Source organism: Lissotriton vulgaris, chromosome 1_1 (assembly GCF_964263255.1).
Source record: "Lissotriton vulgaris chromosome 1_1, aLisVul1.2, whole genome shotgun sequence".
NCBI classification, from domain to species: Eukaryota; Metazoa; Chordata; class Amphibia; order Caudata; family Salamandridae; genus Lissotriton; species Lissotriton vulgaris.
The window spans coordinates 25,075,869-25,147,957 of record NC_141685.1 but is presented as its reverse complement, the minus strand read 5'-3'; the positions used below and the strand labels follow the sequence as shown (position 1 = coordinate 25,147,957).

Below are 72,089 nucleotides of genomic sequence, written 5' to 3'. Positions count from 1 at the left end.
TTTAATTACCCTGTGGTGGATGACACAAGGTATTTTAGTTAGGTCTGCTGTTCCATAGGAAAAGCATTTTTTCTGTTGCTAATAACTTTGGGACCGTTTGACGAATCTCCGCAAAACTTTCCAAATGGTGCTCTTTTTTGACTAATTTGTGCATGGAATGTTTCGGGGTGATCCATCTAGCAGGGGCCGAAAAAAACGGGGGTTTCCCATGCATTTACCCTAGATTTCTTTAAGACAGGCACAGCATAAATTGCTGAATAGAATTGCACCAAACCAGGCAGGAAGTTAGAGCTTGGTCCGCAAATTGTGCTTTTTGTGATTTGGTGTTAATCCGTTCAGTAGTTTAAGATAACTTAAGGCTGAAAAAGAATTGCATATCTGGACTGTTGGGTCCACAAGAGCCTTGAGAGACGCTTGCGGGAGCTGCAGTTTAAAAATGAATCGTTCTGATTAGTCTAGGGAGTTTACCTTGGGCCAGCTCGCTCCTGCACCAGTCAAACTCTTGCAAGCGCTCTGATCTAAGATCAATGAAGGCCCTACTCATATAGCGGGCCACACACTGGATATTATTATTTTCAATTCTCCCAAGGTCCATTGTGAGCCCCCCTTCCAACTCACCTGGTCCGGCCATGCACTAATTGAATTCTCTATTCAGGGACAAAGGGAGCTAAAGGGACAAACTCCGGCCAACCACCATATCTGTAGACAATGGCAGAAAGTCACCCGGAGAGCTTTCAAGCCTCCTTCTCAAGACCTCAGACTACCACATCAGATAATATAGTAGAAGCCTTGACAAAATACAATTGCGCACTCTGTAGTTCTGAAAAATTCTGGACTCGTGCAACAAACTTTGTCGTAGCATGATGATTTTTATATCAAAAGACCGATAATGACTAGTACACTATGCACAAGCATTTTCGTCATAATCGAGTAACGATTTCACCTCAAAATCGTCATTTTCGTTTTTGAACCCTTGGGTTCCATTTTACGCTTGACGGCCATTTTATGAGTTGCCCTTCACATAGGCTTGTAATTACCGCTGAATTCGATATCAAAGGACCCATATACCTTAATTTACTTTTCTGTGACCTGGGCAAGCTGGAAACATTGCCCCAGGCCAAACCTGTTTGATCAGTCCCTCTCCCAGTGGCCGAACAAGATAGCATCAAAGCACAACAGGCCATAAACTGTTCCCATCGCACACACACCCCGCCCAAATCTTACTCACACCTGTCCCTGCTCTTTTCTCTCCCTTTCATTTATGATGAGGAGGAGCCCGGTTTTATTGAGGGTACGCCGATATCTGATAAAAATGTTGGGCCTTGCCGGGTAATTTGCTGTGGGCTGGACGAACTGGAATGTGGACTTGTCATCATGACTCTGCCTTTTTCTTTGTAGTAAAAATATGTGAATAGCCCACTGTAAATCTAAGAATGTTTGCACTGTAAATCTAAGAATGCTTGCCTGAAGCTTAATATTTTGTATAAAAAGAGAAGCCTGGCTCTGTAATGTTGAGCAGTCTCCTGAGAATATACACACCGTGCTGTTGTACTTCTAGGACGCTTGTTACTTGGTTGCAGCCAATAAATTCGATCTTGATTTCACCTAGAAGACTCGTGTTTTTGTGGTCTGAATCAGGAAAGTACTCGAGGTCTTTGGGTGTTGCCCCTGACACCGCTGGGTTACCGGATCAGTACCAGTTCTGAAAAACCCAGTACCTCAACTCTCCAAGACGATTGACTATCTTGCACCTTTGAAACTTCTTCCTAACCACTTCAAACGGGCGCAGGCTGCCTGGTTCTCCCCTCAGCTGCGTGCACAAAAACAACTTTGCAGGAAATATGAGAGGTGCTGGCGCACAACTCATGATGAGAACGATAAAACTCAGTTTCTGACCGCTCTGTCCAGATATCACAATAACATAAAAGAAGCGCGTAAAACCTTAATTGCCTCCCAATTGGACATGGCTTGCAATGCCCCATAAACCCTACATCGTATCCTCCAGTCTTTTACCAATCCCAAGGCTTGTGAAAACCTCAAAGCACCCACACAAACACTATGCAATAATATCGCGCACTATTTCTCACTGAAAATTGAACAAATTTATGAAAAAATTGTTCTGTTAGATAGCCAGGACCTGCCCCCCTCAGTTGCGTATCTACCCGTACCAGCTACTTCTCAGATGTTGGAAAGCTTTCCCCCGCTGACCTTGGCAGAGGTTATCACTCTGATCCACAGAATTAAATGCGGGTCTCCCCATGACACCATCCCAGCCAAAATCGTCACCTCTCTGGCCACCCAACTTTCCCCCTCAATTGAACATCTTCTCAACCTTTCACTAAGAGACGGCCATGTCCCGGCAGAATGGAAAGCAGCACAGGTGATGCCCATTCGTGAAAACACCAAGGCCCCTTTGACAGATCTGCCAATCTCCGGCCCATCTCGTTGCTCCCCTTTCGGAGTAAACTGCTGGAGAGACATATTAACACTCAGCTCTCCAACCATGTCGAGCATACTGGTTGTCTTGATCCATCCCAGTCTGGCTGTAGGCTCAAGTACAGCACCGAATCAGCCCTGCTAGCGGTCATCGATAACATCAGGATGACCCTAAATAAAGGCCACTCTACGATTTTGGTGCTGTTGGACCTATCTGCTGCGTTCGACACGGTTTCACTCCAAATATTACTCAGAAGACTGCAGGAGATTGGTTTAAGAAGCTCGGCCTTCCAATGGTTGTCGAGTTTCCTATCCGGTCGCTCTCAGACTGTCAATCTTGGCCCATATCGCTCTGAAACTCTGGAATTGTCCAAGAGGGTGCCTCGGGGATCATGCTTGAGCCCCACACTTTTCAATATCTACGTTGCTCCCCTGGCCACCCTCCTGAGGACCCATGGGTTTACTCCAATATCATATGCCGACAATACTCTGCTGCTTTTCCCTTTTGACAACATTACACCGTCGGTGCAGTTGGCCTCCTCGGGAATGAGAGCTATCTCACACTGGATAATTTCCCCCATTGTAACGTCGGAAAAACTGAGATTTTGCTCTTTGGGGAGGCCACTTTATTGTGTCTCCCGAGTGGTGGCCCCCTGATTTTGGCACCCCTCCTGACCCGAAATCCACTGTTAAAAATATAGGCATTCGCGTGGATCAAGCCGTCACTCTGAAAGAGCATATTACTCAGACAGCTGGTGTTTGTTTCCACACTCTGGGACTTCTTTGTCGAGTATTTTCTCTTCTTCCTGATTCCACTAGAAAGACTCTGATTCAGGCACTTATACTAAGCCTGTTGGACTACTGTAATGGTCTGCTGATCTATGCGAGTGAGACCTCAATCAGCAGACTAGAGGGGGTCCAGAACACGGCAGCACGACTTGTCCTTAATGTGCCCCCTAGGACTGCTTCCCGCCCTCTTCTTGCTCAGCTTCACTGGCTTCCGATACGCCATAGGGTAAAATTTTAAATCTGCTGTACCATTCACAAGGCGCTTTTTAATTTTGGCCCCTCCTATCTGGCAGAGATATTTTGCGCTACTGTCCTTCTAGGTCTCTCCGCTCGTGTTCTAAACATTTGTTAGAAGTTCCCCGAATTAGGAGGGCAAGACTAAGGGGAATAGCCCTCTCCTACATCAGTACGCGTTGCTGGAATGAGCCCCCCCTACATTTACGTCAGTACCCTACTCACTTACAATTCAGGAAGCTGCTTAAGACTACTCTCTTCTCCTGTTGATTCAGGCTGTATTTGCATTCTACCTGTGCTCCTCGTCCGAAACGCAGAGATACTCCTTCGGGAGTCAATTCTGGCGCTATACAAATGAATAAAGAAAATAAATTGGTTACCAGCAATATGAGAAAAATGTCGCTGGTAGCAATTACAGGAGAAAGTAACTTAGTACCTTGTCCTGAAGTTAAAAACATAGGTAATGCAGCCAATTTGTTCAGAGCCAGGGTAACCTCAAAGCAATCTTCAAAGCTAATCCACATTTTTATCCTTGCAGCAAGACAAGGCTACAAACCACCCCAAAAAACTCTACAATATCAGTCAACCCCCATTACACCCCCCCTTACCATCCTAAATTCAACGGCCACAGTGGAGCACAGTGAGGTTTTCACAGAATGTTTTGCTGACAATAGTGCAAAAATTCTGTTCAACTACCTTGACAGTAGCTGGTCTGCAGTGACTACACACCCAAATGTAAGTCAGGAAAACAAAACCAGGGAAACCACCAGATACCCCTCTCCATACCTACTCCATAAGAACAATGCAGTATGGCATGAATTTAAGACACTCCCAGAAGATAAACTTATAAACGTATCAAAGTCATGTCAGACCTATACTCAATGACTCACATGGCTTATCCCATTCCCTCACCCTTGGTCAAGAAATTCCGTCACATCATTGCATCTCTTTAGATCAAAACAAACAACACCTCACTATCCCAATAAACAATCCAAGAATGTATAAAGACAGGACAGATCACTGAGCTCCTCAAGAAATCAGGAGCAGACCCAAAGATCTGAGCAACCTCTGTCCCGTGACCAACCTATCCTTCCTGGCCAAGGTTCTGGAAATGTGTACAGTAGTCCAATTTGGTCAACACACAGATTATCACGACTTACTTTCAGGCCAGCTTCATGGCAGGCTGCAGGACAGAAACTGCAATCCTCAACGTCACTGGTGCCATCTTCAGGATGTTTGTTAAAGTGGGCTCATGCCTACTCTTACTCTGAGCTCTCCTTGGAGTTAGCACAGTCACCCACAACACACTCAAACACCTGAAAATCATGTATGGGCATTGGCAGCATAGTTTAAAACTGGTTTACCTAGTTCCTCAGCTAACACACAAAACAAATCAAACTCGGCTCACTCTCATATTGAACCCAATAACCTAAGGAGTCCTCCAAGACTAAGTCTTTCCCACCAACCCTCTTCAACCTTTTCCATGAAGCCTCTAACTGAGATGATCCTGCATCATGCATATCACATGTATGTAAACTACACTCAGCTCTACCTACAAATCTCTCTCAGGGATGTTCTCTACCTGATTTGAACCCTAAAAGAGGTACAGTATGGGCTAGCTAGCAATCAACTAAAGTTCAACTGCCCTGAAGATGGAATTTCTTCTAATCGCTCCACAAGGCATCTTATCACCAATCCAAATCTGGACCTCGCTCCTAGATGCTCTCAATTGTAGGCCTTAGGATCACGCTAGGCAAGAGCCTGCACATGGCTACTCACAAACACCACAACGAGAAATGCCTTGTACAACCTCAAGCTCTTCAAAAAGGTTAAACCCGTTATCCCAGAGAAGGACCCTTAATGTGATTTAGACCTTGGTGTGATCTTAGCTCATCTCTGTAAATGTGACTCTAGCCACATAAACCCCCTCAATTATTAAGCTAGAATGGCTCCATTCTCTACATTGGCATTGCAGACAAGTCTTCAGGCTTTAACATTGTAGCATGACTGTAGCAGTCTCAAAACTGCATTTTGACGTGTCATAATGAAGCCCTTTTTAGTCAAACCCTCCCTTTTAAATATTATTAAACCCCTATGTAGGCCTTGTAGTCCACAAGGCTGGAAGCATGGTTTTTAGAAGTAGGATATTTGAAATGTAACGTTATGTTAACATGTCATAAGTCACTGGCACCTAAAAGCAATTTTTCACAGTGGTAGTCATAGTTGTCCTATGTAGAAAGCCGAAATCCAGATTAAAATCCTCATATTGGAAAACGGAGGCTTGGTTACGGACCAAGATAGCTGCAGAGTAGCAGAGCTCCCGCCCAGGCCCGTAATTATCCGTCGATATCCTGATTCCTGGAGGTTGAAACCTCGATGGAGAACGTCGGCGAGGGAAGAGGTGACTCTCTGGCGTCCCGAGCGGTGTTCCAGAGGCCCCTGGGAACCTGAGTTTCACCGCAGACAGCTGGCCAGTGGACGCTCAGCACACTGAAGGGCCTCTCTGTCGCTGGGGGCTGCTGTGGAGGCCGCATTGGTGGTTCTGGCTCACTGGGCCGTGCGGTAGGATTCCCTCGATCAGGCTGGGCACCATTCTGAGGGACCTCTCCCTCCCCAATCGGTCTGTTACTGTAGGAGCTGCGGGGGGAATCTGAGGACGAGTGGATGTCTGCAGAGCCCTGAGGCGGAGTCCGGAGGTTTGCCGAAGGACCGAAGCTGTGGTAGGCCTCCTCACGTGTGGAGCAGAGCCGCGCCGGCTGCAAAGCGGACGGAGCACCCGCGACGGTGCAGCGGTGACTTTCCGGAGCTCTGCTAGCCGTGGCCCAATTTAAGCTTTAAACATGGCACCCCGAACCGGCACACAGTTTTGTTCCTGCCCGGGAGCCCAGCTGAGGAGTTAGAAGTGGAAATCGCGATCCCGGGAGGTGTGAGACACGCGGCGAAGGAAGAGCAGCGGGCAGCCTGGAGACCTCATGGACGAGCTGAGCTGATCCCCAGTAGGCCAGCTGGGGAGTGCGGGGGCGCCAGCGTAGCCTAGGCCCTGCAGTTGTGGAGACCGAGGCGGACCGTGGTGCTGGCGGATTGCGAGGAGTACTGGAGAGCAGGACACATCTGGTGAAGTGGAGCAAAGTCGAGGAGCTTAGTAGACGTGTGCCTACCCCGGAGGACTTAGAAATACAAGTAAGGCTGTCGGGCTGTGGGGCACATTGATAGACACCTGAGCATACACACAGTCCAGGACAAGGTGGGTGTCTCCAGGAGGCCAGAAGGGGAGATGTGAAGCGGAGTCCTGCAGGTAGTCTATGCTTTGAAGCCGGGAAACCCAGAGAGCTGGCTTCTGGACCCAGAGCACTAGAATCAGGATGTGCTGATCTGGGGCTGCCATTTTATGCTGAGGTTGCTGTGACTCTTACTCTGGGCCCACCATCTTGTTGGCCTCGAGTCTACCGTTTCCTCCGTGTACAACTAGCCTTCTTTCTTTAGTCTGTCCAAACCTGCCTTTGTTTGCCATCAATGCTGCGCCAGGCCTGGAGAAATGTGTCACGGGAGTGCTTTTGTGTGTCCGTCTGTGCGTGTATGAGGGGGTGTGTGCGGACGCACATGTGTGTGTGCGCCTGTGTGTGTATGAAAGTCTATGTTCATATTTTTCGACCGAGTAGATCGTGGCATATTATGGAGTAAACTCACCAATTGGAGCATCCCCGAAAAGCTGTTAAAGGCAATAAGGTCTCTACACGAAGGGACCTGGGTATGGATTAAGACCAGCCGAACGTCGCTGACCAACAAGGTCCAAACAAATAACGGCCTTAACCCTTTCCGTGCTGCGAACGTCCAACGGTCGTCGCGTGCACTACCTCGCTGGTGCTGCGCACGGCCGTTGGACGTCCGAATCCCGTTAGCGCGATCGAACGTCCGCACTGGGGCGGAATGTTCGACGCGCTAAACGGGTTAAACAAGGGTGTGTTCTCACACCACTTCTGTTCAACATCTACACATCCGACCTGGGTCAAGCATTGGAGGGGGCAAACTTAGTCATTCCAAAGCTGGGGAATATGCGGCTCCAAATCCTTCAATATGCTGACGATCTTGTAATTTTGGATCATACCAGGACAGGCTTACAGAAAGCCCTAGATGCGCTATACAGGTTTAATCAAAAGAATAACTTATTGGTAAACCAGGAGAACACCAAGATTCTCATCATTGGGAAGTACCATCGAAAGCATATAGCCCAATGGCGCCTGGGTGACCAGCAAATTAGATCTTGCAAAAATTATAATTACCTGGGCCTCAGGCTAACGGAGGGGGCAAAGACAACAGCTCATCTGAAGCATCTAAGAAGTAAAGGGGCAGGAATTATCTGCAGTCTGGGAAACCTCAACCAAAAATTACATAGCCCATCCACGGAAGCCATCTTGAAAGTCTTAAAAGCAAAAATAGTGCCCTCAGTCAATTATGGCCATTTAATTTTCCCCGGAGCCCTTACCAACTTTTATATGAGTTTTCAAATTGCCGCATATAAGAAAGTGCTGGGCATCCCACAACAGGCCAGGAGAGCCAGAGTAAGGCTGGAGCTGGGGCTTTCTTGCCCCAACATCTCTTGCCTGAGAGACACAATCAAATATTATATTAGCACCCTGCGTGCCCCAGCAACGGCATTGAAAGCGCAAATTAAAACAATCTTCGAAGAAAGCGGATCCTCTTGGCAAGTGCAACTGGCAGTAGCCAATCAATTGTTGGAAATAGAGGTACAAAACCTGGCCAATATGAATATTTCAATTGCAGCATGGAAAAGAGCAGTGAACCGACAGGTTAAGCAAATATCATTCGCAAGAGATCTCGCCAGTCTGCATCATCACCCAAATCTCTCCTCACTGGATGCCTCTTATGAAGTGGGTAAAGCACAGCCGTATTTTGAGCAAGCTCTATCCGTTCAAACCCGAAAAAAGATCACTTATATGAGGCTCCTGGCACTACCCATAGTGGAGTTCAACCAAAGCTGGGCCCGTGTGGATAAAACAGTAGCATGCAGACTTTGTGATTATCACCAGGAATCCTGGCATCACTTGTTGTGTTGCTGCCCAAAGTTAGCCAGAGAGAGGCAACGTTTGGTCATTCCAATCTGCAGAGCTCAGGGCCTCAACCGATGCTGCGAAATTTCGGACTTGTGTTTTTCATCTACAGCAAGTCAAATAGTAGCACGGCTGGGGAAATTCACAGACCTAATTCGTGTAGGACTGTCCGTAAATGCAGAGCCGCAAAAAGAAAACTGTAGGTCTGGAAGGAGGGGAGAAGTGGACATACCTCTCATTTAAAACATTAATGCACCTTGTTTTTAAACTGCATAGTTAGAATATGACATTTTATGAAGGTTTTACGTTGACCTGACTGGAGAAAAAAATTAGGGAACATAACTTATGTTTCTTTTAAGATAACTATTTTTATATTGTTAGCATATTGTAATGATTTTAAATAATCGAACAATAAAAGCTTTTTCATTCTTACTCTGGGCCCACCATCTTGTTGGCCTCGAGTCGACCGTTTCCTCCGTGTACAACTAGCCTTCTTTCTTTAGTCTGTCCAAACCTGCCATTGTTTGCCATCCATGCTGCGCCAGGCCTGGAGAAATGTGTCACTGGAGTGCTTTTGTGTGTGCGTCTGTGCGTGTATGAGGGAGTGTGTGCGGACGCACATGTGTGTGTGCGCCTGTGTGTGTATGAAAGTCTATGTTCACATTTTCTGTGTGCATGTCTGTGCGTATGATGGTCTGGACATGTATTTGGGTGTTTTTATATTAGAGCATGTGATTCTATGTGTGCTTGTGTTAGTGCGAGCAGATGTTTCTGTATGTGTGCTTATGTCTGTGCGTATGATGGTGTGTGCATGTATTTGAGTGTCTTTGTATTAGAACATGGGATTGTATGTGTGCTTGTGTTTGTGGATGTTTCTGTATGCGTACTTGTATACACCCTCTGTTCGCGTATGAGAGTGTGTGCGCACATTTGTGTGTGCTTGTGCATGTCTGTCCGTGTGATGGTGTGTGTGTGCATGTATTTTGTGTGTACGTCTTTGGGTATTTTTGTTCTGGATCATGTAATTGTATGTGTGCCTGTGTTTTTGATCATTTCTGTATGTGTGCTTGTGTGTGCGTGTCTGCATATATGAATGTGAGCGCATTTGTGTGTGTCTGTGCTTGTCTGTCCATGTGATGATGTTTGCGTGTGCATGTATTTTGGGTGTTTTTGTATTAGAGCATGGGATTTTATGTGTGCTTGTGTTCTTGGATGTTTTCTGCGATGTGCTTGCGTGTGTGTGTCTCTACGTCCTAGCTTCCTCCTACCCCTTTGCCTTTTCCCCTATCCCCTTACTCTTCCTTAGCCCTTAATCCCCACCTAAACAACTGTTTCAACCATCTCCAGACATCGGATGATCGGGAGCGTCTGATGCTGTGGCCGCCGTTCCAACCGGTCGCAGCAACACCAGGATATTGGCAAAAATCTTACCCTGCGTTTTAACCTCAAGATGGCGCCTGAGAAGGAACGGACCTGCTTTTAGAATGATTCTAAGCGGATCCATGGGAACTTTTTCGAACTACCCACCCCCTACCCCTCCCAGCTCTACTCTTATCCACTTTCCTGCTACTGACCTCTGCCCTCACCTGTCCTGGCCCTTAGTCCCCACCCTGTTTATCTGTGAATTTTCCCACGTCAATTGAGATCTAGCTATTTTGTCTGATGCCCGATGGAGCTACCTGGTTTAGCTATAGGGGAGACAGGCCGGGGATTCCCTCCTTGGACGTCACCTACCCAGTCGGTCTTTAGACAGACTTCCTTTCCTCTCTCCTGTCGTCTCTTCCCGCATCCTCCCTCTATTTATGTCTCTCCTTCTCTCCTCTCTCAATGTATTGAGACTGAACTATTTTGTCTGATGCCCGATGGAGCTACCTGGTTTAGCTATAGGGGAGATGGGCCGTTGATTCCCTCCTTGGTCGTCACCTACCCAGTCGGTCTTTAGACAGACTTCCTTTCATCTCTCCTTGTTGTCTCTTCCCTTATCCTCCCTTTCTCACCAACCCTGCCCCCTCCACTACTTTTCTCCCTCCTTTCTCTCCTCTCCTGATGTATTGCCTATTTTTTTATGTATTGTGTATTTGTTGATCTTTTTCTGTTACATTGTTGATTCTCATGTAAAGCGCTCTGATACCTTCGGGTCTAGCCAGCGCTATATAAAACTCAATAAATAAATACCTTGATCTGGGGCGGAGCCCATCGGAAAGGTGGTGGGTCTGTGCCGGCGCCGAAAACACACACTGGGGCTGGTGCAGCTTGAGTGACTGTGGGGCCACAAAACCGGAGGAAATTGCCGCACCGGTGAGGAGGCAAGCAAACATGTGGGCCTATCACCCCCGGTGGGGATTACCAGCTACAGGCGCTGCGGTGAAACAGAGGCCGGGGGCAATATCCCAGAGTTCCGGGTAAGACGTCTGGCGGCAGCAACTGGAATGGCACGTGGGGGACCCAAAGGCATACATGCTAAGGGCTCTATCCAAGAGAAGCCGGTGCCCAGGGGAGAAGAAACATCGACACAGACGCCCCTTGAGATAGAGCGACAGTGAGTAGGTTATTACTGGCAGAACCGAGATACACCCACTGACGAGGAGGGATACGCCACACATGATTTACCACCATAATTGTTTGAGAGGATTTAACGAAGGGCAGAACACCACGCAGCAGCCACACAAGAGGCCCTGGTTGGATTCATGAGAGCCTGGTCTGCACCAGAGGTAACAGAGGGCGCACTGACTGGCACACAGACCCTGATGATAAAAGGGGCGCGGAGGAAGATAGACGACCCCCACTTTGCAACAGCCAGTGGCTGAGGAGTACGATAGCTGTCTTGGTTCCATAGTGCGAAGCGGCGTTGCTGGTGGCCCACAACTTACAACAGACCCATAGTAGGGACATTGGAATATACCAGGAGTAGAGTTTAAAACGCCCAGACAACGCTCCAGGGCTAAAAACTGAGAATATGAACGTCCGGAAGTGGGTCGGTTTCTGGCAGGGCTGCCCGATCACCACCGCAGAATATCAGAGCAAGAGCTCCCGACCCTGAAGAGTGAGAGGCTGCTTCTGATAAGAAGCTCCGTGACGGTGGTCTCGGACCCCTCATGGTGACAGTCGAACGGCAACAATCGGAAAGATGGGGAAATCCAGAGGAGCAGGCCCAATCCAGTCCAACAAAATGGACAACTATGCGGTCGCACGACCCGCCATGACGGCTGAAGAGTAAGGGGAAGTTGAAGAGCCTTCATTAACCCCAATAATGGCAGCAATACTTGATGTCAAAGGCTCTCTAGAACAAAAAATGGACTGAGTCGGTGGAGGTGACCCTCATCAGAGCAGACCTTTCAAAACTAACTGAAAAAATCTCCATTGCCGAAACCAATATTACCCAGCTTCTGTCTAAGACTAAAAGACTTGAGGAACAGGTGTACACTCTAACACAGAAAGCCACACACATGGCGGGGTGGCTGGAAGACCAAGAAGAGAGATCAAGGAGGAAGAACATACGAGGGTGCCCGAAGGAGCAGAGGGACAAAGTGTTGACTTATTCCTCGAAAAACTTATCATTAATAAGCTGCAAACCCCACGCCTGTCAAAATTCTTCCCTATAGAGAGAGCTCAGAGTACCGGCACCCTCTCCCAGGCCTGGAACCCCACCATCTACTATAATCACCAGAATATTTAACCACAGAGACAGGGATGCAATACTCCAGACCACCAGAATGAAAGGAGACCTGCCATTGGAAAACACAGTGATCATGCTCTTCCCGGACTTTACTCTCCAAGTGCAGCGACAGAGAAAGAGTTTCGACCCAGTGAAAAACGAGCTGCGATCTAGAGAGTTGAAATATATGATGCTCTTTCCAGCGAGGCTGAGAGAGTGATAGCAGAAGGAAAGGCTTGGCACTTCGCAACTCCAGAAGAGGCGCAAGAGTGGCTGGAGGGGTGGCGCTCCATCGGGAAGAAGCAGGGCAAGGACGTAAATTAGAAAACCGGATGGTCTAAGAGGAGTGGTGAGACAGATGTCGAGCTAGATCAGCGAGCTACATCACCAAGCCAGACCAATCCCGCGAGTGCAGGAGCAGATCCGATATAATAACGGAGGATATCAAAGTGGAGGTAAGACTGTATCGTGAGAGCGCTTGGAGGATGCTGGGAACTACCAAGACTCTGGGCTGTGTGTTACTGAACTAATTGGCAAAGACTCTTCACTGAGACTCACAGGAGTTAACAGCTGTGGAAGGGCTGAGACGGGAGGGGGCAGAGTACAACTAGATTGACTAAGGGTCCTGCTTAGCTAGAACAGTAATGTGTGCTAAGGGGAGACAGGCGCTCTGTTGGATGGAGAGTTGTGGTTTCCTTAACCTTAAAAGCAGGATAGCGGGGACGGAGAAGGGAGAGTTGGGGGGCGAGTTCATAGTTAGGTACGTTAGCTCAGAACTAGGCAAATGAGTGATATTGGACATGTAGTAGCAGGAGGGGCCCACCTGGAGAGGGAGACTCCCACAGTGAACACACATTTCGATGGCAACCCATAGACAAACACAATATCCGATCAAGATATGGTCCTGGAATGTTAATGGCCTAAACAGGAAATAGAAAAGATCGACAGTGCTACAATATATCGAACACCACGCTCCCAATGTTGTTCTCCTACAGGAAACACACCTCAGGGGTAACCACTGGAAGGCTCTAGATCGATACGGATACACTCTGAGGGTGCATGCGGGATACACCTCCAGTTCCAGGGGTGTAGGAATTCTGATCAAACGAGCATGCCCTAATGTGGAATACAATGTGTGGACCTTGGGAGATATGCAGCAATAAGTGGCATGTTGGAGGGAAACAGACCCAATTTCTGCTCTGTCTATTCTCCACCTGGTCTACAGTGGGCTCCGTACTATAGGAGCTACCGGAGGGCAGACTGGTCCTGGGAGGAGATTTGAACGATATTATATACGCAGAGCAAGATGTGCTGGGTAGAGGCTTAACAGGGTGGGTACCACGGGCCTGGGTGTAATTTGGAGACGTCAATATCTTGATATGAAACAATACACACATCTTTCAGCAGCAACGGGCAGCCTCTCAAGGCTTGACTACATCGTAATGCAGGTCCCAGGACTATGAGAATTTAGGGAGGCGGCACATATGGCTAGGGGCACATCTTATCGCTCCCCTGTACAGGTGAGGTTGACAAGCGCGGGGAGGGACCACACATTGCCACTGAAGATTGACCCCTGGTTCTTCAAGGATGAGGATTTTAGAAATGAAATGAGGGGGGTGTAACAGAGCAGTACTTTGAAGAAAATGTAGGATCAATTGAATCGGTGGTGACCCTCTGGGGGGCTTTAAAACGGTTATCAGAGGAAGGGTGCATGCTGAAATAGGCTCCATTAAGAATAAAAAATACATCAAATGTGTTACCCTTGAGAATGAGATACGCAGTTTAGATGCCCAAGCATCAGGAACTGATCCACAAGCGATAGTAGAGAGACAGCACTTACAAGTTTGACAAAAAGAACTCGGAGATCTAGCAGAGGACAGTGCCGGGGCATAAGCGCTCGCCACGCAACATCGGCTCTATGACATAGGGGATAGCGGCTAGCGTGGTTACATCACAGGCAGATGAAGGGTAGCTGGGTTCCTAGTCTGGAAGAGGAGATGGGGAATAAATATGAAACAAGGGCAGAAATAGCAGAGGAATTTGCAAAATATTAGGAAGGAATCTATACTTCATACACAAGACACACTAAAGAGGACTGCAGAGTCTTTCTGAGGGATGTTTCTCTGCCGCACCTCACGGAAGAGGACAAGGAACGATTAGAAAAAGGCTTAACAGTCGATGAAATTTGTTCAGCATCTTGTGACCTGCAATCGGGAAAAGCAGCCGGCCCTAATGGCCTGCCAGTAGAGATGTAAAAGTCCATGCCGGATGTAACGGCAGAACACATGGTAATCATGTCTAATCAGGCACTTCGGGAGGGTGTTTTGCCGCCGGACCAGCGGACGGCGGGGATAACTGTGATCCCAAAACCAGGTAAACAACCCACTAAATGTGGTTTATACAGACCAATCTCACTACTTAATTTTGAGGTAAAAGTGCTCGCAGAGCTCCTGGCCACGCACTTGGCTGGTGTCATTAAGGCCCTAATCCATCCGGGTTTATGCCTCATAGGAGCTGAACCTCTGTTGGCTGTACGGAATATTGCACATAACAGAAAAATGCCTCAGAGTGCAGGCTGCCCTCCTGTCGCTTGATACTAGCATGGCTTTCGATAGCATGGAGTGTAATCCCCTGTATGCAGTCCTAGAACGATGCGGTTTGGGTCCTAAATTCATAGGTTGGGTTAAGCTCCTCCATAACCAGCCTCTGGCCAGAGTGAGGGTCAACACAATGGTTTCCCGCACATTCACATTGCAGAGAGGCACTAGGCAGGGATGTCCACTGTCTCCAGTTTTGTTCACATTAGCTCTGCAGCCGCTTGCTGCTTGGGTACGCCAGGAACTGTTGATCTGGGGGATACCGGTGGGGGAAGAGCGGGAAGACCGAATATCACTCTATGCAGATGATATTTTATTATACGTGAGGAAACCAAGGCAATCAATTGATCACACTCTTGAGATCTTTTGCATATATGGGGAATATTCAGGATTCCAGAATAACTGGGTTAAATCACTGTTATTACCACTGCCTGGAGGTGCTCCCACCTTGACGTCTAGATGTGAAGTGTCCCTGCAGGAGCAAGGTTTTAATGTAATGTAATGATGTCTTGTAAAGCGCATGAATCACCCCACACGGGGTATCTCCGCGCTGTAGACCGCTGGGGAAACCGTCCTGGCTTTCCCTGTGAGATGGTCCCTACTGGGTATCTCCAAGGTGAAACCAGGCATCCCAGGCATATGTGGGGGGGCCGTTGTGGAGATAAGGCAAGCTAATGCCCAGAGTTGCCGAGTGTGATCCCTGGTTAGAGTAGGCACTGAGGCGAGAATTATCGAGTCCGTTGACCCTGGTCCACGACCCTGCCGCGTCGGGAATTGAACCCTGGTCCTGGGTGTGATCCCTGGTTAGAGTAGGCACCGAGGCGAGAATTATCGAGGCTGTTGACCCTGGTCCACGACCCTGCCGCGTCGGGAATTGAACCCTGGTCCTGGGCCGTCCTCTGCTTCCGGGTCTGCTGCCTCTAACCAGTGAGCCACACCACTCCACAAATTTAAGTATTTGGGGATCTACATTATGCAGGATCCCGACAAATGTAATTGTTATAACGCAGCGTGGCGGCTAGATAGGTTCATAAATAATGCTAAACATTGGCGCCCGCTCCCCCTGGCGCGAATGGAAGGAGCGGCACTGTTCAAAATGATGGCTCTCCCACGTCTGCTTTACGTGTTGCAAATCTCACCATATGAAGTACCCCTCCTCGTCTACCGTAGGGTGGAATCAGAATTACAGGTGCTACTATGGTGTGGGGCGTCCCCTCGTACAGCACTGATAATGCTCCATAGAGGGGTCTTCAAAGGGGGCCTAGTGGTGCCCGGCGTTCGCAGTTTTTACTGGGCCTCAGAGCTGGTGAATGTGAATGGCTGGATATTTGAAGGCAGAGCGTAGCCAGGGTAGAACACGTGGGCCACAGGAATTGTTATACACGAAACAAATGGATAAACTTCTTCCGGCACATGCCAAAACAGTAGCCAGGTCATGGAAAGCGGCAAGAAAGCACTTAGGTTGGGAGAGCAAACTCTCATCAATGACGCCGCTCTGGACGGGTGACTTTCTGAAGGAAGTAGGTAAATTAGAGGGCTTTGCCTAATGGGAGTTACTGGGAATTGAAATGTTAGGAAACATCTGGAGACGGGAGCATATATCACGTTTGTGGATTTACAAAGGGATTATGAGATGGGAAAGGAGAACGGCTTAAATATCTTCAATGGAGACATACATTACAGAAGCATATTCTTGCGGGAGGGACCCTTGAGACTGCCTCACCACTAAAAGGCAGGGTACTGTCAGAGCAAGAACGAGACAAGACCATATCCTTAAAAAGATCATTAATAATGCCTTGGACCTCATGGGTGGCCTGGGGTTGGTATGGGAACAAGATATGGGTTCCATGGAAGACGAGCAATGGGTAGAATACTGCAGGGCCCCAGAGAGCTGGCGATCTGGATGAGGTTTTGACTTATACAGCTTAAAGTGCTACACAGGGTGTATTACTTCAAGTCAGTGCTATATGGGTAGGAGTGAGAATAAACAATGTCATAGGGGATGCGAGTCTGAGGGTTCTTTCTACCACCTACTCTGGGAATGCCAGATTGTACAGGAGTATTGGGGAAAATTGCCAAGTCAATGTCGGAGGCGTTGGGCATGGAAGTCCCATTGGAGGCCAAATGATTTCTCCTGATATCGGAGGCAAATGACGACTGGCCAAGAGATGTAAACCAATGGTTGGTGCTAGCCGCAGTGGTAGCTAAACAAAACGTGGAAAAGAAATGGGGGGCAGCTGCCACTCCAACAGTGGAGGATTGGGAAAGGGATCTCGACTGGTGCTGGCAGGCTGAATTGATGATTTACAAATGCCCTCTCTGCACCAGTGGCAGTTTTCGAAGAACCGGGTGAATGAACCTGTGGGCATGTTGGATCTGAAGAGGGAGGTGCCAGGCTGAGGGAAACTCCGTCCAGGAGTAGGGGTTTGTGGGGTAGTAGAGCCCCAGCCCCTGCAGTGTACACTGAGCCAGCAGAAATCGGGAATAAGAGGTCCTGCTCAGCTGCCAGAGTCCCATCCCAGTCTAACTTGTGAAGGTGTCGCGGAATCATTACACTAATAATAACTGTGCAAATCACACCCAGTACAATCGTAATTTCTCCTTGATATTTACTAAAGCTGTTAATTGAAATGCAGCTTACTGGTACTAACTTTGTCACACTCAAATAGTGAAAGCTTGAGCTAGCTACTTATGTCCTGAACAGTACAAATGGGGTTTGCAGCAGGCACATACCCCAGTGAGCTATCTTGTTTGGAAAGGATCTTTGACCTGGGATTACCCCTCGATCTCTATGCCAAATGCAAGAACAGCACTCTTCGGTCATCTCAATTGGCCTTACTTTCTGTCCCCAGATTCAAGCGGAAGAAACACGGTGGCCTCAGGTTTTCTTTCTTAGCCCCGTCTTTTTGGAACACCTTACCTCTTTCTCTTAGGTTGCCCTCCCCCTACACCACATTCAGATCCTCCCTCAAAACTCACCTTTTCACTGTAGCTTATTACTAGCCGTCATTCTGTGTTATGTTATCTTCTGTCTCTCCTCCCTGCTCCCTCTGTATAGCGCCAAGAAACCTAATGGTGTTAGCGCGCTCAATAAGTTAATTTAACATAACATAACATAACAGCATAGGGAATGTACTAGTATGCAAATCTGTGACCTATGGATTATGCCCAGTGCTTTGCAGGAGAAATGACCCATCACATCAACTTCACAAACCTTATAAGCAAATATTTGACTGATACCCATCGATCCTTGCAGTGCACGCCTTAACTCACTAATCTCTTCTTACTAAAGAAGCTTCTGTCAAACGGATACTGCTGTTAAGGTAGCACAGAGAGTTCTTGTTCCTAGTGTGGAAATCTGTAGACCGATTGGTACGGGAAAGCAACACCCAACAACGCACTTAGATTGCAGGACAAAGAAAATCAAGTGGCCTTAAACTGGGCATTTGAGGTACTGCAAATTAGAAGAATCTCTTTTAAAGATAACATACAGAAAATAAAATTAAAGGCACAGTTTGAAAGACCCATCCCCCTTGCTGCACGGTCTCAAAGGCCAGTTGTAAAATGTGAGTGGGATACAATGATGCCAACTGATTGATATAACCATTTCTGTGGTAAGATAGCCACCTGAGTCCTAAGAGGGACCCCAGGGACAGCTTGGCACAGTGCATCTGGGAAGGGTACAATCTGTTACACCCGGCTCTGAGGGAGCGGGAACGAATAAAGGACAAGTGGAAGTCAGAAAATAGGCCAAATTCCCTTCAAAATTACAAGAAGTATTTATTTATTAAGTTTATATAGCCCGACAGCTACCCATAAGGGTTTCCCGGCGCTGAAAGGACAGAAGCAGCATATCACTAGCAGATGAGGGATTATTGGTTAAAGAGCCAGGTTTTAACGGCTCTGCGGAAGTGAGCATGACAGTTCTCCATGCGAATGTCCAGGGGGAGGGAGTTCCAAAGTCTTGGTCCAAGATTACCAAAAGAACTGCCACCAATTCTAGAAGGTCTGTACTTAGGTACATAAAATAGATATTGAGATGAACGAAGAGAACGAGAAGGAGTGTAGAGTTTGACAAGCGACTGAAGATACAAGGGAGCTACCCTCGCCTTGATCTTGTGCATGTAGCTCAAAGCCTTGAACTTTACTCGACTTTCAAAACGGAGCCAATGGAGCTCCCGAAGGCGTTCTGTGATGTGATCGGTTTTACGACAGCCACAGAGAAGCCGAGCGGAGGCATTTTGAACCAATTGAAAACGCCGTGTGACTGCCTCGGTAGACCCCAGGTAGAGTACGTTGCCATAGTCCAACCTGGAGGTCACCAAGGCATCCACTACGGACTTCTGCGTTTCGGATGGTAACATCCAAAAGATCTTTCTCAGCCATCGCAGGATGGTAAAGCTGGTGGCTGCCACTTTGTTGGCCTGACATTTCATGGATAAACCATTGTCGATGATCACCCCAAGATTATGCACATATTTGGAAGGGGAAGGTAAAGAACTCATAGCAGCTGGCCAGTGCCTAGGGCTTCAGAGGTCGGGTTTATTCCCAAGTACCAAAACCTCGGTCTTCCCACCATTTAATTTGAGCAGGTTGTGGTTCATCCACTTGGATAATTCGCTGAGACCCGCCTGCAGGTGGGAGGTCGAGGCAGGGTCAACTTGGGATAAAGAAAAGACGATTTGAGAATCATCCGCATAAGTAAATAAATTAAGTCCAGAACATTGTGCAATAAGTGCCAAGGGAGTGACGTAAAGATTGAAGAGGAAGGGACTGAGGATCGAGCCTTGGGGCACTCCGTGAGGGGAAGAATACGTTTTAGAAGTGAAAGAGTGAGAAAAGATTTGGAAAGTCTGGTCCGTCAGGAAAGATGTAAGCCAGTCCAAGGCTAGTCCACCGATGCCAATAGCCACGAGGGATCCGAGGAGTATGTCGTGGGATACAGTGTCAAAAGCTGCACTGAGATCGAGTAATATCAGAGCAACTGCATCACCTCGGTCCAGCAGCAGGCAAAGATTTTCTGTTACGCCAAGAAGAGTGGTCTCGGTGGAAAAACGAGGACGGAAACCGGACTGAGAGGGATGTAGCAAGTTATTAGTTGCCACAAACTGGGACAGGTGCTGGTGAATGTGCCTCTCTAAAATTTTAGAAAATGCAGGTAATAAAGAATAGGACGAAAGTTGGAAGGAACCGTGGGATCAGCAGTGGGTTTTTTCAACAACGGGGTAACCATTGCATGCTTCCAACAACCAGGGACGACAGCAGTGTTGAGTGACTGATTAAGTAAGGTGCAAATTATAGAGAGTTGAGGGGTATCCAGAAGGCGCAGTATAGGGATAGGCAAGGGATCAGTCGGAGAGCCTGACTTAACCTTGCTCAGGATCTCCAAGAGAGTGGAGGGGTGAAGATCAGGCCAGGACAGAAGTAATGCCGGGGACGGAGCAAGAGAGTCAGTGAACTCCCCTACATTAGGGGGCAGAGTCGCAGAGATGTTGCTGTCTCTTTGAACGGAGATATCCTGATAAATATTTTCAATTTTAGCGATAAAGTACTGAGCGAGTTCATCACACTTGCTGCTTGATAGGGGGGAGGTTTGGCCGTAGTCTGAGAACCTGCCAGGTCTTTAACCACGCTAAAAAGTACTTTAGATTTATTAACCGCTTCCGAGATCATTTTATTTGCATAATTTGCCCTTGTCAGGGCACATGCTTTATGGTAACGCTTCAACTCATTTTTATAAGTAAGGCCAGCTGAAGGAGAGTAATCCCTTCTCCAGGTGCGCTCCAATTTTTTACATCAAGATTTATAAGTTTGTAATGTCTCATTATACCACGGGGCAGGTGTTCTATGGATTTTCATCTTCTTATGGACAAAGGGAAGGCAGGTGTCAATAGCTTCAAGGAGCCAGGAGTTGACAGCGCTGGCAGCGGTTTCCATGTCAACAGAATTTGGTAGGCTGGTGGGTGAGTGTCAAGAGCTCTGTCAAGAGAGCCAATGTCCAACTTTTTCCAGTCTCTCTTTCAAATACTCACTGGGGCCCTACATTGCGGCAATGCTTAAGTAGGAGTAAAAGTAAACCTAATTAAATAATGGTCAGACCAAAGAACAGGCAATGCCGAAAAGCAATGTAGGTGGAGTATATTAGAAACAAGCATTGGAAATGCAATAGGTCTCGCATTAGAAAAGTTGGAGCTATTGGTCTTGTAAATGATAAATATTTTATTTATTTGTTGGTTTTTAAAATAGCTAAATTGATAGCTTTGTCATTTCCAATGCCAATAGTTATAACTTTCGCGAATGTGACACCTATAGCATTTGGAATGCAACACGTTTTGTATTTACGTGACTTAGATGGCAGCTCTGGTCGTTAGGCCACATCTCTAGAGAGCAGGAGAGTGCAGCAGGGGAGAGAAGCACAGCAATGCAATAGGTCTATTGGTATTGTAAAGGACACATTTTTTATTTATGTGCTTGTTTTGAAAATAGCGAAATTAATAGCTTTGTTATTTACAATGACAATAGTTTTATCTTTCGCAAATGTGACACCTATTGTAACACAAGATGTGTTGTAGCACTGAGTGGTGTGAGGGTGAGGGGGTGTGAGGGTGAGGGTGTGTGAGGGTGAGTGAGGGTGAGTGAGGGTGTGTGAGGGTGTGTGAGGGGGTGAGGGTGAGGGGGTGAGGGTTAGGGGGTGTGAGGGTGACTGAGGGTGTGTGAAGGTGAGGGAATGAGGGTAAGGGTGTGTGAAGGTGAGGGGGGATGGTGAGAGGGTGCGGGGTGTGAAGGTGAGGGTGTGTGAGGGAGGGTGAGGGTGTGTGGCTGAGTGAGGGTGAGAGGGTTGTGAGGGGGTGTGAGGGTGTGAGGGTGTGTGAGGATGAGGGGGTGAGGATGAGTGAGGGTGTGAGGGTGAGGGGGTGTGAGGGTGGGTGAGGGTGTGTGAGGGTGAGTGGATGTGAGGGTGTGTGATGGTGAGGAAGTGTGAGTGTGAGGGTGACTGAGGGTGCGTGAGGGTGAGGGGATGAGGGTAAGGGTGTGTGAGGGTGAGTGGGTTTGTGAGGGGGTGTGAAGGTGTGTGAGGGTGGGAAACCTCTGCGACTGTATGGAATTATTAAGCTTGTAAAACCCCAGGCTACATTGAAGTAGACCCAACTCATGCCAAATAGTCAGAACTAACCCAAACAAGGAAGGCCTCTCTCTTAAGAAGTTTAACAAAGCAAACGTCTCTGAGGACAGGGCAATCCTCAAAAGGGTGGGGGCTCTCTAAATTGGGATGGGCAAACCTCTTTTCAAAACGGTAAAGGGTCCTTGAACAAATGCTAATTACATAGGGGTGGGACTTTTGCGTGTAAGGGGTTGACTTTCCAATGGAGATGGGATTCACTTCAAAGAAGGGCACTCCATTAGAGGGCTCGATGTTCCCAGCCCTAGAATGGGCATTTAGTGTCCTACGGGGATCCCGCTTGTCTATGTCTGCGTTCTGCCCTCACAGAGTACATTTTTCAACCATCCAAGCAGCCGCTTGCCTTACTGAGCTGGTTTTCATCAGGGAGGAGGAAGATTTAAAATCAGGGTTCGCACGAACACTGACCGGAACCATTACACGAGACAAACCACTGCGGCCAGGGACTTGAAGTGGGCCCAGGATTGGGGGTGGGGGAGGGAGAGAGAGGACATGCGAGTGCACGTTATTAGGATGGAGGGTGAGGAGGTAGTGTGAGACGCACGGGAGAACGAAGTACGCATGAGGATGAGATACATGGGAGTGGATGGAGGTAGACTAAGAATACAATCAATATGGAGGAATGGTGTGAGGTGAGGTTAGTTCACAGATCCGGGCTATGAAATGGAGGAAAGGGGACAAGTAATGGAACAACGGATAGAGGCAGAAAAGAAAATGTTAAATTGCACACAAACATTTTAAACAGAGAAAGGAATGTAGCGGAGTACATGGTTAAGGAGTAGAAGGGAGAGAAGATGTGCAAGAGTGAAGAAATCAGATGAAGTAACGGAGAAAAAGATAATCTGTGGGACTGCATCTGCCAGGATGGATGGGAGAGTAGGAATGAAAGTTCAGTTGTCGAGGAAGTGCCATTATTTTTTTTCTGCAGGGAGAGAGAGGGGAGGGGCTGGCGGCTGGGGAGGGGAGGAGAAATGCGAGCAAGGCTGTGTGCGGGGAGAGGGAGGGGAGGTGCTGGCGGCACCAAGCTGGCTGGGGAGGGGGAGGAGAAATGCGAGCAAGGCTGTGTGCAGGGAGAGAGAGGGGAGGTGCTGGCGGCACCAAGGTGGAGAACAGATGGCGAAGACTAGCGATTTGATGCTGTGCACGCGCATTTTAACTCATTGCGCTTGCGCATTGAGCTAAAAGCGCACATGCACTGCATCAAATCGCCAGTCTAGTTAAACTCTGTTTAAGCCCCTATAGTCTCGCTCCGCTCAATGCGCACGCGCATTGACAGGCGAGACCTAAAAATGGGGTCAAGAAAATGACCACCACTACGGGTGGGGCCCTTATTAAGTAGAAAAAAATTAATGGATGCGAGGTCAGCAATAAGATTGCTGCCTACACTATTTTTAGGGTCCTCCAAGTGGACATTCAGATCCCCAACAACCAAGAAGTTGCTGGAGGATGTTAAAACCGAAGCTATATAATTCGAGAATTGTACCAGCCAGGCATTAGCTGGGTCAGGAGGACGATACACTTAAAGACCAGTGAGGGTGACCTTAGGATGAAGAGCAAGCTTGAAATACGCTGCCTCACAATTGCATAAGGTGACCGGATCGAGTTGGCATAGATATGCGTTCTTAAATATAATTGCAATACCACCCTCGGTTTTCTTGGGTCAGTCACTTTTAGCAATGGCGTAGCCAACGGGTCAAGCTTCCGCGATGTCTGGACCGGAGCTCTCGTGGAGCCATGTTTCAGTGATGAATAACGCATCAGGGGATTCATCAATGAGAAGATCAAAAATCTCACGTTTATGCTTATGCAGGGAGCGACAATTCAAGCTGAGAAAGGTATAACTAGGGTAAAAAGGAGTAATGGTTTGCTGAACAAAACAGTTACATAACTGTGGGACATCCAAAGAGAAAGTGCAATGGGGGCAAAATTGTGGGAACTGATCAAGCATGTCAAAGGTAACAGCTGCATGGATAGGTATGGGTCTCAAAGCATAAGATTGATCAGCTCCATAGATGAGCCTAGGTGACGTAAATTGGTCAGGGGTCGTGGCCCCTGGGCCCGTATGGGCGCAGACGGGCGCGCCATCGGCCCGACTCGCTGCGCGGATGGGAGGTGCCAGACATTTAAACAGGAAGAGGGTAAAGGGTCGAAAGAACTAGACCGCCAACCCTGCGCCTCCCTGCAAGATGGCGGCTCACCCCCGATCAACCCGCGACAGCACTTAATCGGCTGCGCGGGGTGATACACAGTGCAATGAAGGTAGCCGAGTGCAAAATAAGCAAGTGAGCAGAGAACAAGGTAAAAACAGTTTAAAATAAAATTTTAAAACCAAGGTTGAGATATGCTGCCTAACTTTCCCGGCTTTCCGCCTCAGAAAAGTGAAAGTGCTAATACCAATCAGCGTGCGGCAGGAACAGCGCGATTTAAATACCTGAGAGGGCGGGAGGGTCGAAAGAACTAGACCGCCAACCCTGCGCCTCCCTGCAAGATGGCGGCTCACCCCCGGATCAACCTGCGACAGTGCCTAATCGGCTGCGCGGGGTGACACACAGTGCAATGAAGGTAGCCGAGTGCAAAATGAGCAAGTGAGCAGAGAACAAGGTAAAAACAGATTAAAACTAATTTTTAAAACCAAAAGGTGAGATGTGCTGCCTAACTTTCCCGGCTTTCCGCCTCAGGAAAGTGAAAGTGCTAATGCCAATCAGTATAGATTAATAAAGTATATTCCTCTAAGACCAGTCACCCCCCCCCTCTGGCTGGCATGTGGTGGAGTGGGAGGAATTACCCTGCACCAAACCACATGTGCCCTCTGAACGCTAAAACATACCTAGTCGAGTTACCCGGTGACCCCATGATTCTGGCCTGGACGATTAGCCTATCATGGCATAGGGTTAAAACATTTAAGCTGTAAACTTTTCCTGGCATAGCGTGCCACACCATTCAGGCTCTTCGTCCTGTATCTACCACATGGTTTTCTTGGAAATCCCCTCCGAGGATAGCGAGAAGTGGAGGGCGGGAAAAACTAAGATACCACAGGTTTAGAATTATTCTGTTGTGCCACCCTGTGGCCTAATGATTCAGACCTGAACAGTTTCTCTGTCTTGGTCATTGGGTTAAAACATGATGCTGAATGTTTCGCAATTTGTGTCGCATGGTTCACTCTCCTGTTATAGCATCCATATATATAAAAACACCCATAACCTTGCACCTACAGCAAGACAGGGCACTTGCGGGGGTTGCAAGTTACATGATTTAAAACGTAAACTAATACCTCACTGAAGGGCAACCCCTTAGTCCAATCTCACACAAAGCCCAACCCACATGAACAATTTCATATGCGTGCCAAACGGGAGTACTGTTTACCCGAGATAGGTCTGCTGACAATGGGTGCATCTATTTCATATGAGCTTGCCAGCCTACCAATGCAAAACATTACCCGTGCCCCCATATGCACTGTCGTCACCAAGGGTGAAATATGCCAGGGTGGCATGTAAATAAACCTTGAGGAAGGCTAGAGAAACGTCCGCCCTTTCGTTAGCCCAGAAAACTAGATATCCTTGTCTTTGTGAGGCATTACAAGTACAGAACTGTAATGCACAGTAAGGCGAATACCTACTGTGCTGCAATCTGCCCAGAGTTTATAAAGGTATCAGGATTAGAACCCCCAAGGCAGCACGAATGTTGCTGCTGGGCACATTTTTTAGCTTGCTTAGGGGTCAAAAATGTGATCCACCCTGGGTATATTCCTGCACAGCAGGTGGAGGGTATTCAACTGGCTGATACAAACAACTCTACTAGCTAAACTTAGTAACGGTTAACACTCCCCTCAATGCCCTTCCAGAGAGGATACATACACATGGCATGCTAGTATCTTATGATTGAATTAATTTGCAACTTGTAAATGTGTAACCAACCACGGGTATAGGTGTTGAAACATTGTGCTGACTATCATTCATAATATCTTTAGAGCTTAGATGTAACCCCTGTACTCTGAAGTCTATGTAACATAACTAGTCCTTTCTAAAAAATGGTACTAACACCTTCGGGTGAAGTACTTTGCGCCCTATAAAATGGCATTAAATAACCAATGTGTAAATGTCACCCCCCCTGACAAACCCTGCAATAAGTGTTGACCATAGTCAGTGGTTGCTGCCGTCCAGGAAAGAAGCCACGGCCACCACTGGAGCCCGCACTCGCATCTAAACTCCATGACCGGCAGGACACAACATGCCACCACGAAGGCGGCATCTCAGCCCCTACATGCCCTGCTCCTGAGCCCAGCTGCCCTGTTGCCGTCGCGCCCTGCATTGTGGGCGAGAGAAAGCTGCAGAAAGCGCCCAGAAGGGGAGGCGAGGAGCTGCTGCGGCCTCAGGGGGGGTTGTGGCTGGACAAACAGAGTTTATTGAGGTGTGTGAGCATCTAATGTTGCGATAGAGGGGAAAGGTAATGAGTCTGTGTCCACGAACGCAGGTGAAACAAAAGACAAAACGTGAAGGGAAGGAGCTGCAATCAAACAGTAAGGCGCTGCCAGCAGGGCGCACGGTACAATCAGATCTACCGCAGTGCGTGTGCAGAGGATGGAGAGGATTGAAAGCAAAGACGAGTGGAAGGAGCTTCCCTGAGCCGGGCACAGCAGAGCCCGCTCCGGATCTGGAGTCGGAGCAGGGAATCCCATCTGGGGGTGTGTGTTCTTGGGGGGCACCGCAGGGATTCATGGGCGAGGCTTTGGCACCAACAGAGGGAGGCAGAGGAGGACAATGCAGGGATAGCACCGGGGGCTCCAATGTGAGGGGGAGAGGCCCCCGCCCCCACGGACTCCTCGGGATGCCAAGGAGTCAGAGACCAAAGGAGGAGGGGGACTGGAGAACGGCGTGTCAGGCGGTGATCCTCGGCACACAGGACAGTGTCCTCCCCCCACACCGCAGACCAGCTCCTCGGGCTGGGGCGGAGCCAGGCGGCCCCGGAGGAGGGTTAGCGAGAAGAATGGATCCAGGGGGCCCCACGCCTGCGGGGGGCGGGAGAGGCACCAGCATGGGGGAATGGGCCGGCGCCATTCTTTTAATGGCGGTTCGGCCTTTCATCCTTCCGAGGCCTGGCGGCGTGAAACGGGAGAACAACGCCACCACGTCACTGAAAGGCGGAAGGAAGAACCCGGAAGTATCGGAGCACGAGGAGGCGCCGAAGGTCAGCTGTGAACCGCTGACCCCAGAGACAAGAGCCGCACGAGGCCCACGTCACCAACTGACCCCATAGACGAGAGGCGCACGAGGCCGACGCCGCCAGCTGACCCCAGAGACGAGGGGCGCACGAGGCCACGAGGGGCGCACGAGGCCGACGTCACCAGCTGACCCAGCTGACCCCAGAGACGAGGGGCGCACGAGGCCGACGTCACCAGCTGACCCAGCTGACCCCAGAGACGAGAGGCGCACGAGGCCGACGCCGCCAGCTGACCCCAGAGACGAGGGGCGCACGAGGCCACGAGGGGCGCACGAGGCCGACGTCACCAGCTGACCCAGCTGACCCCAGAGACGAGAGGCGCACGAGGCCACGAGGGGCGCACGAGGCCGACGTCACCAGCTGACCCAGCTGACCCCAGAGACGAGAGGCGCACGAGGCCGACGCCGCCAGCTGACCCCAGACACGAGGCCGACGCCGCCAGCTGACCCCAGAGACGAGGGGCGCACGAGGCCCACGTCACCAGCTGACCCAGCTGACCCCAGAGACGAGAGGCGCACGAGGCCGACGCCGCCAGCTGACCCCAGACACGAGGCCGACGCCGCCAGCTGACCCCAGAGACGAGGGGCGCACGAGGCCACGAGGGGCGCACGAGGCCGACGTCACCAGCTGACCCCAGAGACGAGGGGCGCACGAGGCCACGAGGGGCGCACGAGGCCGACGTCACCAGCTGACCCAGCTGACCCCAGAGACGAGGGGCGCACGAGGCCACGAGGGGCGCACGAGGCCGACGTCACCAGCTGACCCCAGAGACGAGGGGCGCACGAGGCCACGAGGGGCGCACGAGGCCGACGTCACCAGCTGACCCAGCTGACCCCAGAGACGAGGGGCGCACGAGGCCGACGTCACCAGCTGACCCCAGACACGAGGGGCGCACGTTCCATGAGGCGCGCGGCTGATGCGGGTACGTGCGGGGCTGGGGGAGGGCTGTAGTAATGAGTATAAACGCAAACAAATTTCAAGTTGTTTTATTGAAATACAACCTCAGGACTGTTTCTTAGAAAGGTATTCACTCGGGCACACACTACACCTGCCCTCATTAACATTCTAAAGTGAACATGCACGTATGTAGAAAGTGGAACACATGGAGCACTGTAAATCCCTGCTGCAATCTATCAAAGGTATCAATAAGGGTTCAGACTCCAGCACCCCTGACGGCGCATGGAGGCCGAGCCAGCGGCAAGAGTGTTTGAATCTAACCTTCCATTCAGGCTTTGGTATAATAACTGAAATTAGAGCTTCACTCTGAGATGCAGTGCCCCCCCCTCCCCAGAGACAGCCATATGTTTAAAATAGACACTAAATGTGCAGTGAGTTCAGATTAAGAGAGTCCTGGATCGGTGTGAGCCCCAGGCCCCAGGATCCTTGCCCTGCTTTAGTATGATAACTGAAATTAGAGCTTCACTCTGAGATGCAGTGCCCCCCCCCCCCCCCCCCGAGACAGCCATATGTTTAAAATAGAGACCAAATGTGCAGTGAGTTCAGATTAAGAGAGTCCTGGGTCGGTGTGAGCCACAGGCCCCCGGATCCGTGCCCTGCTTTCGTATAATAACTGAAATAAGAGCTTCACTCTGAGATGCAGTGACCCCCTCCCCAGAGACAGCCATGTGTTTAAAATAGACAACAAATGTGCAGTGAGTTCAGATTAAGAGAGTCCTGGGTAGATGTGAGCCCCAGGCCCAGGATCCGTGCACGGCTTCGGTATAATAACTGAAATAGGAGCTTCACTCTGAGATGCAGTGCCCCCCCTCCCCAGAGACAGCCATGTGTTTAAAATAGACACCAAATGTGCAGTGAGTTCAGATTAAGAGAGTCCTGGGTCGGTGTGAGCCACAGGCCCCAGGATCCTTGCCCGGCTTTGGTATAATAACTGAAATAAGAGCTTCACTCTGAGATGCAGTGACACCCCCCCCCCCCCAGAAATAGCCATATGTTTAAAATAGACACTAAATGTGCAGTGAGTTCAGATTAAGAGAGTCCTGGGTCGGTGTGAGCATCAGGCCCAGGATCCGTGCACGGCTTCGGTATAATAACTGAAATAAGAGCTTCACTCTGAGATGCAGTGACACCCCCCCCCCGAGACAGCCATATGTTTAAAATACACTAAATGTGCAGTGAGGTCAGATTAAGAGAGTCCTCGGTCGGTGTGAGCCACTGGCCCGGGATCCGTGCACGGCTTTGGTATAATAACTGAAATAAGAGCTTCACTCAGAGTGGAGAAGTGTGGCTCAATGGTTAGAGTGATGCAGACCCTGATGCAGAGGTCTAACCCGTGACCAGGGTTCAATTCCCCGCCTTGGCGGGTCTTGGGCTCAAAATTCCACGGACCTGATAATTCTCGCCTCGGTGCCTATTCCAATCATGGAGTCCCACTCTGCAACTCTGGGCAATAGCTTGCTTAATCTCCACAACGGCCCCCACAACACTAAGGATGCCTGTCCTCCACCTTGGGGATGCCCAGGAGTGGACGCATCACAGGGAAAGCCAGGATGGGTTCCACAGCGGTATTCCTACAAGCGCCTTGAGACCCTTGTGGGTGAGTAGTGCGCTATACAAGTATCAATTTACTCAGATGCATTGATCCCCCCTTAGAGACGGCCATATGTTTAAAATAGACAGTAAATGTGCACGGAGTTCAGATCAAGAGAGTCCTGGGATCCGTGCCCGGCTTTGGTGTAATAACTGAAATAAGAGCTTCACTCTGAGATGCAGTGACCCCCCCTCCCCAGAGACAGCCATATGTTTAAAATAGACACTAAATGTGCAGTGAGCTCAGAGCTAAATGTTCAGTCAAAACTGGGTAGTCACCCTGTCCCCTTTGCTTCCTGAACCCCCTCCTCTGTAATGGGGCTCCCCATTGATTCTCTCTCTGTGCCTCCGTTACTTGAGTAGAAGTGACCTCATCCAGGTATTCAGCTTGGGTCTATCCCTCCCTCTGTCTTGTATAATGTCTCGCAAAAGTGACAAGGTATGTGCACCTTTTAGACGTCCGAGACTGTAACACCTCCCGTATCCCCTCTAATTTCCCCCATGTATTCATTCTCCCTCTTAACCCTCAACTGCCATGCCAAGTGGGAGCTCACCATTTTTTTTTCAAAAGGGAAAATTTTATGGGAAGGTTGGAGCTTTATTGCTAAAAGACATAACAATATTGCTGACTATGATATCAATTTGTCTTTTCTGTTCCTATTGCATCCTTTTTTTTGTGTCTGTGTATTTCTCATATCATATTTTTTATTTTATTTTTTATTGGCATTTGAAATAATACTTACAATTTCTCTGCCACGTTAGGCAGTGCAATATGAACAATCATACAACCATTTGTGACTGAGTTTTACCCCAACAGTGTTTAAACAATACCATTATTTGACTCATCAGCACTTGCAGTGACCAATTAAACCTATCCTGCGGCAGCACATCATTTGTTCGCATATATTCCTGGGTCTTGACGCAGCCGGTAGCTCCTCTACATATAATACAAGATTTTCATTACAATAAACCATATCCTTCACCCAACACTTAGTCATAGGAGCCAACACACTTTCCCGGTCCCAGCTTGAGCAATAACAGCGCAGCGTGCACACATTTTCCCAGCGCACCCTTTAAGTGAGGTACATGGCATAGCAGACATACTGACGGAACACACTGCAATACAATCGCAGTCATTTCCTATAGGTATTGCAATACCCCTTGCCAGAACAACAGCACTCGTCTGCACCCACACGCCAGATGTAAGAAGTCAGCTTCCGGCTGTCCGCATCTTTTACAGTTACTAGTTTATCTACGGCCACATCTGTGTAGTTTAACAGGCGTGTGGTAGACTTGGTGAATGTATTTGAAATGTATGATGCGCAAGTTACCGTTAGGTGTGAGGGCACCAGTCACCTTGCAATTATGGTCCCATTCCGTTTCTAGTAGTGGTGGAGTTAAACTGCTATTCCATCGGGTAAGACTCTTATCTGATCCAAGATCTCTCCCATCGTACACCTCTCTGTAGAGTTTTGTTACTAGTTTACGTCTAGTAGGTGCAACCAGTAGCGTTTGCAGAGCCGGCAGCACCGGGGGTTCAGATGGGTACGTGGTATAGTGGACTTTGATCGCTTGCCGCAGCCTATGAATGGTAAAATTAAACAACGGTGAGGGATTGGTTATGTAACTCAGGTCTTCTGTCATAAGGAAGTGCCCATCTGGGTATATGTCTTGCATAGTCACCATGCCCGCTTCTCTTAATGCCCTTAGTGGACCTTTTCCCTTGTCACCGATAAGGCCGCATGATGTGCAAGGGGCAGTGCCGGAGCATAAACCGGGAGCCTATTGGTCATTTTGCCTACAGCTTGCCATGCTGCAATAGTCGTGTCTATCGTATTGATTTCAGTTCGCGGCATACCTCTGTTTGTATGTGTGATGACACCAGATAACAGGGTTGGGTGTACATCCCCATCTTCCACTGCGACATGTGGAGTGTAATTGTGAGGTCTAAACCAGTTATAGACATATTATGCCTGGGTGGAAAAGTAATATATAAAGAGGTCCGGAGCACTGAAGCCTCCTCTAGCGTAGTCCAGTGTGAGTATAGTCCAGCTTACCCTGGCCTGCTTTCCCCCTCATATCAAGTAAGTGAGAGTAGAGCGGACGTCCCAGAAAAACGTTTGTCAGCTTAATTGGGATGTTACAGAATAAATATAAAAAGCATGGTATTACCACCATTTTAATGAATGCTATTCGATCTGCCAGGGAGAGTGGCAGCTTGTTCCATCTGTCTACCTACTGTTTGAGAGCGGCATTTGCTCTGCCATAGTTCTCCCTGATCACCAGTTCGGGGTCCCGGTGTATCCACACACCCATGTATTTCACCAGGTCTAGTCCACACCAAAGGGTAGTCCATAGTTGCGGGGGCGTGTTCGTTGTTAGTGGTATAACTATCGATTTTTCCCAATTTATTTGTAATCCTGAGAAGAGTCCAAACCGAATATATTCCCTTAAAAACTGTGGCAGATACAGATCCGGCTACCTTCAAAATAACACCATATCATCTGTGTACAGTGATCTACCTACTGGGCGATGTAAGAAATTCAGTGCAGATTCTCTGTGGCGCTGCCGTATGATGCAAGCCAGTGGCTCTAGTGCCAGTGCAAACAGTAGAGGAGAGAGGGGGCAACCCTGATGTGTACCCCTATATATTTGAAATGGGTGTGCTGTCAGTCTCCCCACTCGCACCAGCGCCACAGGGCTGTTGTACAAAAGTACTATCCAACACAGGAACAGTGGCGGGAATCCCATGCAGCACAGTACATGCAACATGTCACTCTACTCAATAGAGTCAAATGTTTTTGCTGCATCAGGAGGACCGCGGCGGCTGGCAGTTCAGGGTTTAGTACATGGAACATGGCAAAGATAGTTCTCAAATTATTAGACGTGGAGCGCTCGGGGATAAATCCCGATTGGTCCGGGAGTACTGGTTGGGCATGAGGGGCTGAAGCTTGGTAGCTAATATTTTCGCCAGTATCTTGGCGTCCAGGTTTATCAGAGACAATGGCCTATATGATTCACACCTATCCGGGCCTTTTCTTTTTTTTAACAGCGTAATTATCAGGGCTTGACGGAGGGACGGTGGCAGTATCCCAGTTTCATGTCCCTCTGCATACATTTCAAGACGATAAGGCACAAGCAGAGCGATGTATTCTTTATAGAATTCAGCTGTAAGCCCATCGGGTCCCGGCGCCTTTTGGTTGGGCAACGTGCATACCACCGCCTTTATATCCGCTTCATCTATGGGTTTGCAAAGATTGACGGTGGCCACCCGACAGCCACGCACAGGCAATGTCGGATAGATATGTGTCTGCGTCCGTCACACTCCCCCGTGCTGTGTGTAAATCAGAGTAAAATCTGCAGAATTGTTCCACTATCGCCTCGGGGCGTAATGCTCCTTGCCCTGCTGGTCTGTGAGGTTAGGTATATGGTGATAGTCCTCACAAATTCTTATTATAGTGGCCACATTTCTGCCCGGGCGCCCTCCCTCCCCATAGGCTCGCGCCACATGTCTGCGTGCAATGTAGCGGATCTCCGATTCTGCCAGTGAGTCGTATTTCCCTTTTTGTTCGTGTATACGGGCTAGGGTTTCAGGTCAGGGATTGTCTGTGTATTGCTTTTCTAAACCTGTTAGTTAGTGCTCGGCCTGTGTTAGTTGGCCTCGAACATCTTTAAGAATGCACTCTGGGGTGCTGATACAAACCCCTCTAATAGTCACTTTGAAAGCTTCCCACAGCGAGGATGCATTGACCACCGTACCCGTGTATACAGCAAAATATTGTTCAATGGCTTCCCTGACAGTATTATTATACAGCGGATCCAAAAGAGCATGCGCACGGAAGCGCCATATGTATGGGCAATGTACATTAGTCGCATGTTTAAAGGCGAACAGCACCGGATTATGATTCGACAATGTGCGAGGGAGGATCGTGACGTCCGTAGCCCAGTCATTGGCCCTCTCACTCAGTAGCCAGTAGTCCAATCGAGACAAGCTATTGTGTGCAGGTGTAGCATGCCTACCCTCCTTAGCTGTACCATTACGTAGTCTTCAGACATCTAAAAGACCAAATTCGAGTATAGCATCATTAATGCACTGTGCTATTTTGGGTGTACGTTTCCCCTGCGGGCTTGATATATTCAGCTGAGGATCTAGGTATGTGATTAGGTCCCCACACACATAATGGCCGCTTCAGGCCATTCGTGCAGAGCGCCGCACAGCCGAAGGAAAGTGTCCGGCTCATCCGCTATCGGCCCAGAAGTGTTTATGATGGTGACAAGGGAGAGTCCGAGCTTACCATGCCCCATGGCGCATCGCCCCTCTTTGCCTATGTATCTGTTAATAGGCGTAAATGCAATGCCTCTCCACTAATATGAGTACCCCTCTGGCATATGAGGAGTACGAGGAGGCTAGCTTGTATCCTGCCCATTTGCTGGCGATGTTCACCTCCGTGGACATACTCCGATGCGTCTCCTGCAGGATGGCGATCTGTACGCTGTAGCGGTCTAAGTAGGCGAACACTTGTCTGATTTTTTGGGGAGTATTAAGCCCTCTGACATTCCATGTCACAGTTATATTCCTCACACATAGTCATTATGAGGCGTTAAGTGTAATTGTGTCGGTGTCCTGCTGCCAAGGTCAAAAAATGCGATCAGTGTGAGTTCAAGCGTCTCTGGTAATTCAATCACATTAACAAACCCAGCTTTTGAAGCTTGCCATTCCCCTCCCCCACCCACTTCAGCAGCCCCAAATTGCTAAAGCCATCCCACAAACAAACTCTAGAATCCCCCTTCCCACCCTTCAAACAAACCCATTAGAAACAAGAAGATAATGTGGTGCACATGTGGAGGCGGGAGCCGCCTGCCGGAAACCCCAGTGACATAGTCACATGGGGGGGTCGCTTAATCATCTAAGTTCCACCTTGCAGCCCTCTGACCTCGGTGAAGAAACCACTTATCAAAAATGCAGACCACAGCACCAAGATAAGCTCTACATCATGCGCATGTACATTCCCCCCACAGTTACATTTCAGGAACCATACATCATGACGTGTGTTTGTGACGTTTACTTATCTGTATCCATGCAGCTCATCATCGGCTGAAGACAAGCTGCAATGTCCCAGTACTGTCTAAGGGTAGAGGGGTGTCTGTCAATCATTCAACATCTGAAGTGTGTCCTTGTTCCTCCTACGTGCCCCTCTGTGATTTTCTACATAGGACTGGAGCGCCCTTCAGCTGCAAAAATGTAAGGATGTCCCTTAGGGTCATTGTAGATCTTGTTTTTTTTTCCCCGTCAGTAATCCAAAGCCGTGCTGGGTAGAGCAACGCGTATGGAATATTCTGGTCCCTCTGTGATTTCTTTACTGCTACAAACTTTTTCTGTGCCTCTTGGACTTGTTGCGTGAAATCCGGGTATATGGAAATGTTCATCCATCAGGTGTTAAGGTTTCCCTGGCTTTTCGAAGCGCTGCATCCCGATCTCTATAGTTCAAAAGTTTTGCAATGATCGGGCGCGGTCTGGCCCCCGGTGGAGGCGGCAGGGCAAGTGATCTGTGTGCTCTTTCAATGATGAAGACATCCGAGAAAGTTTCTTTGCCAAAAAGGGTCCCTAGTAAATTTTCAATGTAGCACTCCATGTTTCCCGTGTTTGTTGTTTCCGCTACACCCATGACACGTAAGTTGTTACGGCGAGATCTCGCCTCTAAATCTTCTGATTTCGCCATGATAGCAGCCAGTGCTTTTTCGACCTTTTCTTGTTTTGTTGCCATTTGGCGTTGTGCGTCTTCTGAATCCAATATCCGTCTTTCCGCCATATCTATCCTCTCCGTGTGACGATCGAGCCGTTTCGATATACGATCCACTGTATAGGTCAAGGTATCGATCTTCCCATCTTTCTTAGTCAGCATGGCTTGGATCTTCATGAACATTGACTAAAAATCCACCAACGCAGCAGGGTACACCACCCCCATAGGCGCTTGAGTGGAGGATTGTTCCACTGTGCCTGAATCTGTTGTTTTTTTGGATTGATCAAAATTTATTTTTGGCTGAGATTTTTCCGGTTTCCCCATTGTGAGGCCAGTCGAAGGCCGTGCCGGTTGTCGCGTCTCATGGGACCAAGGTACTATCACCGTGTGGGTGGTGTGGGTAGTACCAGATGCAACAAACTCCGCACCGCCGCTCCTGCAACTTATTCTCTGCAGCTGTGAAGAACAATAGGCCTCCAGTCAGCCTGTGTGTAGTGGGCCAGGCTCTGTGGTGCTCGGCCGCCCCAGATCAAACTTAGCGCTATCAGTGTTCAATGAGTGGAGGCCACCAAGAATTCAGAGCAGTGGTATGCCCGCGTCAGAAGGTGCATGATGGTCCTCGGACAACACACTCAGACAATTGCACCCTCCCGAGCAGTGATTGTGGACCTCAGTAATGTACAGTTTCAGATGCAGGTGGGAATTTCTCTGTAGCTCGATACAGAGTCAAGTGGGGATTCCTCTGTAGCCCGGTGCAGAGCCTCCCCCTATGTGCGCATCTTAGTTGCAAGGTCTTAGGGAGGGTTTCAATCTCGCAGCCCAGTCACGGGCACGGCTGTTCCCTCCCCTGTGTGCAACCTCGGTCAGGGGGGAGTCGCTGATTAAATACTGACTGCAATCACCCTCCAGCGCTCAAAGGATTCTCAGGCGTGTGCGAGCTCCCAATGCGGCATGGGACATCGGCGCGCCTGTTACCGCAGCGGGCCGATCTCGGGCTCTCTCAAGTCCCTGCACGCACACACATCGCGCAGCTGCAACCTCTCAGGACCCACACCCGTGCGTCAGAGGGCGCTCCCCTCATCCCGTCGATCTTCTCAGCGGCCTCTATGTCGAAGTTAGGCCATCCGCTCCACGGGGGCACAATGCAGGAGGGTCACGGGGATCACACAGCAGCACTTCACCTCCGCTGCATGGCTGCAGACAACGATTCGATCCAGGGCCTTTGCACCGCGATCGCCACAGCTGTGCCACCGCGAGCCACAGGGTCTCGCGCATGCCCTTCTCCCAGGCCTCACGGCAGCCGCAAGTCGAGAGCAGTTTTCAGAGGTTATAAAGCGACTTTGTCCGCCTTTGCTGGTAATGTTTATCGCCACGGTCTTCCAGTATCATCTGTTCGTCTCATCACACGAGACAGGCTACTGGTGTAGGATAATTGCAGGATTGTGAAGTGACCGCACGAGCTCGCATACAGAGCGGCCATTAGCAGGCGTGGCTTGCTCCGCCCCCTCCCCCAAGTGGGAGCTCACCCTATTCCCATGATCCTACATCGTCCGCTGGTATAGATTGAGTTTAGTTCCCCCTTAGAATAGTTGGCTTTCTTTGGAGGGTTTTCCTTGTGAGACTTTTCTGCCTCCACAAGCTCGGTCTCCAATGTTTGTCTTTCTGCAGCTCTTAGCTTATTCAGGGAGGAATCTAAAGCTATGCAATACTCCCTTAGGCATCCCAAGTGTTTGAGCGAGAGGAGTCACGTGGTTATGTTAAGCTGGAAATATTCCCTGATCAATTTTCGTAGGTCATCACGCCTGAGTCTATCCCGAACCAGTCCCCTTCCAGTTTCAAGATCATACAGATCTCTCCCTGTCTCATGGTGGGGGGTAAGATTCTATGGGCGAAGGCCTCCCAAAAAACCCACAGTAACGCCAGTGGGAGAGTACGCTCGATATAACTCAGGTGGGAACCCATCTCCAGGGGCCTTAGCCCCCAGGAGCATCAGTAGAGGAGACATTATTTCCCGCGCATCCATTTCAACGTGGTACTATTACATCGTGGTTTTCACTATGCAAGTCGTTACATTGGCTTGCACTGGAGGGCGCCCCTCCAGCACAAGTCAATGTAACAACTTGCGTTGTGAAAACCGCGATCTAACAGACCGCGTTGAAATGGCCCTCGTTGTACCATCATACATCCATCAGTAGTGCCTCCTGTACTTCCTCAAGGAACAGCTGTGCATCCAGCTCTTTAGAGGCCAATGAGGGGAGGTGCATCGGGGTCAGTGGTTTCAGGAATGGTGCGTATCGGTTCTCCCTGACCGCCGGGTCTGCTGCATAGACTGTCTGTCGGTGTCGTTGGAACACCTCCAGGATTGAGGCCTTGGTGTATACGGTATCACCTATCGATGAGCAGTGGTCGGGGTAGGGGCCTGCTCCCTCTGGAGAATCCAAGCTAGAAGGCGTCTGGACCTGTCCCCCTCTCTATGCAGCTGCTGCTGATACTGACGGAGTGTATATTTAATCTAGTCTTTCCCATATGTCACTGATGCGTGTACGTACAACCTACTCCAGAACAGCAGCAGCATCTGGTTTGGTCAGATCTGCAGCACGTGCTTCCGCTAATGCCATCTCCTCTGCCCTGAGGACTCGTTGCAGCTGCCTGAGAATGCCGCATGTCAGTCTCATACAGGCCTCCTGTACCACCACTTTCAGTGCCTCCCATTCCGTTGCCCTAGTGGTGGTCGCACCCTCCCAGTAGATTGTCACGTAGTCCGTCAACACATGGGATGTGGTCTCCTTTCCAACCAGGTCTTCTAGAATGTCTGCTGGCATTTGCTATGTTCTGGGTAGGTGAGTGGGAGTGACCCAGCGGGCCACACAACTGATCAGGGCATGATCAGACAGCAATCGAGCCAGATGGGTCACCTCCACGTTAGGAAGGCCTCCATCTCTGACACAAAGACCCTGTCCAACCTGCTGTGTGTGTTATGAGCAGGTATACAATTTCTGCATTGGGTGCCTATCTCTCCATATGTCCCTTATTCCCAAGTCCTGCTTTACCTCCCGATGCCTCTTGGTCATCTGCGGCTTATTTCCCTGTCTAGGAGGGTGCCTGTCCAAGTTTGGATCCAACCCTCAATTAAAATCCCCCACCCAGAGAAGAGCAGCGTCCAGGTCCGGGGCCAGTATGTCTTGTATGGACTGATAAAAGCCCAGATCGTCTATGTTTGGGGCATAGATCTGTCAAGAATCACCCTGAGTAGGACATAGCGGCTGTTCACGGCGGCTTTCATGTACTGCTAGACAAACGGCGTCCCAGGAGCCACCCATATCAATACACCCCTCGCATAAGTAAAATAGGATGAGTGAAATATCTGGCCTCTTCATCATTTTTTTTTTGTCAACCTACTGGCTCCCACGTCATCCAGGTGGGTTTGTTGCTAGCAGGCCAATCAGACGTGGTGTCGCTTCAGAAACGCGAGTACTCTGTTACGTTTTGTACCCAATCCCCTTACATCTCAACTAAGGAACTTAACTTTCATTGCCATAGCGATATCTAGCTTGGTGTTGTCCCAGTCCCCAGCTGTGCACTCCACCCACATTCCACATGTGCTGCATATAACAACTACTAACAAACAAAGCAAACTGTGCCATGCTCCCTCCACCCCCAAGGACCGGAAACGTGCAACAGCGCTATCGTCTATGCCCTCCCAATGCTTGTTCCAGGATGTGCACAGCTTCCCTCGCAGCCCAACACTATACCTACAAAATGCCCGTCAAGGGAAGTGTAGTCCAGCTGGGGACCCAATATGGTTCTAGTACTCTCAATGTTACATTTGGATTGTTGTTTCCCCTCTTGCCACTTACTCCAGGCACCCCCGGTGTTCCCCCCCGCCCCCGGCTGTTCACACTCATTCTGGCCCTCACCCCACCCCCCCAGTACTACATGTGTGGCCCACATGCACTTCATTCTTTAATTATTATAAATGTCAGAGCAGCCAACAGTAGTTCAGCACCTGTGAGAATGTCCCCTTTTTAGGTCTCGCCTATTCTATCCCGTTAGGAATTGAATAGGAGAGATTATAGTAAGCGGTTCAATCCCTAACGGGATAGAATAGGCGAGATTATAGTAAGCGGTTCAAAAAGTCTACCAAACTGCAGATCGCGTACAGTTCATGTGAGGCAGGCGTATGAGGCAGGCATCCCACACCATGCCTCGGCATCAGACTTCAAAGGAAGCCCCTCGCACACCACCATTTGTCTGAGCCTCGGCATCGGACTTCAAAGGAATGCTCTCCCGCCCCCCGCCACAGCAATGCCGAGAGCTTGTTTTTTTTTTGCATCCATTTCGCTGGGAAGTGTTTTGTTCGGCGTTCTCTGCACCTTTCTCGTTTTTTTTCTGGACGAAAGTGAAAGCCTACTGTGCTTGTTTACAGTAGCCTTGTTCTATATATATACCACGGGCCGCCACACACGTACTTTTTATGTAGACTGGCGCCGTGTTTTATTTCACTATGTTGAGTTGTGTATGCTTATTTTGTTGTGTGTCTCAATGACATGTAGCATTTTGGCGGCTGCACTTTTTACTTATAGCGCGGCTTCCCAAACCATTTATTTATTGAAAATCTAATTTTCGAAAGCAGCAGCATGCCAGTTTGTTTCCTTTTGCTGCGGCTAATTTTCTTTGCTTCCTGCTGCTTGTGTTCGGAGCTCTGTTCCAAACGCTACCCGTTGGTTCATGTTGCCTTTGCTCCTGCCCCCACCATGGTCTGAAACAGCTGTGGCAATAAACAGAGGATGGGCTTCTTTCTTTGTCAGGGAAACACACATAGCAACCAGAGCGAAAGTGACGGACTCGAGTCCCAACCCTTCTTACCTTTCATTGTTCAAACCAAGAAAAGGGCGCAATGGTAGTCTTCAACATCAGAATCAATAGTAATCATGTTCCTAGCCCGCCCCTTTATGTTCTGTGTGAACTTTGATCCCAGACCACTTGCTTTATGTAACGATCCATAGCGCACTAACGAGATCGACCCTCTTCAACAGGGTGGAACTAAATCAAGTCGGATGGGTAAACTAATTTATTTATTTCTGAAGTGTGCGTTGTATGTATTTATTTTACAAGGAGTCTTTCTACAATTCCGTGTCCCGTTGAAATATTACTTTTTACTGTTTTTTTGAACTGTTTATTTTATGATATTTTTGGCATATTTACTAAGCGGTTGTAGCTGCGACACTGTAGGGGCTCTGTATGCGGAGGAGCTCGGCTTTAAAGGGCAGCGCTCCTGTGTCTACCGAATTTGCTCTTTAACCCAGGCTTCCAGGCGCTGAATAATTTTTTAGAACAGTCTGGCTCACAGTTGGTTCCCTTTCCTTCAGCTTTTGAAACTTTGTGAGAAGAGATTATTTTAGCTTTCCGTACACTAGTTAGTTTGTACCATATTAGCAGCCCGGTAAGAGCCTCAGAAGACCAGACCGCAATTACTGCTGACTTAAGCTTGCTTATATCAATAAGGAAGCATATATTGTCCTCCCCACATCCAGCCTCTTCGTGAGAGAAGCAAGTGAAGGCTTACGTGCCTGACAGTGCACTTCTCTCTCCTTCACCCCTTTCAACTTCAACTTGAAAGGAAAGAGTGAGTTGGAAAAAATCAGCTTGTTGTAATTTTACATTCCCCTGCAGGAATGTTCACTGTTGCAGTCCCTTCCTCAAAGTTCATCTTTCAACAGTAGAACACAACTCTAAACTGTTTTTGCCAAGGGCACCAGTTACAATCTTTCTTGCTCTAGAAGATGTGCTTCAAGTGCATTGATTCATGTGGCTTGTTCTAAAGTATTTTGTATTTAGCTTTAGAATATGATGAAACCAAAGCAAAAACTAGAGCTCGCTCTGGGGATCAGCGTCTCAGATGTTAGGTGTACTTTTTGGCTGGATGATGTAACTTTTTGAAAAAGGAATTAGGCACTGAACAAGGTGACAATTACCGAAGGAAACACTTTTCTTGACGAGGACTATTTCCCAGCTGCTTCTGTAGAAAAAATAGAACTTTATATGTAACAATTGTTCTTGTTTATACATGGGGTTGATGGAAAAAAATCTACAGATTGTGCGAGAGGCTCGAATATGGTATTTGTATCCTATAGAATAATGGCGCTACCTTTGTCTGCCTGTTTAACTTTCACTCCAAATACCACTCAGTGTCACATAATTACAAGTCACATAATTACACTCAACTCAATGCAACATACACTCCAAATACCACTCAGTGCCACATCTATCGCCCTCACTCTTATCTATCTATCTATCGCCCTCACTCACTCTATCACCACATAATTACACTGCACTCAATGCAACATACACTCCTAATACCACTCAGTGCCACATCTATCGCCCTCACTCTTATCTATCTATCTTTCGCCCTCACTCACTCTATCACCACATAATTACACTGCACTCAATGCAACATACACTCCTAATACCACTCAGTGCCACATAATTACACGTCACATAATTACACTGCACTCAATGCAACATACACTCCAAACAATACCACTCAGTGCCACATAATTATATGCTACATAATTACACTGCGCTCAACGAAACATACACTCCAAATACCACTCAGTGCCACATAATTACACACCACATAATTACACTCTACTGAATACAACACACACTCCACACAATACCACTCTGTCCCACGTAATTATATGCTACATAATTACAATGCAACATACACTCCAAACAATACCACTCAGTGCCACATATTACACGCCACACAATTACACTCTACTGAATACAACATACACTCCTCATAATACCACTCAGTGCCACATAATTACACGCAACATAATTACACTCTATTCAATGCAACATACACTCCAAATACCACTCAGTGCCACATAATTACACGCCACATAATTACACTATCTATCTATCTCCCTCACTCTATCTACCTATCGCCCTCACTCTATCTATCGCCCTCACTCTATCTATCTATCGCCCTCACTCTATCTATCTATCGCCCTCTATCTATCTATCTATCTATCTATCTATCTATCTATCTATCTATCTATCTATCTATCTATCGCCCTCACTCTATCTATCGCCCTCATTCTAGCTATCTATCACCCTCCCTCTATCTATTGCCCTCACTCTATCTATCGCATCACCACAACATCACTCAGCACCACCACAGCATCACTCAGGGGCACCACAACATCACTGTGCGCTACCACAGCATCTCTGAACGCGACAGCATCACTTGTCGCCACCACAACATCACTCAGAGCCACCACAGCATCAATCTGTGCAACCATTCAACAACAACTGGTTCAAATATGTTCTCTCAATGTTTCAAGCTTTATTACAAATGTCACAAAAAGATATTAATATTTCACTTCTGTTTTGGGATTTTCATCACAATAAAATACACTGAACATAATCTTCATAAAAGTTATTTACAAAAGTTTAAGCTATTGCCATTATAAATTACAATAACTTTCATTTAAGTATTAATGATTAAACAAAAATTTAAATCCATTGTTATTTGTAATATCAATACATCTAAGTCATGTAAATACAACACATATTGCATTACAAATGCTATAGGTGTCACATTTGCAAAAGTTATAACTATTGGCATTGTAAATGACAAAGCTATTAATTTCGCTATTTTCAAAACAAACACATAAATAAAAAATGTGTCATTTACAATACCAATAGCTCAAACTTTCCTAATGCGAGACCTATTGCATTGCAAATGCTTGTTTATGTAGCTTCTGTCGCTGGAGCAGCTTCCAGGATGGTTTCATGGACTATGTACGTCGTTGGGTTCAGTGTTTCCGGGGTATCCTCTGTGTCAGGCCCAGATTCAGTGTTCGGTGAGGAGGAGGCACCCAGCTTGATGGTTTTCAGATGCATGGTGCCGTCCTCGCACACCGTAATTCTCTGTTCATCTGGTGGGTCCCCGTCCGTGGACTGACCCGGGTGCCTTTTATTTCGAGTTCTTCCCCCTGACCAAGTGACCCATCCCTGTCTTTTGTTACGCTGTTCTTCGGGGCGTGGGCGTCACCTCTGATCTCCGGCCATTCACACACCTCCGGCATCTCAAAGAAATAGGCCCTGCCTTATGCAAGTACCTTCAGTTTGGCTGGATATAGCAGCATGTACTGCAGTTCCTTATCACGGAGCTTCCATTTTACCGCCAGAAAGGTTTTCCGCAGCTCCTGGACCTGCTTGGTATACTCCGGTAATATGACTATTTGACTGTTTTCATAGCAGAGATTCTAAGTCTCTCTTGCAGCCCAGAGGATACAGTCTCTATCGTGATAGATCAATATTTTTGCGATTTTTGCCTGGGAGGGAGGTCGGGGGGAAGTACTGGGGGCGGGGGAGGGGGGAGGGGGTTTGAGGGCACCAAGGCTCTGTGTTCTCTGTCCACTGCAAAGAGTTTGGATAAGCCCCACGCACACAACTGGGTGCATATCCATCACTCCAGGAATTGCTTTTCCATGTCCTCCTCAACTTGTTCAGGGAACCCTAGGACTCTTATGTTGCTGTGCCTTGTGCTCCTCTCCACAACCTCGGCCCGGTACTCAAGGGCCCTTGTGACTGTGGACGTCTGGGCCGTGTGCTGCTTAAATGCTGCCACCTCTCCTTTTAAGTCCACTATATCTCCCTCCGCCGTGGATACTTTATCTGCTACTTTACGTAAATCGGCTCTCAATATGTTCACATCAATAGACATAGTCTCAATTTGTCTTTCTAGGAGCTTCCTGGATGGCTGCCAGGAGCTCCTATGACGGTGTGGTGAGGATTTCTTTGTCTATTCAGTTTTTGTATTTCACCCACAACTTGAACACCGAAAGACGTAATCTAAGATTAGCAGAAAGAGCCTGGAGATCCTCTCCATCCTTAGAGCTTCTAAAATGCTGAAGATCAACGAGGAACACATACAACAGAAGAATAAGGCAAGTGAAAGCTAATTTCTTTAGAGCACAACTTGACCAAGCCAGAAATGGGCCCAAAAACTATTTGAAATAGTCAAGCAGCAGTCACGCCGGAACCAGCTTCCTCCCAAACTGTGAAGAACTGGCTGCCTTTTTCATGGAAAAAACCACAAAGATCGAGAAATGAGCTACAACTAGTGAATGAACTACTACCGGCTTCCTCACTCAGTTTTTCACTCACCACCCAGTATACTGCAGGTAGTGATCCATCCAGGCACCCTTCCAAAACAATGCTCCTGCCACACCTTCTCCTCAATCAACGAAAGTGACATTTACAAAATCCTTTCATCATTAAACCCATCTAATCACTTCACTGACTCTCTACCTCCATCTATATTCGAAGAGATCAGAACCTTCATTCTCCCCTATGGTCTAAGATAGTAAATGCCTCGCTACATCAAGGCACTATCCCTGATTGCCTAAAAGCAGGACACCCCCACTTTTAAAAAAAAACCAACGCAGACTGCTCTGATCCTAATAACTTTCAGCCCATCTCCAACATCCCTACTCTTACAAACTCTTAAAAAATGTGTCTAGATCCAACTCTGCAACCACATAGACAACTTTTAACTCCTTGACCAACACCATTCAGTTTTCCGTCAAGGTCACAGCACTGAATCTGCACTTACTCATTTTGTGGATGACATATTAACACTGGATCTAAATGAATCATCCCTCATGATACTGCTCGACTTTATAGCCGCCTTTGACACAGTTAATCACGATAGACTATTGGAACAAAGGATGGGCTTATTAGGGGTCGTATTGCAATGGTTTTCCTCATTCCTCTAAAACAGATCTCAGAGAGTCACAATGAATCCATCTCTGTCTAAGCCCCATGCGATCAATCTTGACTTTCCACAGGGATCTGCTCTCTCACCCATTCTCTTCAATCTTTTTCTAGAACCACTGGCAAACCACTTAAAATCCGCTACCATCCACTGTAATATGTACACTGATGAATCTCAAAATCACCTTCCCAGAGGACATTATATTCCTCAATTCTACCTTGCAAAATACACAACTCTGGGTCACAGAAAACCATCTCAAACATTCTACTGCCAAAACGGAATTCTTTCTCATCTCACCGCCGAATAACATCCCCAAGATCGATCTTTGGTTGAAACCTCTTGCAGCCCTCAACTGCTCTCCTCACATCATACACTCTGCTAGATCCTTGGGTATTACATTAGACAAACATCTGAATATGCAGGATCACATTAGCGCAGTCACCAAATGAGCGAATTAGCAGCTGAGCATTCTGCGGAAACTTAAACCCTACCTTCCACATGAAGACCTAAAACAAGCGGTCTAAACTCTTGTATTGCCCAGACTAGATTATGGTAGTGCCACTCTATGTGGATTACCTCGATACAAGTTGGCCTCTCAAAGAGCCTCCCTCAACACCGCAGCCAGACTTGTCTCCGGAACAAAATGAAATACACACATCTCCCCGGCCCTAAAATCCCTGAATTGGCTACTGTACGAAGCAAGAATACAACAAGTAATTGCATGCATGAATCATAAAGTGCCACACATCAATACCTCCAGATATCAGGCCCAAAAACCAAACCATGAGGGGGCTGCAGACCTTTGAGAAGTGCGCACACCCTGCTTCTGAAACCCAAATGAAACCATAAAAAGAAAATGGGCGCCAGCGCGTTCTCCGTTGTCGCACCTAAGATATGGAATTCTCTACCACCGGACGTTTGTCTAATCTCTTCTACCACCTCCTTCAAAAAAGAGGCATAATCTTTTCGGCTGACTAGGTTTTTACCCTAACACAATATATTTATGCTTACTACCATACTAACTACTCTTTATGATGCTTGACCATCTTATTGCTGACTATTATTGAGATCAAGCTTTTTACTCTATTTATTTTCATTGCTGTGTTTGTCATTTACTCATGTCTGTTTTACCAGTCCATAAAGTGTTCTAATACCCACTAGGGTCATGTTTGCGCAATACAAAACTATAAATAAAAACAAATCTAAATTTTTATATGAATTTCTCAGAGTTCTGAGCTGTTTTAGGTGTGCTGAGGGCGCTAGCCTCCATCGTCTCTCTGCAAACCTGAGTCTTCTTCTTTCTTCATTTTGGTGACCGTTCTACCAAGGTTGTCTTCATTTGTTTTTGATCCTTTTTTGTGGTGGGGGAAGAGGGTTGGGGTGCTAACGACTCCAGTATGTCATTCATAGTTCTGTTGTAGTGTTCCATGAGTTTGTGAACATAGGAAATGCTTTCCTGGGGTTGAAGTTTTCTTTGGTATAGATCATACAGGTCATCTATATATCCTTATTTCTAGTATCCCTGACCCACCGTCTAGGTCTAACCTCTTATCTCATTGCCTTTGCTTCAGGAGCTGAGATGTGGAATGAGATGCTGTGATGATCTGACCAATCGCATGCCGTTATGGAGTCTATGCCTAGTGCTTCTGCAATGGAGATAAGGGTTAGTGATGTTCCTTTGCCGTGTGTTCGACCTGTGCGTGTTTTTTTTTTTACAGAGTTATATATATATCGCGATCTTGACCCAGATCGGGCATCCGAGCGCTTTACATAGCACCAGTTGCATTAGATGAGGACACTTAAAAAAAAAAAAAATTATTAGGCACAGGGAGATTAAGTGATTTGCCCAGAATCGCAGTATGTTCAGCGTCATTGCCGAGACTCGAACCCAGTTCCCAAGATTCAAGATCGACCGCCCTAGCCATTAGGCCAACTCCTCTCCCCTGATTGGATGATTGCACCAGATTATGGTCTTTGAAAAAAGATTTACGGCCATATTCATCAACATGAATTGCGCTCGCAAATGGCCAGATTCTGAGAATCTGGCCGTTTGCAAGTGCGATTTTTGCATTTGGGATTCATCATCCCAAATGCAAAAATCGCTATTACCGAAATCGTATATTTGCGAGGAATTGGATTTAAGGAATCTCTAATAGAGATTCCTTAAATCCAATTCATCAACCAATAGGAAATTGCGAATTCGCAATATTTGGTCGCAATTTACCACCAAGTCTGACTTGGTGGTAAATTGCGAAAAAAGAGTAAAAAGCACTTTAGTGCATTTTTTTGATTTGCATGTTACACACACACACATGTCCTCTGGACATGTGTGTGCGCAACACCTGTTCAAATGTGCATTTGAGGGGTGCTACAGGGTGTCCTTTGGACACCCCTGGCACCCTTCAAATCGCAATCTTATTTGCGATTAGCAAATTGCTAATCGCAAATAAGGAATCAGTAGGAATCGCAATAAAGTTTGCTAATCCTACATGAATCCCGTTTTGCGAGTCCTTAATAGCGAATCGCTATAATTCGCTATTAGGGCCTCGCAAAACGGGAGATTGATGAATCAGGCTGCAAGTGCAGTCACATGTGGGTCCTCCATTTAATTGCAATTTAGGTTGAAGTCGCCTAGAAAGATTGTGTTCGGATGTTGTAAGGTCTGTACTGTGACTGTTAATTGCTCATGAGGGTCTGGTTGTCTCCAGGAGGGTGGTAGATAATGTGTAATTTGGTCAGGGAATAAATCCCCCTAACCCATGAGAACTTCAACTCACAGGAGGATATCTTCTCCATTTGAAATCGTTTGATTTGTAAGGCTGATCTGTGAATGCACGCAACCCACACGCCCCCAACTTGGTTTTAGTGTGTGGTCCAGTCTAATGATGTTGTAGTTAGGTGGAACTAAGATATCTAATGGTGGTGTGGAAGAGTTATTTAGTCAGGTCACTGTTAGGATTGTTGTGTCTAGCAGGGATGTAGAATTCCTATAGGCCGACGCCCAGGACATATTGTTTAAGGCCAAGGGCAACAAGTTTTCATTTGTATTTTGTCGTTGGGACAAGTAGGCCCAACCCCCTGCAGCACAAACCCTTTGGCTGCCAGTTTACGGACCACATTATGGATCTGGAAAGGGCACTGTCTGCAGTTAAGGTAATATTTTTGTCCATATATTAATGCTGTTCAAGCTTGTATTTATGGTTCAGTAATTGAAAGCATTTATTATTAGGGTGAGAGTAAATGTTGTAAGCTCCAACTACACTACTGACACGGGTTCCACTATAGATAAGTGTACAAACGTTTTCAAAGTTTAGCAATATGAGGCTATGTATATAATGCTCCCAAAATGCTCCCTTATTTGATTCAAATATTTGCAGAAAATCGAAAGCAAGATTGATGATTCTTTGCTTTCAAAATAAAATGTTCATGAATAAATGAAGCGATTTCGGATTCATAATCCTCATCAGCCAGGCTATCTTGAATCCAGTGGTACAGTGAGCAAGGGACCCACGTCTGGGCATACCCTGCCATCTCAGGGCGAACAAAGCGATACCAAAGGGGATGATGGACGGAGCGTTTGAGCAAATCAAACACTCACCCCCAGTCAACTGATCTGGGTTTAATCCATCACCATTCTGTAGCTCACTCCACCACCCCAGTTCAGATATGGCCATTTGCAAATCAGTCTGACCCTGTGCCTCATAGGAACAGTCCAGCCCGAACTGCCAAGCCATGTCTTCCCTGGACCGGAAACAAGCATCCTGGGACCGGTTTCGGATTCAGAATCCTCATCAGCCAGGCTATCTTGAATCCAGTAGTAGCGTGAGCAATGGACCTACGTCTGGGTATACCCTGCCAACTCAGGGCGAACAAAGCGATACCAAAGGGGATGATGGACGGAGCGTTTGAGCAAATCAAACACTCACCCCCAGTCAACTGATCTGGGTTTAATCCATCACCATTCTGTAGCTCACTCCACCACCCCAGTTCAGACATGGCCATATGCAAATCAGTCTGACCCTGTGCCTCATGGGAACAGTCCAGCCCGAACTGCCAAGCCATGTCTTCCCTGGACCGGAAACAAGCATCCTGGGACCGGTTTCGGATTCATAATCCTCATCAGCCAGGGCTATCTTGAATCCAGTGGTAGAGTGAGCAAGAGACCCACGTCTAGGCATACCCTGCCAACTCAGGGCGAACAAAGCGATACCAAAGGGGAGGATGGACGGAGCGTTTGAGTAAATCAAACACTCACCCCCAGTCAACTGATCTGGGTTTAATCCATCACCATTCTTTAGCTCACTCCACCACCCCAGTACAGACATGGCCATATGCAAATCAGTCTGACCCTGTGCCTTATGGGAACAGTCCAGCCCGAACTGCCAAGCCATGTCTTACCTGGACCAGAAACAAGCATCCTGGGACCAGTTTCGGATTCATAATCCTCATCAGCCAGCTATCTTGAATCCAGTGGTAGAGTGAGCAAGGTACACACGTCTGGGCATACCCTGCCAACTCAAGGCGAACAAAGCGATACCAAAGGGGATGATGGAGGGAGCGTTTGAGCAAATCAAACACTCACCCCCAGTCAACTGATCTGGGTTTAATCCATCACCATTCTTTAGCCCACTCAGCCAACCCAGTTCAGACATGGCCATATGCAAATCAGTCTGACCCTGTGCCTCATGGGAACAGTCCAGCCCGAACTGCCAAGCCATGTCTTCCCTGGACCAGAAACAAGCATCCTGGGACCAGTTTCGGATTCATAATCCTCATCAGCCAGGCTATCTTGAATCCAGTGGTAGAGTGAGCAAGGGACACACGTATGGGCATACCCTGCCAACTCAGGGCGAACAAAGCGATACCAAAGGGGATGATGGAGGGAGCGTTTGAGCAAATCAAACACTCACCCCCAGTCAACTGATCTGGGTTTAATCCATCACCATTCTTAAGCTCGCTCCACCACCCCAGTACAGACATGGCCATATGCAAATCAGTCTGACCCTGTGCCTCATGGGAACAGTCCAGCCCGAACTGCCAAGCCATGTCTTCCCTGGACCGGAAACAAGCATGCAGGGCCCTCACCATTATAACAAACATTGGCAAAAGCAACAATTGTTTCTGGTCTTAAGTAGCACATTCTGCCACAGTAGTTACTGGCATTGAGCAAAACTACTGTGTGCCGATATGCTCCTTGTGAAAGAGCTGAATGCTGTCACTCACAGTGAAGCCAGTCGATACAGACAGCGAGACAACATTTTAATAAATGCAATACGTCATGGTCAACTCCAGACCAAATTACCGAACCAATTATTAAAGAAAGTCTAAAAAGTGCACCCAGGGTATATGTCCTTGCATTAAGTGCAGCTATACTGCGTTCGTGAATTCCCAAAAATTTACAGAAGTAGGACAAAAAATAGTACTCCTAGAAAATATTTGTGAACTGCATTTTGGCATGAGCAAATATGCATGTGTTTCTTTGCTCATGCGAACATCTTAGCTCTGCAAGTTAACTTTCCCTCCAACCACTCTTTTTCCCAACTTTGTAAGAAGGTTTACGTCTGCCATTGTAAGGAGTAAATTTCCTAAATTTCTCAGTATAGGAACAGATCTGAGAAAAGTTGTTGAAAAACCTTAAAACACGCAAGTTAGTAGGTTTGCACAGACTCAAAAGGGCATTCTAACAGTGGAACTATTGTGTACCACTACCTTCAGCCCCAGTATGTAGATATGCGGAAATGTGGCAACATAAGAGGATCGCACGTATTCAAACACTATCATGGTATGAGCCCTGGCATAATCCCATAAGCTATATCCGAGCTCTTATATGTGGAGATTACTGCCATAATTTGTCGCCACACTACATGGCACTAAAGGGACAAGTGGATTTTTTTTACAGGACAAGTAGATTTCTGAAGCAACCTTCTACATGGACAAGTAGATAATTTATTAAATTCCACACCCCTGGCCTAGATTATGTGACGGGATGGGGTCGGCTATGTCTTTGGCATTTTTAGCTGCTGATTGCAGTTGTGCAGATAGCTTTTCAGTGTCTTTTTAGGTTATCTTTTTTAGGTCTCGCCTTTACCATTCCGCAGGAATGGGAAATGGGGAGAATTCAAGTCGGCTATTTTCTCTTCAAACCAAAGGGCTTTCAGCCGCGGTTTTCTTGCAGTTCATGTGAATCACGTGATCAAACATGCACGAGCATTCACGTCCAGGGCTTCTCCTCCCCTAGCAGCACTCCTCCCACACCAGCAACTCCCCCCTCCCACACCAGCACCTCCCCTCTCTCTCCAAACAAACACAGCCTTGCCATAGCAGCACTCCTCCCACACCAGCAACTCCCCCCTCCCACACCAGCACCTCCCCTCTCTCTCCAAACAAACACAGCCTTGCTGTAGCAGCACTCCTCCCACACCAGCAACTCCCCCCTCCCACACCAGCACCTCCCCTCTCTCTCCCCGCAAACACAGCCTTGCCCTCTCCCACACCAGCACCTCCCCCCTCCCACACCAGCACCTCCCCTCTCTCTCCCCACAACAGCACTCCTCCCACACCACACGGAGGATTCAGCAGCCGCTCTCACCAGCTTGTGGCTCTTGTCTACCCCTCTTTCTTTCCCTTTCTTTCGATCCCTTTTCCCTGCATGATGCTCCCTCTTTCTTTCCCTTTCTTTCGATCCCTTTTCCCTGCATGATGCTTCTCCCTCGATCTCTCTCCAACACGCTCTCTCTCTATCTCCAATCTCTTTCTTTATCTGTGATCTATTTCCCTCTCAAGTCTTTCTTTCCCTTCCTGCCTGCCTCGCTCTCTGGGACAAAGGTACACTGAAACCTATTATCGGCCAGATTCTCAACCACGTCAGCCCTGCTAGGCCTGCATAGTGTTCCGCAGAGGATCAACACAGGACAGAAAGGAGCGAAGTGCCTGTTGAAGCTGGAAGCTGCGGGAATACTTGTTTCCGTGTTGCACTGCACGTCATTCCTTTGTGCTCGTGCCCTCTGTAGAATTCCCCAGCCCCTCAGCTTGGCGCGTCATCCCCGCCCACCCCCTCTGCTCACTCCCCGCCAGCAGGGCCTTCACACATCCCTGTCGGCTGACTCACTTGGATGTTGGGATGTCCTACAGTGCAATCCAGCCGGCGTTATCTTTCCTCCTGACGGCCTGTCCGTAAACCTCCCACACACATCCTGCCGGTAGCCGGCAGGTGTGCTGAGAGGGCGTGCCCGGGCTCCGCCTTTGAAAGGTCCTGCCATGTGAACAAGGGACGAAAAATACAACTCTGTGCTGAAAAATAATTAAGAGCCTCGAGCAATGTGGCGGGAATTTATTAGCAAGCAGCAGCAAACAAGGAAATAGACCTTATTTTTTATTATATGGCCTGGCGTTAGCCCAGTCCTTTTGATTATATTAAAATGTGAAGCATTCTTATAGGAGCATTCCGCTAGACATCTCGCTCGCACATCAAAGGCTGCTCACTCAAACACCATATGCCTGCTCCCCACCCCCGCCCCCCACCAGACTTCATTGGAATGTGCCAAAGCCATCTGTTGCTTCCCCCAGCAGGCTCGGCCTCACTTACTTCTCCTCCCCCCTAATTAACATCCCTCACGGCCTAGTAATTACCTCTTTTCATGCTCTACATTGGCCAATGCTTGTTTTCTTTCGTAGAGCCACTTAAAAAGTGCGTCATTTTTTCATCTGCGCAGCCGAACCCATGACCTACAAGTGACCCATCTCAGCATCTGGTTCTTGGCTCAGTAAATCACGATAAAACTTCAGAGCTAGTTCCGACCGCAGATTAGTTTTTATGAGGGCTCAAAAAAGAAACGGCACATGCAAGCAGAGAAGGAAGTCATCAGCGCCACTCCTAACAGCTCCTAATGTACGCTCAAGTGGCCGCAATTTGTAGAGCTGTGCGTTATTTATCCAGTTCTAAATACTTCCAACCTGAGCTGCTATAAAAAAAAAATGCACACAATTAAAACATTAATAAATGTGAATAGTACGGGGGTGGCTTATAAGGAAGGCATGGCGGAATTGCCAAAACTGCAACAAGCTGACAATGTGTTGATAATTTCAATACCCAGATTGGTCAACGAGCTAAAGTTAAACGCTGCTACTGACCAACATGCGTTCTGCAGTTACAATTCTGAATTCAAGTAATGTCAGCTGGGCGGTTCATCCTTCCGATGTAAATATAAAGTAATAGCAACTCCTGTTGTCTAGAACTCTTATAAACAAGAAGCCTCTCCGTTACTTGCTACCACCTTCATGGCATTTTTTGAGCAACCAGTGCACCCTGGATTCCTGCCACCTCCAAATGTCAGTTTGGATGAAGTTGTGTTGGGTGCTGATTTCTATTTTCCACCTCGGGATACTTATAGGGACAACAAGAGGGTGGTAAAGTTAATTGGCTCAACTCCACATCTGAGGACTGGCTTCCCTTGGGTCTGTGATGCATCACAGAGAGAGCAGGGCCTGTGTTGCAGCGCAGAGAGGCTGCACGCGCTTTCCATCCAGCGCGCGAAGCGCATTAACACCAAAGCCATCTGTTGCTTCCCCCAGTGGGCTCGGCCTCACTTACTTCTCCTCCCCCCTAATTAACATCCCTCACGGCCGTGAACCAAAGGGATCACTTATAGAAGTGATCATGCGAGTGCAGCATAGTTCGTTGGGGTCCAGTTTTGGGCACAGGTTTAAACCTTCTTTCGGTTCCACGTGTAATTTCTCCTGCTTTCACGTTGATAAGAGCTCTGGTAACAGCCCATAAACAACCTACGTTGTTGCTGGGGCCTTATTACTTATGCTTGTGCCAGTTTTCACAGAGCCTTTGACAAATGTGCTTTGTCAAGATAAGCACAGCTTTTATAGGTTCCTTTTCTTCCGCTCTAAGAATTCCTTGTGTGCTCTTTAGAAGTGTGGGGGGGGGGAGGGGATGAGGGGGGTGTGTATATCACCCTTCCATCCGTTTGCCTTAACACCTTTTGCAGATGTCAGCCGCATCTGATTCTGGGTTAGAACTGTTTGCTGAAATATTTACCGTTTGTGATAAATTCAGTGGTTAGTTTTATGCTGTCAATAGATGTGGGACTTTCGATTACAGACATTTTGCAGAGAATATGTTTGATTTACGCAACATCCATAAACAATGTTATTTTAAATGTAAAATAGTAACTTACATGTGAGAAATGGGGGAGGAGGGGTGCTACAGAGATTACATACAGTGAGATTATTTTAAGATAACTCGCTATCCGCCTTTCCCCGTGCAGCTGTGACTGTGTAATGCTTAGGGACACTTTAACCTAGTTTGTTTTTTCCTCTAACGTGACTGTGAGCCCGTGGCTAGGAAGGATGCGCTACCTGACCCGCGCTGTTCTTTTGTGTCTGTTAAATATGCATATAGCTCATTAGGTTATAGTGCCTGCTGCAAATGCGTGTGTCTGTGATTTTCTGTGTAGCTAACCCATGTGTCCTCTGTACAAACGGGACACACATCTACGCAACGCCACTCAACTACGCAATGCCACTCAACTACGCAACGCCACTCAACTACGCAACGACACTCACACATGCAACGCCACTCACACATGCAACGCCACTCAACTACGCAACGCCACTCAACTACGCACACATGCAACGCCACTGCCACATGCAACGCCACTCACACATGCAACGCCACTCACACTGCCAACCACACTCACACAGCCAACGCCACTTACACAGGCAACGCCACTCACACAGGCAACACAAATCACACAGCCAACGCCTCACACACAGGCAACGCCACTCACACACGCAACGCCACTCACACACGCAACCCCACTCACACACGCAACACCACTCACACACGCAACGCCACACACACACGCAACGCCACTCACACACGCAACGCCACTCACACACACAACGCCACTCACACACGAAAAACACTCACGTTGCCAATAGATCTCGCAGTACGACAGGTGGAACTATTACAATGGCAAATAACAATGCCTTTCACTGTTGTTATCATTTTGAATACATAAAGGGCTTTGTCATTTACACAACCAATAGCTCAAACTTTCCTACTGCGAGACCTATTGGCAACGCCAGTGCTTGTTCTGTCTTGATTACCTGGGACGAAGGTGATCTGTCTTACATTTGAGAGGTTTATAGTAGAAGCTATGACTTGTTGCTCCAGAGTAGTATTTATAGCTATAATGTGTATTTTATAAGTTGTTTTTGTGTGGTGAGGGTATGTTATGTAAGATTGGCAAAGGTTATCAATGTCCACCTCTAACATCTTGTTTGTTGTCCAGTTGAGGCGTATAGTTGTGTTTGGCAAAGGCATAGAGATCCGTCTAGGTGTGCTTGATACTGTGTGTTTGTGGTCGTTGGAGATCTATACAGTCTCCTAGTTTCCTGAGCCATAGTAAATTCAACTGCCAGCTTAAGGTTGACCATGATATTCCAAAATTCTTGTCTTATCTTTTCTATTGTCGACTCTTGAGTTAACACATGCTTGCCTGGGAGAATTAGCATTGTTTGTGGTGCTGGGAAGAGGAGACTCTTATGAGGGTGTGCGTGCTTGTTCTTTGAGATATTGCTTGCCTGGTTTGGGGACTTGTGTGTAGAGGTATACCGCACAGTGAGTGGGAGGAAGTTTTGATCAGAGACTTGAATAGCTTACTGATGATTACTGATGTGCACAAACTGTTCATCGGGATCTCCATCTTTAGACCTCCTCAACGTAGTGTTCCAGTGTTCTCAAGCTTTCTATCTAGAAAATGCCTAGAGCCCTCTCATCCCTCTCATCCATCTCTCAAAATGAACTCAGACTCTGGATGTCTGTATCGCTAATAAATGTTATTCCTTTCTTCCAGTTTGCATTCTTTAACAATCTCTGTTTTTAAATCCACAGGTGATTGAAGAGTGGGCATTGAAGACAATATGGTGATCAGTAATAAGCAAATAATTGAAAACTATTAAAGGACCGATGCTAATGAAGTAAAGTTGCTTCAGAGCTCCAACAAGAGAGAAGTATCTAGGAAAAAGATGTGGTGAGGAACTTGGATTAGAGTACAATAAAGAATGTGAAAGCAGTTTCTCTAAATAGATTTCCTGCTGCTCTAATGGTATATGAAGTATGCCCTGGAGATGCTAACCCAGGGCAGGAAGACCATCTGTGTGAACCAAATAGGACACGCATCAGTCTAAAGTTCTATCCGTTCCAAGAGAAGATAATACACACACAACAAGTGGGACTTGAAGAGTTTTTAACAGATCTCAGCAAATAGAACACTTGAGCACCATATCCAGTGAATTGTCTTTAAATCCAAAACAAATATCTGTTCATCACTTATACAATGTTAATGAAGCTGCTTAAAAGACAGGTAATCCGGTTAGGACTAAGATACCTGTTAGTTACGAACTAGCGATGTGGGTATATCTGGGATAAAGGGAAGAAGAATGAGGGAAAATAAATGTACCTCTGTGACCAATGACCTATTGCTTGTAGTCCGGGTCCACATGTCCACTGTCATTCTTACCCATTAGAAGTGATCTCAGGTATTTGTTACCAGGCAGGACCTGCAAAATCCTTAACATCCTCATTGTAGTCTTATATACAGACATATAAGACATCCGTAAGAAGGGTTACCAGAAACAATGTGCTGCTACTGATACACAAAAGTATTCTGAATGTTCATGCCAATACATTATGTGAATATGTACCTAGCTTTGAAATACTGAACACCAACCAAAGACCTGATCAGTGCTGCATTTACTCATAAATAAATAAGTATGAGATAAGGGTTAGAGAATCCACATGGATGTATTGAAGAGGCAATAATCCCATGAGAGGCTTCCCCATAAGTACCAGGGGCTGCTGATATTAAGGTTGTAGGGTGAATTAGGTTGCCTACAGAGGTTATACACTGTGAACTCCACAGAGAAGTGATCTTTGGCTAAATAAATGTCCAAGTGTTGAGTTGGACAAGTGCAGCACATTTGAGTGGATGATGCTAAACACATGCTGAATAAGATTTAGTATTGTCTTATGGTATGTCTGCTAGAAAAACCCCAACTTGGAGATATTAACTTCGGAAAGAAATCTTATCTCATAATGGAATGTATACAAGACAAAACAGAACTTGGAGATATCAGCACCAAAAAGAAGTCTCATGCATGCTCTGAATGTGAGAAGAGCTTTAGTTGTCAATCCAGACTCAGTCAGCATGAGAAAATTCACACTGGGGTAAAACTTCATCAGTGCTCTGAATGCCTGAAACGCTTCACTCGCAAAGGGCATCTGACTCGACATGTGAGAACTCACACTGGGGAAAAACCTCATACGTGCTCTGAATGCTACAAAGGTTTCCTAAGTAAATGCAGCCTTACTCGACATGAGAGAACACATACTGGAGAAAAACCTTTTCATTGCTCTGAATGTCTGAGAAGCTTCAATTGTAAAACCATTCTCAGTCAACATGAGAGAACTCACACTGGAGAGAAACCTTATCAGTGTCCTGAATGTCACAAAAGGTTCGCTCAAAAAGCCTATCTCCGTAAACATGAGAGCACTCACACTGGACAGAAACCGTATCAGTGCTCTGAATGCCTAAATAGTTACCAATGTAAATCAGATCTCACTCAACATGAGAGAATGCATACTGGGCAACAACCTTACAAGTGCTCTGAGTGCCAGAAAACCTTCAGTCGGAAAACCATTCTCACCCGGCATGAGTTAACCCATACTGGGCAGAAATCCCATCAGTGCTCTGAATGCCCAAAAAACTTTAGTCGTAAATACCTTCTCACTCAACATGAGAGAACCCACACCGGGGAAAAACCATATCACTGCTCTGAATGCCAGAAAAGCTATTGCCTGAAAGCTGGTCTTATTTTCCATGAGAGAACTCACACTGGGGAGAAACCATATCACTGCTCTGAATGCCAGAAAAGCTATCGCCTGAAAGCTGGTCTTATTTTCCATGAGAGAACTCACACTGGGGAGAAACCATATCAGTGCTCTGAATGCCTAAAAACTTTCAGTTATAAAACCAGTCTTATAACACATCAGAGAACTCACACTGGGGAAAAACCATATCAGTGCTCTGAATGTCACAAAAACTTTAAGGAAAGAGCTAGTCTCACTTACCATGAACGAAAACATAGTGGTCAAAAACCTTATCAGTGCTCTGAATGCCTAAAAACTTTCAGTTATAAAACCAGTCTTATTACACATCAGAGAACTCACACTGGGGAAAAACCATATCAGTGCTCTGAACGTCACAAAAACTTTAAGGAAAGAGCTAGTCTCACTCACCATGAACGAAAACATACTGGTCAAAAACCTTATCAGTGCTCTGAATGCCTAAAAACTTTCAGTTATAAAACCAGTCTTATTATACATCAGAGAACTCACACTGGGGAAAAACCTTATCAGTGCCTTGAATGCCAGAAAAGCTTCAGTTATAAACTCAGTCTAACTTTACATGAGAGAACTCACACTGGGGAAAAACCTTATCAGTGCCTTGAATGCCAGAAAAGCTTCAGTGTGAAAAGTCACCTTACTGTTCATGAGAGAACACACAATGGGGGAAGAACCTCTTCAGTTCTCTGAATTCCAGAGAAGCTTTAGTTATAAAATAATTCTCACTCCACATGTAAAAGCCTATACTAGCTAAAATAAATGTATGAGTGTTATGAAGGCAAGTAAAGATTCAGTTGGAAGGTCAACGTTATAAAGGAAAAGTGTTAATTAGTGTTTTAAATGCCAGAAAAGCTTTATTCAGAAAATTCATTTCAATGAACATGAAAGAATGCGTCCTGTGCCAAATCCTTATCACTGTTCTGAATCTCAGAAACACTTAAGTTGTAAAATGGACGCCCGTCGACATGAGAGAACCCACACTGAGTGAAAAACGTTAAACATATACCCTTTGCCAGGAGCACTTGTCACAACCATTGGAGTGGCTGTAAACCATCTATACTAAGCGCAAAACTGGTTTACTTCCAATTTAAAAAAGATGACGTTGATAATTCCTCAAACAGGTCTTTGGTTCTATCAAGCACAGTTCACAGCCCCTCTTCTAAGGTTGATGTTTTCCTTTTTTCTTTTAAACATATCTTTATTGCATATTTTATAGCTTACTTTTAACGCACCCCTCCAAGTGGACAATCCATTCTTAAGATTAATTCTTGTCACATCTTATACACAGATCAAACATGTATACATATATTGCTATCTTTCCCACGTAGAAGACACCTGTGGAAAAATGTACCAAATTGACCCCCATTCCCATACCAATGCCCTTTATGCTGGCGTTCCTGGGTACCTGATGAAAAAACTACAGGTGATCCAGAATACAGCAGCCAGACTTCTTTTGGGCATTCTGGCTAGAAACAGTATCTGCCAACAGCTACGCTATCTTCACTGGCTTCCCATGCTGGATAGAGTCATTTAAATCTTTAACTCTGGTCAATCGTGCCCTTCATGGCTGTGGCCCTCTTTACTTACAGAGGCGTTTCTCTTTTTATGTTCCCGTACGTTCTCTGCGGTCCTCATCCCTTTGCTATGCTCTGGTCCCTCGTTTTAAGTTTCAGAGAATTGGGGGCAGCTCCTTCTCGGTGAAGGCAACGACTGCCTTGAACGCCCTCCCTCTTGCGTTACGCTCCATCCAGGACCCAGTTGTGTAGGAGGCAGCTGGAAACACATTTATTCTCCTGATAGTGTTCTGTCTCCTCCCCCATAACATAACATTTCCACATCTTATAGTGTATAGAATGGTGCTCTACTATCCCTTTCCTAGTGTAGCCACCCACCCGTCAGAGGTGCCCATACCCTTGACCCATACCTCCTTGCCCCCTCTCCTTTTTTTGCATATACTGCCACTACCGTATGATAAATAGCCGTGCCGCTCGCAGTCGTGCTTGCTGCTGGAAGCGTGGGGAGCCCTTTAAACTGCGGCTGCCTATCCGCATTTGGGACCCTTGTACTTCGAGCCTGTGTGCTCCGTTGTTTTTCCACCGCCTGCGATTGAAAGCAGAACTGTGCCTGAGCCCGTGTGCTCCATTTCATCACTGCAACTGCCCCAAGGGATTCATCTTGGTATCCTGCACGAGTCAGCCGGCGCATTCCAGCCCAGATCTTTCCACCTGCTGAGGGAGTTGAGTTTGGCAGCGGGAGCGGGACTGCGAGGCCCAGAGGTGCTAGCGCCAGGTAATCGCGCGCACCTGGTGCCTCTTCCCGCCCCCTCCTCCTCCTACTTAGCCCAGCTCCCGCACGCGTACGCGGGACGCGCGCGGGCGGAAGCGCGGGCGAAGACCGGGCAAAGAGCGGGCCGTTGTGTGGCCGTTAGGTGGCCGGAGAGGCTGGGCTGGGCCCCGCCCCTTTATTTTTGTGTGCTACCTAGACCCGGGTTCTCTGCGAATACCACTGTTTGTACACTCTGCTTAAGTGTTACTATAGTTCCTTCAGTATTGCTGGTTAGGTAATTCTAGGTACAGTCACCCCTATATAACTTCACAGCTGTGTATCCTCTTCCCATTATGGATACGGCCTCACCTGGGACATCGGGGGTTAACCCTAACAAGGGCACTCTAGATAACTATTTCAAGAAATCTATCTCAGAAATTGAAAGGGAAGAAGCCCTAGCAGAGAGAAGGGTGGAGCGTCGACGCTCCATCGAGGGTTATAAGGCAAGAACCCCCCTGGCTACGTCCCCGCATATTTTAATACCCAGTACAGAGGTGACCCCTATTACTGAGGACCCCTTTACATCCCAGGGAATCCCAGAACTTTTAAAGGACATTACTTCCACACCACCTTCTTCTGGGGATCCTTCTAGTTCGCCTACTGTCGCTCCCCCACCACCTTGCAATCCTGATGCAGCCCAGAAACTTACGCCAGCTCCTATACTTATGGCAAAAACTACTGCCAAAAATCAACTGAGGAAGACTGAGGCCCAGATAATCCATGGTCCTCCGTCCAAAAAAAGAATGAGGAAGGGGGGTACTACACAAAAGGGCAAAATTAGCCACTCTGAATTTGGTAAGGGGAAAGGGGGGGCGCAGCTCTATACCAGCTGTGGGTACTAGACCTACTATTTCTACAGTGACTGCACAAGAAACACCATCCCCTACACTAACTACTACCCCTCCATGTGCAATTCCGGAGGAGACTCTCCCGCTTGCCCCTACCTTAGAGTTCCTTGGGCAAATGCTCAGGACGCTCACTTCCCCTATTGTAGATAGATTATTGGCCATAGAACAACGGCTAGGGAACTTGGAACAGGCTATTCTAAATAGACCGGCCAATCAGAAGGCCCCTACAATACCTAGTATAGCTCTGACTGCAGTCAGTTCACTTAACAGCTCAAAACCTTCTACTTCTAAGTTGCCCCATCCAACATCTAACAATCTAGCCAAGGTGGCCCACACAACTTCTACCATCACTACAACAGCCTCATTCCCCATGCCCAATCCTCCCACTAAAACAGTGTCCCATACTCCCCTAGGCACTATAACCTCCGCAACCCCTTCTACAGCTGCCACTAACAAGAACGGTACCCACTCGAAGGGTGGAAATAGTACAGCCACAAGATCAAGCCACCCGGCGGGAGAGAGGGCACCCTCTAGCAACGCACCTAAACGCAGGATCCCCCAGGTTGAACTTCCTCCAGAATCACTACCTTATGTAGTGGTGCTCACGGGTGTGCCCACCCTGGACCCTGATAAGCGAGAAGGCCCAGAGCAACTTAAAAATAAAACCATGTACTGGTTGTCTAAAAATAGACCACTCCCGGTGAATGTTAATGCAGACATAGTGCATGTGCGCCGACTCTCCTGGTTAGGGGGACGGGAGAAAGATATAGAGGGCGACTTGATTGTGATTAACTTCAGGGACCCAGAAGCTGTTAGGCATATTCTGAGCTGGATGCCGGGGAACTTAGGCAAATCAATTATGCCGTGTGATCTCACCTATTTTTACCCTAGAGCCCTAGTAGCTCCCCTGTCATGTCCATGGCCCCCCATGCCCCCGACAGGGATTAATGGTCCTAAACAAACTAACCATTACCTCCCCTCACACCCAGGTTCCATGATTCCAAAGAATGTTCATGGGTGGGAACATGTCCCACAAAGGGGCTATGGCACTAATTATAGGAGTACGGACCATTTTTCTCATTCAGGGGGGATGGACCATTTGCTTCCTTTTACACCTTTGGAAGTTAATAACAGATTTGAAGTTTTCTCTGGCTCGGACTCTTGTGATTGACGCCTGGGGTCTTTTCCTGGTTATTCTGCTGTAGAGAGAGCGTTAAATGGACCGAATGAAAATTCTCACGCTCCCGGTGCCAACTCCCCTCGCCAGCTGTCAGCAGACCCTTATGGTACGATCCCAACCCTTCCAGTCACATCTAACTTTAGTCCACCCTCTTCACAAGGGGTTCCTATCTCAAAAGTTTGTAGTGGTAGAAACACCTCAGGGGGGCATGGACTAATCCTGCACACTCCCTCTAGAGCCCTGAGGGTACTATCTTGGAATGTTGCAGGTATTTTCAACAAAATACACACGGAAGAATGGGATTCCCTCATAACAAATAGTGATATCTGCCTCTTTCAAGAGACATGGGCGAGGGAGCCGGTTCTTAAAACTGGCTATGCCATATTTGAAATCCATGCCACCTGGAATGGCAAGGGGAGGCCCTCGGGTGGTTTGGCGGTGTGGATAGCATCTCATATTGGCTGCAAAGCGGAATCTATAGCTACGTCTTCTCAAGACATCCAGTGTGTTCTATTAAACTGGAAGGGGGCTCCAAAGTTAGCAATAATAAATGTTTATTCCCGCCCAGTAGGACCAACGGCAGAGTCCACCACACTAGAAGACCTTGTGTCCTTTCTGGGCCAGTTGCCGACAGACTTCAAGGTGGTAATGGGCGGTGATTTTAACTGCCACTTCGAGCCCCTTGAGGGCTTGAGGGAAGGGGCCCTTACTGCAGAAGACGATTTCTGGGGCATACCAGTGTGTCACTCGCCCCATCCTAGATCCTGGTCTCCACTTGCGGTCCAAATTATGTCTTTAACTCTTAATTTTGCGTTAAGAGCCTGTAATGGACGCACTCCCTCAGACACCCCCTCCAAGTGCACATCCAATAGACCTAATCATGAGTCACGACTGGATTACATTTTTGTTGATACCAGCCTTTGGCCTAAGGTGGAGGACTTTTATATAATCCCCCGCACTGATAGTGACCATAATGCTCTCCTACTCTTCTTGGCCTATCTTCCCGAACCTGTAGGACCCTCTAGCCCAGAGGAAAGAGATGAACGGGGAAATCTGGTACTAACTTCAAATAGGCGTAGGGTGAGATGGCAGAATTTCTCCAAATCGGAAGATAACATTGGGAAAATTTATAATCTGGTGCTGCCCAAATTTGAGGCCTTGGAAGAACTAATTAGTCTATCCAGTACCCAGGTCTTGCAGGAAACCCTACCTTCTATTCACGAAGATTTAGTGGGTGCATTGGGAGAGGTCCTCTACCCAGAGGTGCCTAAGCCCAAGCACAAGACTAGAACATCTACTTGGTATAACTCTGAGTGCAGAAAGGCCAAAGCTGACACTATCACTACAATCAAAGAGGGTGAACCCCGGACCAGGGTGTCCGTTTTGCGGCGACAGTACAAAGACACAATGGCTCGTGTGAGGTCAGACTGGGACTGGGACAGATGGCAGGACCTTTCAGCAGCTCTAATAGCCAAGGACTCAAGAAGATTTTGGTCCTTGGTTACTACTGGCTCAGGGGAACCCAAAGCCGCAGTAGAACCCACTATAGCAGCACAAATATGGGAAGATCACTTCGGGAAACTCTATGCAGATGTCCTTGAGAATACTGATGTCACTGTTGCAACACTCCTCTCCCTTCCTGGTGATACTTTGGAGTTTACACTAGGGGAAGTGGCCAGCGCAATTGATGGCTTAGCGATGGGTAAGGCCCCTGGCCTTGATAAATTACCTGGTGACCTTTTTAGGTCCCATCCAGAGATCTGGGCGCCTTACCTTCACATCCTTTTCAATTCACTTGCACGTGGAATGGCGATCCCCTGTACTTGGCTGGGGGCAGAGATAGTCCCCATCTTCAAGAAGGGCTGTCCTCTGCTCCCATCCAACTACAGGCCGATCAGCCTGATAGATGTCCCCCAGAAGATCTATTCGCGACTCCTACTGGACCCTCTGATGGACTGGATGGAGGAAAATGAAATCTTAAGTCCTTTCCAGGCTGGCTTCAGGAAAAATACGTCCACCATGGACCAAATCTTCCGCCTAGTTCTCCTCTTTTGGAAAACGGTGACCATCGAGGGCGGGAGATTGTACATGGTGTTTGTGGACCTGAAGTCAGCGTTCGATCTGGTACTGCGAGGAAAGCTCTGGGAGGTCCTGAAGGAGATGGGAGTGCCCACTAATCTACTCCAGGCTTTAATTAGACTCCACCAGGGCAACTTCGCTCAGGTACGTTGTGGACGGGGCGGAGCACTGACAAATAGGTTTCCTGTTTCCCGGGGGGTCAGGCAGGGCTGCGTCCTTGCCCCAACTCTTTTCTGTTTATATGTGAACAGCGTCATCTCACACTTAGCTAATGTTGAGGATAATGACGCCCCAGTCTTGGCAGGCAGGAGGGTGCCAGCGATTATGTTTGCTGATGACACCCTCCTGCTTTCCAAATCACCCATGGGAATGCAGAGAATCCTTGATGGCTTCGATCTTTTCTGTAGGCAGTATGGCCTTGAGATAAACGCAGGGAAGACCAAATACATGATTTTTAACCCCTCCTCTACAACTAGACCTAACCCAACCCTAAATTCCACGGTCCTAGAGAGGGTCAAAACATTTCAGTATTTGGGTGTAACCCTTCAAGAGAACCTCTCATGGGGCCCACAGATTGCAAGCTCGCGAATAAGGCTTTCCCAACTGTCTGGGGCTATTCTAAAGGTTACTAACACCTCAACATATAAATCTATAGCTCCTGCAGTTGAGATGTATAAAGTGCAAGTGAAACCTGCCGCACTTTATGGCAGCGAGCTATGGGGGCACCAAGCGGCAACTGAGTTGGTCAGTGCTGAAAATAACTTTATGAGGCGTCTCCTGGCCCTCCCAACTGCAACTCCCCTGCTTCCCTTACGTCTGGATCTGGGTTTACCTTCCATTAGAGAGGATCTAAAATCCAAACCCATTAGATTCTGGCGTAGATTCTGGTCAACAAAGGAGCTTAGTCACTATAGGCAAGATCTTGTGCATGTTATGAACCTAAACCACAATGACAAGATCCCCTGGTTAGCCTTTGTTAAAAAAGAATTGTTCAGGCTTGGTTTTAGCGAGCTCTGGGTGACTCCAGAAATAGGTTGTAGCAAGGTCCCCCGGAAAAGACTAGTGGAAGTATACAAGGAACAAAATCTTACATCCCACATGACTGCACTTAGCACCGGCACCCTAACTCACTGTTTTACTCAATCCAAAAATTCTTATAAGTTTGAAACTTTTCTGGATTTTATATATCCGACCATGGCAAGGAAGCTGTTTATACAGTGGCGGTTTGGCTCCCTGCCAATTAAATCCTTTACTAGTAAATGGACCAATGGGGGGGATAAACTATGCCCTGGCTGCAATATGTGCGATGAGGACGAAATCCATGTTCTGTTTTTTTGCCCCACCTATAAATCCCCAAGGAAATATTGGTTGGTGCCCCTATGCAGGAACATGGCCATAAGGAATTGTCTGACATCCTATAGAATATTGAAATCTGACTCTTCCCCCCATATTGTATTTGCAGTTTCAAAATTTCTTCTTGCCATGTGGCGTATGAGGTCCAAGTTGATTAAGGATAAACCAACATAGAATGAATGTTCTGCCACTGCCTCACTGCAATTTATGGCTTCCGTTGTAAATGCCTTTTACCATATTGTCTATTTTACTCTCATGATATGAATTGTGTTGTTCCCTTTTTATGTATTTTATCTATTCGATTTTAAACGGATAAGAAGTGTCGTTATTTGTATTTGTGTACATTCCAATGATGATTTTAATACTGTTGTATGTATTTGAATGTTTCTTTTATGGTCTAAAAGGCCGAAATAAAGATTTTTGGATTGGATTGGATTGGATTGGAAATAGCCATTAGGCGAGCAAGCCATTGTTGGATCGATGGTGCAGAGAGGCCTTGCCATGCCGTAGCCAAGCTTAGCCGAAAATCCATCATTTCAATAAACACAAATGCCTGTGCCTGGCTATTGATTGATTCTTTACTAATCCTAGGTAATATAAGTTTTGGGCTCTGTACTATACTTGGTCCGAGTCTTCCCTCCAGGAACTCAGTAATGTCCCCAATCAGGCCACCTTAGGCTGGGCAGGTTGCAAACAGCGTATCAAACGCGTCCCGTATGAATGGCACCAGGTACAATGCTCGTTTCTGGTTCCACCCCATTTAGGTATTTTCCCCAGAGTGTAGTGCAACTTGCAATCTGTTTTAAAATGCTGTACTTGAGAAAGGTAAAACTTAAGATTGTCTGTGCCAGATTTCTGGACTCTTGAGAGGACGTCTGTTCCTGCTTGAACCTTCTCTTCCCACAACTTTATCAGCTTTTCTATATCATCTGGCAACTGATAAAGCTTCCCAATGAGGGGGGTTTGCTAATCGACTCTATCCACCAATTCAACCTTAGAAATACCTTTGCCCCTCTGCTTTTTTCAGTAAAAAAATCACATAGCTGAAGATATTTTAAAAAGCTTGTGATGCCCTAGATTAAACCTGTGCCGTAGGTTCTCAAACAATTCCTATAAGAGTCCCCAGAAATTACCGGGATATTAAAGTTTTTGTGTAATGCAGTGTAAATGTTCAGCCAACCCAGCCCTACTTTCTTCCGGACCGCGGCCCATATTTTGAACAAACAATTGAGGGTCTTAAAACGAACTCTTTTACAGTATCCATACTAAAGCTGCCTCCAAAGTACACCCCATGCCGCATCCCATATCAGAAGCTTGTACGGGATTAGGACTTTGATAAGCCTCTCATTTTATCCCCAACAAAAAAAGACATCTGTTGCAGGGCATTGGCCCAGTAGTAGATTGTTATATTAGGTATCGCTAACCCCCTGCGCTCTCTCAGGAAGGTCACATATTTCAGCACCCTTATAGGCCTAGTATAAGCCCACAAACATCGAGAGATCGTTCTATCAATAACCTTAAACCATTGGTTCCCTACTTCAAGAGGGATGGGCCTAAAAAAGTAGATTATTTTAGGCAAACAAAATCATCTTGATCAAATTGATTCTACCTATTAATGGCATTTATAAGTTGTTTATTCTGCCAGTTTCTACCCTTGTACTTTTTATTAATCGATCCAAATTTGTCTGTATAATTTTATCTACTTCAAGTATGATTTTTACCCCCAAATAGGTAGCCCCCTCTACCAGACCCCAATCCTCCCATTCCACTTCAGTTTATTTAACAATTTGGCTCTTGTCCTGATTTAATGGATATCCAGAAAATCTGCCGAACTGCTCAGCCTCTTCATTTATTTCTCTTAATGATTCCCTGGGATCTGTAGTAACTACTGCCAAGTCATCGACCAGTATTTTTCTTTCCCAATATATCTAATAGGCAAAATAATTTTTTTTTACTATCCTCCGTATCAATGGATCAATATACAAGGCAAATAACAAGGTTGAGCAGGAACATCCTGTCTAGTACCTCACTGTTTTTTTATAAGTCCCGACTGGCCTTCCATAATGGAAATCCTAGCTTTGAGCTGCTGATACAATGCTTTCAAGGCAATTTAAAACCTGGCCCCTAAACCAATCTGCTCGATCAGAGACAGTGCCAGGAGACCCTGTCAAATGCTTTTTCAACATCCAAGTGTATTGACGCCATAGAGTCTCCCTTCACTGCCGCTGCGTCAAAGTGTAATTACCCGCCTGACGTGGTCAGTTGTTCCTCGATCCGGATCAAAGCTGTGTTGCCAAGCAGACACGATTTTGCTAATTGTTCCAGACAGCCTTGTAGCCAAGATCTTGGAGTAGATTTTCGAGTCACTGTTCATTAGGGTAATCGACTGGTATGAGCCTAGTTCTAATGGAGACTTCCCTTATTTTGGGAATACCACAATATTTATTAAGGCCCAAGACCCATGTGACGCCTCCCCTCCCTGTACTATCAGCAAAAGTTCCCGCAGGTACTTATTTAGGCAGGGGGACAAAATCTTCTAGAACTCTCCCGGAATGAGTTCCGTTCCAGCTGCCTTCCCAGCTGCAAGGGTGGAGGTTGCTAACTCGATTTCTTCCACAGTGATTGGTTGACCTAAATATTCCTAGTCTTCCTCTCCTATATTCCCCATCACCACAGAGTTCAGATATCTTATCAAGTCCTCAGACTCCCCTCCCACATCCTCGGTATATACCTTTGGTAAAATCTCTAAAAGGCAGCCTTTATTCCTTCTGGATCCGAGACTATTCCTGACACAGGATCTTGAACTTCCTGAATATGGGACTGGGTTATTTGCTGCCTAGTCCACACCGCCAAGAGATGACCCACCCCTCACTATATTTGTAAGATTTATATTTCTGTGCCAGAAATTTGTCTGCGGCCTGCTTTGTCCAAGGACTCACTTTTGCTGCTTTAGCCACAGCCACTTTCAGCTGTGCCGTCTGAATCTCCATACCCAAGGCCACTCTTTCCCTCAACATAGCTTCTGTGAGTGACAGCCTTTTATAGAGGTCACCCAGAGGAGTCTCTCTGTTTTGACGGGCCCAGCTGTACCAGTCAGTCTCGCCTCGAACCCCATCCTTGAAGGCATCGGGAGCACTACCCATGTTTTTTTACATAAAAACTGAAATAGCCCGTTCAAAAGACCAACCCCACGACTGACCTAACTTATCTAGATGAGGGACCAACGGGTTATGGTCTGACATGACCATGGGATATTTCTCCATTCGGCTACCCTGCAAAAGATTTAGGGAAATAAAAAAAAATAGTCTAGCCTTGCCTAAACTTTATGTGGAGCTGAATAATTATGGACTGATGCTAATCAGTCAGTCCTGGGGGTAGTCCCCGACAAAAACCCAAAAATGGAGAAAGAAGACCAGAACAAGCTGAACCGGCCAAGACACGGATACCAGCACTGCCGGCAAACTAAGATGGGACTATTCTACTACCCATCAGGTTTACAGTGAGGACGGGCGAGGAAAAAGCTTAACACAAGTCGGCTCTGGCAACTTCCCTGATCCAAAAGTCCTCCCTCTATTGGACATATTTACTCCGCCTTAAAGCAAATGCAAGGGGAGGTCCGTTTGGAAAATCATTGGGCCCACTAGGCCCAAAAAATTGCAAGGGTCAATTTGGAAAACCAGTAAAACTTGCTCAGAAATGAAGGAGAGGGTGACCTTTGTGGAGGAAGGGGCCAGAGTAACAGAGGGGAAAGGCAGGAAACTCTAAAAGCATAAGAAGGCACATTAGTCACACTTGACGGATGTAATGTGGGAACTTGAGGAATACGAGAACCGAGAGCACTGAAGCAATCTAAGGTTTCTGGGTCTAGCAGAAAACGTTGAGGGGAGTGATAGATGTATTATGGTGAGACTTCTAAAGAGAGTTTTTCCTGACTTACCTCAGTGGAACTGGGACGCTGAAGTGCAGCAAGCTCATTGTTTTATGATGACGCCAAGAAAAAACCAAGTGGCAGAACAACCTGAATGGCCTCTGGCAGTTTTATTTTTCTTTGATAACTTCCTACTCCGGTAAGCCATATTCAATAAGCAGAAGGCAAGCACACCAATGAGGTGCATACGTTCTTTGTCAACCCAGACTTTTGCCACACTACTGTGGTAGGCGATGGTGACTACGCCAGCTGATTTCATCCTTTCAGGGACTAGGTAGTGAAGCATATCTATTAAATCCAGCCTGTCTTAAAGTCCTCTCTAATGGGAGGACGCAGATTTGTACGTCTGAAATGAAGGCTCAGGGGTATCTGAAGGAGATCAAAAGAGGGTCCAGAGTGCTAGGATTAGAATGAAACTTTTCCCATAATATTAACTCTGTAAGGATTTCTGCAGCCGGCAGTCTATGGACTTTAAGAAGGGGGCTCTTTTTTTTTTCTTCTTCTTACTTATATTATCTTTACCACCGAATTTTTCTTTTCCTTCGTTTGTCTTTTTTTCTGCCCTGGTTTTTACATGAGCGTTGGAGCCTGGGGGCACTTCGGGGAAGGTGGAGTGGGTAGCATTAACGGGGTCAGATCTGACCTATTTGCTCGTTTGTGGTGGAGGTGGTCAGGGGGTGAGTGCCTTAGGGTGGGTTGGGGGAGGGGTGGGGTAGGGTAGGGGCAGGGGAGGTCATCAAAGTAGACAGGGACAGTCATGCAGAAGGGGGGTGGCAATTAGCTTTTCACAAATTATGAATTTATTTGCAGATTGCAACTATTAACATTTATGGGTTAAATGATCCCATGAAAAGGCGCAGGGTAGCCCTTGATATGCTTTATCTCAAGAAAGGCATCATGTGTGAAAGAGACACACATTGAGGGGCCTAGGAAGACACTGTTGGAGTGTTTAGGGTACCAAGTGGTCGGTAGTACTTCACAAGGAGCACGTAAACGGGGGTTGCAATTATGGCAAGAAAAGGCGGAAGCATGTTCCCAAGGGTTTGGGTAGACAAAAAAGGGCTCTGGGTCATCGCTCAGTGTCAGTTCCCCAAAGAGGGTTTTACACTATGTTCAGTATATGGGTCAGTCTTAGATGACCCAGCGGTGTTTGTGTGGTTAAACTCTGAGTTATCATTGTGGCCACTCCACTTATCATGTGTGGGGATTTCAATATCAATTTGAATGTGGATTCGATAGACACGGGCCCTAGAAAGTATAAAGGTCTTACACCTAAGGCTCTTCAGTCTCTGCTGGATCTAGGCTCCACCCATGTTCTGATGGACGTTTGGGGAAAGAAATATACCTCAGATCCTGGTTTTACATATTTGACGTGAAGTTTTCCAATAGCAAGATCATTAATATGCTCGCTAATATAAATGTCCCATATCCGCCAGAATGAGATCATTGTCTTTGCAGACCGAAGCCCCTTCTGGGATTCCTTTGCCACACTAGTTGAAAACATTTGTAAATAAAATCATCAACAAACTAAAACCTATTACCACCTGTTCAAAAGCCTGCAGTGCCAAAACCATTTAACCTGACCAATATGCCTCCGTGACAATCACCATATTTGTAAAACAAGCATTGGAAATGCAATAGGTCTCGCAGCATTAGAGTTAGTGCTTTTAGAATTGTTTATGGGTTTTTTTGTAAATCTTTAGCATTTTTGTTTCCTGTAGCCAATGCTAAAGAATTACAAATAAAAAAAGCCATAAACAAATCTAAAAGCTCTAACTCAAATGCTCCGAGACCTATTGCACTGTGTGAGTGAGGGTGAGTGAGGGTGAGTGAGGGTGAGGGTGAGTGAGGGTGAGTGAGTGAGGGTGAGTGAGGGGTTGAGGGTGAGTGAGGGTGAGTTAGGGTGAGGGGTTGAGGGTGGGTGAGGGTGAGGGGTTGAGGGTGAGGGTAGGTGAGGGGTTGAGGGTGAGGGTAGGTGAGGGGTTGAGGGTGAGTGAGGGTGATGCTGAGGGGTTGAGGGTGAGTGAGGGGTTGAGGGTGAAGGGTTGAGGGTAAGTGAGGGTGAGGGTGAGTGAGGGTGAGGGGTTGAGGGTGAGTGAGGAAATGCAATAGGTCTCGCAGCATTAGAGTTAGTGCTTTTAGAATTGTTTATGGGTTTTTTTTGTAAATCTTTAGCATTTTTGTTTCCTGTAGCCAATG

The 72,089-nt window shown here is 47.3% G+C and overlaps 1 protein-coding gene across 1 annotated transcript; it reads left to right on the top strand.

Annotated features, from left to right (window-relative positions):
• Positions 1–26,701: 26,701 nt before the first annotated feature.
• Positions 26,702–60,247, top strand: LOC147737021 (uncharacterized). The gene is made up of 3 exons (XM_086958254.1): positions 26,702–28,099; positions 46,830–46,921; positions 56,165–60,247. The coding sequence occupies exon 3, from the start codon at positions 57,302–57,304 to the stop codon at positions 58,865–58,867; it is 1,566 nt and encodes a 521-aa protein (XP_086814380.1). The 5' UTR covers positions 26,702–28,099; positions 46,830–46,921; positions 56,165–57,301; the 3' UTR covers positions 58,868–60,247.
• The last annotated feature ends 11,842 nt before the right edge of the window (positions 60,248–72,089 follow it).

Excerpts from the sequence above, each read along its gene's own strand:
- LOC147737021 (XM_086958254.1), top strand. The coding sequence starts at position 57,302 with ATGGTATGTCTGCTAGAAAAACCCCAACTTGGAGATATTAACTTCGGA.